General features: G+C 36.8%; 2 long non-coding RNA genes across 2 annotated transcripts; one reads left to right on the forward strand and one right to left on the reverse strand.

Annotated features, from left to right (window-relative positions):
- Positions 1-3814: 3814 nt before the first annotated feature.
- LOC112626732 lies at positions 3815-40486 on the forward strand. Its single transcript, XR_003119953.1, has 2 exons — positions 3815-4012; positions 40096-40486. It is a non-coding gene; the product is annotated as an uncharacterized LOC112626732 (long non-coding RNA).
- LOC112626733 lies at positions 29309-40829 on the reverse strand. The gene is made up of 2 exons (XR_003119954.1): positions 40758-40829; positions 29309-32296 (listed from the first exon to the last, which is right to left on the reverse strand). It is a non-coding gene; the product is annotated as an uncharacterized LOC112626733 (long non-coding RNA).
- Positions 40830-72089: the final 31260 nt, after the last annotated feature.

A 72089-nucleotide genomic window follows, 5' to 3' on the forward strand; every position in this document is an offset into this window, starting at 1 on the left:
ATGGTTTATCCTTCCATTGTTTTATTTTATCATAAGCAAACATGTTTATGCATATAGGTATCAACATATTATGCACATTTCTATTCACTTTGCTTCCTTCATTTATATGCATTCTGAAAATAATTTTGTAAGTCTACTTATATTTATTGATATGATCATTATTTGATCCTCACTTTTGTCATGTTGTTTGTTTGTTTGTTTGACACAGGGTCTTTCTCTGTCACTCAGGCTGGAGTGCAGTGGCATGAACACGGCTCATGGAAGCCTCAACTTCCTAGGCTCAAGAGATCCTCCTGCTTCAGCCTCCTGTGTTGTTGAAACCACAGGTATCTGCTACCACAACAGCTAATTTTTTTGTAGAGACAGGGGCTCTCTATGTTTCCCAGGCTTTGAACTCATGGATTCAAGCAGTTCTAGCACCTCAGCCTCCCAAACTGTTGGAATTACAGATGTGAGCCACCACGCCTGGCCTGTCATGTTGTTTTATACATATACGTGTTGATATGTATGTGCATTTGTCTTGTATATACATACTTTTTGCTCTGTGATATGTTTCATTCTAGCCTCTTTTTATTTCTCTCTTAGTGTAACTTTTAGTATTTAGGAAGTTTGTAATTTTGTTCTAAGAGTTTATCACTTTGGGATTATATTTTTAGAATCATAGTGAATTCACAGCTTAATTTGCAAATGACTGATTTATTTACAATACAGAGTCCTCCCATCTACAGTAATCACACATCTGTTTATTCGTGTCTTCTTTCAAGTCTTTCAGCAAAGTTTTATATTTTCTTTAAGCTCCTGATATGGACATTACTTAAAACAAGGCATTTGACAGTTAGCCAAGGACCTGCTAATGTCTGAAGTATGTAGACTCTATTATGAATCTACTTTTAAATTCTTAAATAAAATACAATGCATGATTCACATATTACCTGCTCACCAAAAGGTCATCGTGCTCAGGAATGATTGGAGAACTCTCTAATGGTTGTCAGATTCCTATTCATTCCAGTAGACAAATACCTTTTGCAACCATAAATGCTCAATAGGAAGCTAAAAATACTGCTTTCATATTCACTTGGTGGGCATGTTTCATATTCTGACGGCTGCCTTTCTTTCTCAAAAATGACATACTAACAACACATGCTAAATGTATTGAGATGTGAATGGAATATATAACATTTGTACTGAATTCATTATGTCTCCAGATGCTTTCATTTAGAAGGAAAAGTACAAGTGTATTGCTATTCATTTTAGACATGTATTGGTATATTTATATTAAAAAGAGAAATTAAGATAAATTAAGTAATCAAATCTAAAAGAGTGCCATTTGGTTGGAACCTCTGAAGAGCTTCCATTTTACCCATCATCCCCATTTTGCAGACATCAATTTCAGTATGACAACATAGTAACTAAACAAGAATGAATATTCTTTTTGTATTTTCCACTATAAGAAATTTCACAGGATAATCACTTTAGAAATAAATGAAGACAAAATCTTATTTCAATTATACTTACAATGTCCCGACATTTGTGTGTATTTAGACTTACTTTAATAAAGCACATAATAAGATTTTTTACAAGAATGTAACCAACTCTGCATGCTCCTGTATCCTTCTTGCATAGATTTTTAAAAATTAAATATAGAGAATCGGAACCTATATGTATCTAACAATTAATCTTATATATGTAATCATTTTTTTCATGGGCTCAGATTTTATCAACAAAATACAAATTACATGTTTGATCAATAGTATGTGCATATTCACAAATGCCTGGTCCTCAAGAGAGTGTAAGGATATAAGATGATAATATAAAGATGATTTGCCCATCCTACAAAGATAAAATACTTAAAATGCTTTCAAAATTATGAAAGTTTACTTTAATCTTCAGTCGTACTACATTTTCTATAATTTCTGGTTCATTGTTGTTTAATAGAAACACAATATGAGGCACAAAAGTAATTTTAATTTTTTAATATTCATTTTCAAAAGTTTAAAAGAAATATAAAAAATATTCCAATAACATACTTTTATTAATCCAATATATTAAAAATATTTTAACATTTAATAAATATTCAAAAATTATCACTGAGACTTTTTGTATCATATTTGTCATGCTTGCTCACTGAAATCTGGTGTGTATTTTACACATTCAACATATGTCAATTCAGACTAGCCCGTTTCTCTTACCAGTAGCCACATGTGGCTAGTGGGTACTATACTGGATAACTCTAGATGAGGCAGATCGTTATGCATTACACAGACTATGAATAAGTTCGGCAAATTATAAGATACAGAAGGTGCCAATATTTTCTCAAAAATAAACTGCACACAGTACGTCACCTTGTAGTAAGGTATACAGTTTTACTGAATATAAGTCAGCTTAGAAATCAGCAAAGTATATTCAAGCACAAACCACCAAAACAAAAATTGCCTGACATTTGGTGCCACCCTTAGAATCATACCTTCAGCCATAATTTAATTTGTCCACAAAGGCATAGAAGTTATGGAAAGAAAAGTTATATTTGAAAATAATTCAAATTGTTCAAATATTAAAAGTTGTTTTTTAAAAGCCTGTTTCAAAAGTAAGCAGGGTTTGGCAAATGTTTTTTTGGAAAGAGCCATATATTAAATATTTTAGGGTTTTTTTTGGCCATACAATCTCCATCACAACCACTCAACTCTGCAGTCGGAGTGGGAAATAAGCCATTGACAATATGTAAACAAATACATGTACCTGTGTTCATATGAAACTTTATCTACAAAAAATAGATAATGGGGCCATAGTTTATCACCTCTGGTTTAGACTACCTTCCTTGCAATTAAAAGAGCTCAAACTTGTTGCATATTTATTGGAATCAGCAGGAAAAAATAATCTTAGTCCAGATGTTCAGAAGATGTTATCAGGAACCTATTTTCTCTCTACTTCTTGGCCATTTGTCTCTCCAGGTTGAATGCTGTTATGACACATGATCTCAGAAGGTGAGAGAAAAACTCTCTGTCCTCTGGCAACTATATCAGTTCTTGAAAGGAAATTGAGGCCTTGCTTAAGCCATTTTCCTATCCTTGGATCAATCAACATTCCAGGCCACTCACTGCTCAGCCCGGCTCACAGGCCCACCTCTATAAAAGAAGGAGGGGCATTTGATTGCTGGACTAGCTAGATGAGAGAGAAGCAATGAACAAAAGGCAAAAAACATCCACATAATTTATGAGAAAAAAGGAAAGTATAGGGCGGGGATAAATTACAGTGTTCACTATGATGGTTTTGTGTATCTTCAACCTTAGATTGAAGGTAATTGCTAAAGACAATATTGCTCAAAAGCCTAATATTTTGCAATGAAAGTCTTTAATAAATATACATATTATATTAATGATATATTAATGACAGATTGGAAGCACTCACCAATATCATCGTATCTCAGGACATTCTCATTACTGACCCTTAACTCCAGTAGAAACAAAGGAATACTAAGAGGAACCAAGACTTTTTCATCTAAAAGCATCAGACACTCAAGTGAGATACAGGACAAACCCAGATTTTAGGTATAATAGCCTCCTGATAAGCAAAAGACTAATGCACAGAGTATAGCAACAGATACCCAGTGGTACATACTGGAGGAAAATCACCAGAGTGGAAATTTCTAACAGGTTGGTCAAGAAATAAGTCATATGATCTAGATCAAGGGAATGTATCCTGAATCGGGTCACTGGCAATTGCAAGAATGGAATTCTAGCCTTACAGCATTTGGGTTGCTATTGAGATTCTAAAACATGGTTTCAGATACCAGAGACAGAAAGAAGAATGAATATTGGGTTTCAGAATAAAAAGAACAATGGTGTCAAGTGCTGCTGAAGGTAATGCTAGCAAATAATACCTGGCTATCATTCTGGAGTTCCTTTTTTCTCTTCCATCCAAGGTCAAGATTTTCCTAAAGCATAAGACAAGGCTGTGCCTAAAATGAATGACTGATTCTTCAATGAGGGAAGAAAACACAGAAGCTAAAAACAAGGTAGAGTCTTAAGACTAGGGGATATTTTTAAAGATTGTAAGTAAAGTTTCTACTCTTGGAAATAGTTGCCTTTTAATTTTTAATGATAATTTAAGTTCTACAGGCAATAAATAGAAATTTGATAGTGTTTTGAAGCTTACCTGTAAAAGTAATATTTAATTGTTTTCCATGACATATTTCTAGGTTTTATCCTGATACATAATAGAAATGGAAATATTTTCTATGGTCCAAGGCTGAGAAAATAAAGCTTCAATATCATAGAAAATAGTTTCCGTTTCAACCATGTACTAACTAGGGCATCACCTGAATTGCTGTAATAAAGGGACCCCAAAATATAGTGGCTTAAATATGACAGGATGTGGTTTTTCTCTGAAGTAATCCAGAGTAGGGTGGTCTGGCCACCAAGTTTCTGCAAGTTTCCAGGCTGTCAGGAGAGCTCAGCCAACGTCAACATTCATTTACATCACTAAGTCCAAGGAAACTGTCAATTGTCACCTGTTTTCAGTCTGTGAGAAGCAGAAAAGATGAAAGAAATTAAGAACAAGCAGTTTCTCAATAAGGAAGTCGCAAGGAAGAAGCATCACACATCTTGTCCAGTTATATCTCATGATGAGAACTTTGTCATAGGACCTTCCCTAGCTGGGTAGCTACAGAGAGGTTGAAGTGGGTTGGGGTTCTATTAAATAAGAAGAAAGACTGGATGTTGGAGCTTGATTAGCAATATATGCTACCAATTATTCATGCCTTTAGCATGCATTTAATAAGTAGTTAATGGGGTCGATTACCACTCAAAACATTTAAAAATGATTTTAAAGAAATAGAATATAGCCCTTGCTCTTGAGAAACACGTGGTATAGTGAAGATGTCCATGGAAACAATTTTAGCAAAGTAACTGTATTTTTTTGGAGTATGTATATGAGGTTCTCTGAGAACGGAGGATAAAGCACTATTGTTCACATGGGAAACCCAAGAAAAGATTCCTTGTGGAAGTAGTGTAGTTGAACTGAATCTTTCAAAATGATTAAAAGTTTACTAGGTAAAGTAAGAAAGGGTGCTTTGCTCAGCAAAGGCTAAACAGAACACTGGCTTTGGGGAGCGGGATAGATCTATTTCAGTGTGTGTGTGCGTGTGTGTGTGTGTGTGCACGTGCGTGCGTGTGCACACTCATGTACATGTGTGTACATGGATATGTGTTTGTGTTAAAGCAGAGAAGTCAAGTGGGGGGAATGATAAATGAGAGAATATGAGTCAAAAGGTATTCAAGGACAAGATTATGAGTAGCCTTGTGAGGAATTTGGAGTGGATTATGAAGCCATTGCAGGATTTTTAAGCAACAGAGTGATGTAGTTCATTCACATTTCAGAAATTTCATTTTGGTTGAAGTTGTCTCTTACAATGGCTGCGAGGGAAGAAATATTCTTCATTTTGATGTAATTCAACAAATATTTATTGAACACTGTCTTTGTGCCAGCCCTATTTCCTCCTTGTTACCCTAGAAAAAGCCCATTTTCAGTGAAATCAAAAGACAGAGGAATTAAATTTGTTGTCTGAAGACATTTGTCTGAAGATAAATTCTCTCTTGGGACACCCTAGTCTTTAGAGGACAGAAAGGGTGGGAGAGAGTGGATCCTGAGTAAAATATAATCTTTCACTTATACTGGTCTCCAGTTTCAACCCCATTGAGTTATCATAGCAGACTCATCAGGTTCTCATGTAAACAAACAAATAAAAACAAAACAAAATCTTCCAGCAGGTATACCCCTCTAGGTTTCAGACATGACCTGAATTCCAAGGGTAAGCAAACTTGAGAGGGAATCAATAAAAGCATCATATCTTTTCAGGAAGTTGGTCTATCACCCACGAGAGTAGTTCCGAATTTCATGATGGATATCATTTTATTTATTGTGGCTACAGAAGAAATGATAGTATCAGATGCCAGGAAATTACTACTATCAGTTACTTAAGAAGAGAACCAGCTCCACGGTTTTGCATAATCTGTCACCACTCTTTATGGGTGAAAAGAACTTGAATTGGAAATTTTGTCACTGTATAATTAGATCTGGCTAGATATATTCCAAACTATTTATTTCCATCTTTTGTGTAAAATCTTTATTCTACTTTCTAATGACTTCAGTCAACTCATTAAAAACTATTACAGTATGGAAGATATTAACATACAAAAAAATGAAATAAACAAATTCTGGAAATATGCTTCAGAATATTTATTTTCACCACCAGATGGCATTATTTAGTTTTTTTAAGGTTAAAGAAAAACTAGCATAATACCGTCAGCAATAGTTTAATATGAATGAACTATCTTGTCTCAAACAAACGAACAAAAATCATCAAAGAAATGAATTAATGTGTGTCCTCTGTTCCAGCGCCATCCATCTGTACATAATGTTGCTTCCTTTGAAATCAGTTGAAGATTAAATATGTATAAGGTACACACTAGGTGGTACTGAGATAGGAAAATAGGGCCACATGTGCCCATGTTTGGAAACAGATGGTTTGAAAGTGAATAAAGGTAATTAATAACAATGATTTCTTGCCTGCATGAAGCAGCTGTCCTCCTCAGAACTCAAGAGCGTCTTTCATCACTCATTTATCCTCCCAACACCTAGTCATAACATCAAAAATGGAATGGACGCATCTATTTGTTTTGTTTGGTTTTTGGAGTTTTTTTTTTTTTTTTTTTTTTTAACCTCCATACAGTAATAACCCTTTCTTACACAACAGACCTACATTGTTAGATGGTTACAATCGCAACATATGTAAATACCTTGCAGGTTGTTCTAAATAATGGAACTAAAACTTTCATACCACAAATACATAAAATTGCTTGAGCTTGTGGGGAAGGAAGGTAGAATAACTCGGAAATATTGGTTATAGAAATTCAGACCCAAGAGTACTATTCTATGTGACAGATAGCTTTTTTAAATGTGGATTGAGATTGAGATGTGTTATTCATATAAGATTTGAACTAGAATACAAGATATCTGATTACTAAATTAGATAATATTTTTGTTTGATTTTTCCCCACTGAACTATACTACTTCCTTTCCAGAATCCCAAGTCTTGTGAATATTAAGGGACCTACAACCTTCTTTTCTAAGAAACATTAGAACTTGAAATCATAATTGCTTACACGTTAATCTAAGGAGAATTTTAATTTTTTAAACATCTATTTACTGATAAGTTGTTATCTGATAAGAGTATACCAGCTCGGGAAGCAATAATTTTTTTAAAGGTAAATTTAAATTGTCAGTACTTCAGAAGAAATTAACTTAAAACTTGTGTCCCATTATGTGCTAAAACAGTGTCTCAAAAAGTAGAAGCTACAAGTGTTAGGATCCTAACAGAAAAGAGTGGAGTAGGTCCCAAACTCCTTTTTAAAAAATGCTAGCTAGATCGTTTGATCTATAACCTTTTCTATTATCCAGTGGGCTGCTTCCAACTTTTCACTCCAGCCCCATTTTCTCCTTCTCCCAAACCTGCAAATGTCCCCAGCTGATGAGAACAGCCATCAATTACTGTGTGTTTTTTTCTCCTTTATTGAATAGAGATCATAGGATGCCTCAAAGGGAATAAAAACCTTCAGAATCAATGTCCAAGAGATACAGCCCTCTTCCCTTAGGCAAAGCCCTTGAAGTTATTACTAGTTCTGACAAACATTTAATCCATTATTTTGAAATGGTATTGTGATTTCTTTTTCTGATTCTGTAGATCCCTGCAAGAGAAGCAGTATTTTTCCATAAATCACAGTATCTATTACTTCCCTTTAACTCTCTTCCCTTTAATAGTTGCCAATTCTGAATACACCTCTACAGCTTGTATGACATTATTGGGATGTGAATGACCTGCATCAAAGAAACCTGAAGAGACATTGGGATTTCTGGGTCATGAAATCAGCTCCAGTTTAACAAGTAATGTCAAAGAAACCCAAATCATCTCAAGGTCTGCATGAGATTTGGGCTAGTTCTTTGGCTAATTGCTGGTCTAATGAATCTTTGGAATGACCCAGCAGTCCAGAACACTTTTGTAAGCTCTTACTAGTTCTGAGAGTGTCACGTTTGAATCCACAGTCATTATTTACTTTATATCTCTTGAATAGTTATAGGCCCTACTTCCCCCATACAATCCCAAATCTTTACCCCAGCCAACACATGAAATTATTCATCATTCAAAACCCTTTTACTAATGTTATACTACGTTGCAGACACTGTAGCCTATATATAAAACATAATAAAAAGAATAAAACAGATTCTCAAGCACTTAGATTCTAATGACTTTTGGGGAAATATCAGAGAGAATTGTCAGGCAAGAAAAATGTCAAGTAACCTGGATATGAGAACAAGAGTTCTATAGAGCTCCAATCTATTCCTTTTTGAAGCTGTTTAATTTTCTACTTCAAATTCAGAGCCAATAGATGCTAAAGGAAACAGTGTGTTGTCAGATGAGTTCAAATTCCATGATTTATACTTACTCTTGGGTGACTTGGGTAAGCTGCTTTAATTCTCTCAGCTTTCCTTTTCTCATCAAGTGCATGAAGACAAACGATGACTACCTCGCCAGATGGCTAGGAGGATTAAATGAGATGGTATCTGGAAAACACTTAACAGTATGCTTGGCCTTCTACCAAATGTCCACTAAGGACATTTTAGGGTTAGCATTTATTGATCAGCATTTTTTGAAACCAGGATCTTTGTCAGGTAACTGTTCATCTGCTAGCTCACTATTTCTACACATCAGCTTGGAGGTAAACCTTATTATTCTCATACCAAAAGGAGATTCAGAAAGGAGGCTTGCATAATGTTACACAGCTAGCAAGTTGTGGGGCTAGACTCAAAATCGTGCCTTTTCATTTCAAGCTCAGGGTTTTTCCTTTATACATTTTCAAGGAATACAACATTGTCTTAGAAAAGACATTCCCCAGAGGACTTTCACGGGTGCTCAGAGTTATTTAGTCCAGTTCTGCAACCCCACAGGTCAAGGCTGTGCTGCTGAAGCATGCCCTTGTCAGGTTTATGTAGGGAAGATAGAATAAAGCCTCTTCCCTCGAGGTGAAGCAGAGAGCATTTATGCTTTTCCCCACAGAGCATATGTTGCCAAAGTCTGCAGAATAAGAAAGAAAGAATTGAGTTGATTGTTCTTTGTGCAGTAATGAGATGGGTGGATTCCCAAAGTTATTAGTACCCCAAATGTGATGGAGTGATCGGCATAGCCAGATACATAGAAGTGTTTCTCTATGCCTGCTCTTTAGAACAAACCATCAAAGGAGACAAAAGCTTCAGCACGAAAGGCATGAGAGCAAGCAACAAATGCCAGAAGCCTATCAAAGGACTTGGAAACCTTGAAGATCAACTCTTAGCTCTGAACTAAGCTGTTCTCTGATCTAAAGCTGTTCTCTGAAATAAGGCCAGCATTCTACCTGAATTTGCCTTTAGAGATGAATCACATGATGAAAGGCAGATGTGTCCATGTATCATTAATGAACTCAGAATCTGGTACTTGTATTAGTAAATGTCTTGATTCAAAACAGTATTGGAAGCAGAATGTCTAATAGGTGAATTATCAGTTGGATTTATTTTAGCACTGTAAATTCACTATCCATCATTCATGTGCCAAGAGCTACCTGGTAACAGTTTTCATTCATCCACTTTAGTGGGTTGGAGAATACTAATTGCTCTATTTTGTTTTCACTTTTACTCAGCATCCTTTTTCCCAACTCTTATCTATCATTGATAAGATTTTTAATTTACTAGACAGAAAATTTGATTCTGAATTCAGTGTAATACTTTGCACATACATTAGCAATATATAATATTCTTTGGAACTCAACAAATATTTAAATTTTAAAAATATTTTTACATGCCTAGTTTAAAATCAATGTCCTTAAATATTAGCAATTAAATAGTGAGATATTGTGCTGCTCTTCCAAATTTTAACTTTACTTTCAATTTTTTAAATAGAATTTGCGGCATTGCTGATTGGTGTGTGTGTTTGCGTGTATATGTATATAGCAGAGTTCATAAAGCATTAGATCCCCCAACATTTCTCGAAAAGAAAATTACGTCTTGAGTATATATTTGTTTACTCCCAACTCATTGTTTCTACAATGGTGTTCTCAACTACTCTTGACCCAGATTTTTTACCTCAGTTGCCTCCCTTGAATACTCCCACATCACGCCTTACATATTTCACTTCAACCCTTTTTTAAACTCAAAACTTGAACTGTCACAATTTTCCATTCCCAGTGCCATTTGGGAGTCATGGAGGAACGCCTTCTCTTGGCTTCTCATTTCTAAAGGTTCCAATGCCTTCCAAAGGTGCCACTTTGGCATACCTCCGTCATAAACATCTGTCAATTACCTTCATAATGACAATGCTACCTTCATCTGTAACTTCCAGAAACTTCTCCCACCTTTCTAGATAACGTGGTACTGAACACACATTTTTCTTCCCAACCTCCTTCATTTGTCATCATTCTAAGTAACAAAAAATGTATTTATGAATTATGAGCCACCTCAATATCATGCTATTCATGCCCCTCCTTTCATCAATGACACGCATCTACCTCTATCTCTGGACATTTACATTGCAGAGGGATCACATTATCTAAAAGCACTACACTACAACCAAGATATCAAGTTCACTGCACTTTTTCTTGACCACAGCCTCTTTCTCCTCACAACTGATAGAACTCCTCCCTCTCATGCTTTGCAGTCACTCAAACCTCTACACTTTACTCCACTCTTGATGCCCTTTTGGCTTTACTTGGTCCTTTCGTCTACTGAATTTGTGGGTTAACTTTTGTAGAGATTCTCTCTCTCTTACTTAAACTATCCAACAATATGCTAAGATCCACAAAGAGCAGAAAAATGTGATATGTAATTCTTATTCATAAGCAGTTTACAGCTTAAGAGAGGAGTTAAGAAATTCATGTGTGGATGTTTCTACTTATTTGTTTTTCAAAGTAATGACAGTAACTTTTGCCTTAATTTCCCTCAGCGTTAACACAGTCTTCTTTCCAGTCATCTGGCTTCTTAACTATAAACTCCATCTTCACATTTGAAAATACTTATGCCTGAAGTATAGAGAACTAAAGAAAAATGACTTCAGTTTGCTCTCTTTTCTTATAGAGATTTTGTAAAATGTTCTTGCATCCATCTGGAAAGTACTTCTCCTTAATTATTTTGAATACTGTCTTTAAATTTTGTGGCAATTAAAATTAAGAACTGGTTAGCCACTTTTGATGGTTAATTTTATGTGCAAACTAGTTTAGGTAGTCGTGCCCAAATTTTTGGTCAAACACCAGTCTACACATGGACATGAAAATATATTTTAGATATGATTAACATTTAAATTGGTGGACTTGGAGTAAAGTCGATCACTCTCCATAATGTGGGTTGGTCTCATCTAATCAGTTAAAGGCCATAAGAGAAAACACTGAGGTCTATCAAGGAAGGAGGAATTCTACCAGCAGACTGCCTTCAGACTGGAGCCACAACATCAACTCTTCCCTGGATTTCCAGCCTGCCATCCCACCATGCAGATTTTAGAATTGCCAACCCCCATGATCATATGAGCCAGTTACTCAAAATAAAGCTCTTGAAATACTACGTGTGTGTATATAAATATATCAAGATTATATACACATATCAAGATAATATATAGATATATAAAGATAATATATAGAGATATATATCTCAAGATGTTATAAATATATAATATCAAGATAATATGTAGACACATATACCTTATTGGTTCTGGAGAAACTTAACTAATACACCATGTATTGTGTGAGCAGCTTATGATAAAATAATGTTCTTTGATACAGAAATCTTTCTTGTAATGAAATCATCAAGAAATTCTGCTGCTTGTTTCACAAACCAAACAGCATAATTCTCATTATTAAAATTCTGTTAAAAACAGAAAAATCTAATTGTGGCATTAATAATCAAATATTTGGCAAAATTCAATGTGTTGGTTTCATTTAAATAAACTGAATTAACTGTCAATTCTCCTTGGGTAATGGGATTATCAAGATAATTACAGAATTTCAAATATGGCAGAAAGTGACTTACAAATAGCACACAAAAATTCACATCAATCTCTCACATATACATTAATTCACCAGTGAATTATAAATATCTATTTTTTTCAACAAATATTGTAGTTTCTGTTTTGAGTTTATGAGGCAAAAAGCACCAGAGCACCATTAGCACATAAAGTAGAGAAGATATTTTTCACTGCTTACTTAGTGCCAGTCACCTTCAGAATAAGGAAGACAAGGATTTGCTAGACTAAGGGAAAACATGGCTCTAACCCAATATGATTCATTTCTCAGGGTTGGAAGGACAAAGAAGACGTTGTGTCTTGGATGTCTTTTTGTTGTTGTTATTGTTATAGCACAATAGAAAACTAATCACAGCTAATACTAAAAAAAATCATGTTAGTAAAATGAACTGTAATTGGAAACAGAACAGATCTCATAGAAGATAGAAGGGCAAGAAATCAAGCCAGAATAGGAGGAGACCTGGGAGGAACTTAATGAGTTCAGGTCTGTAGTGCCTGATTATTTTCATAATGAGGTGTTTATGAAATTAACAGAGACCTTTTGGGTCAACTAGCTGTTGTGTTTGAGAACATGAACAAGATTGGACAGGTTTAAGAAGATTCAAAAGAACCTTCAGCTTCTGCTTCAAAAAGGAAAATGCAGTAATAACCTAGAAAATTATAAAGTCAAAAACTTAGCTGGAAAGAAGAGGGAGAGGAAATCAAGGCAAAAATGATTGGCAAGACCCTTATAAAAATCAGGGCAATGGGTGATTATCTGCTTGTTTTCTTAAATAATAAACTTAAAATAATGATTTAATTAATGACAAGGTATTGGTCCTGGCATACTTGAGCAGAGTTACAGATTTTAGTCTCTTAAAAATTTACTTAAGATTCTGCATGATATTCTCCATCAATATTACAGGAAAATAAGTTTCTGCAGGACAGCTATAGTATCTGCTAATTTATCAAACATAATTGGAAAACGAGGTCTATTCTCCTTCTTTTCCTCAGTGAAATTTTTAGAGGAGTTAGGAAAAGAGGTATTGAAATGTCTATAGAGAGATATTATGACACAATTACGTGTGCAGAATTGCTATTCAAACACCTTAAGTTTAAATCCTCAATCTGTTTCTTACAAGGAATGCGATCATGGGCAATTTGCAAAATCTCCCCAAGATTCACCTTCCTTATCTGCAAAATGGGAATAATAATAGTATCAACTAATGAAAAATTAATGGGATTATACAAGTAGAAGATTTGACAGAGTGACTGCTCAATTAATGATAGCACTAGGTAATTTAATATTAATCCACCTATTTCCCACTAAACTGTGAGTCCCTCAAGAGCAAAGATTACACATTGCTCTTCCATATGCCCACTGCATATAATAAGATGTCTAACAAACTACCGGCCTGGTATAAATTCAAGATTTCATATATAGTGCTCACATTTCATACTTAATAACTTGTATGAGGCAGATACTCCAAGTTAATAATAACAGGACACAAGAACAGTGTGTACTGGACATGAGACAGTCTGGGAAGGCAGGAAGGGAAAGTATGTGCCACAGGAGGCAGGAAGGGAAGGGATATGCCTGACTGGAGGGAAGAGCCGATCAGTTCTTCATTGATCAAGACAAGTAAGCGTCATACATCAAGGCAGGTAGGTTAATAAAATGACAACAGAAACATGAATGCAGGCATGAGTTTCATTCTCGACCCAAGCACCTTCTACCCCAGCCCATTTTATAATTCCTATTGAAATCATAGATATTTTTAAGATGAAACTGCTACCTACTGATAGACCGAAACACTATGGTTGTATGTGGATTTTATGACTAAGAAAGATATATACTAGCTGGGGCCACATGTGTGATTTTATACTTAGAAGAACTGAAAGGAAAATCAGATAACCATCTAACAATTTCTTCAACAAATTCTGTGGAATGCTTATTATGTACTAGGTACTAAGGACACAAGTATACATGAAACTGCCTGCTTTCTATCTGTTTATTGGAAATATCTGCTAACAGGCAGATATGTAAACAAAAAAGTACAGCAATGTTAGAGAAGAGCCATTGAAACACATGCAAAACTCTGTCAGTGCCCTGGGAATGAAAGTCTTAAAATGAACTTCACAGAGGAAGTGCTGTCTGAGGGGGTCTGTGTCCAGGGCGTGTAGACTATTCATGACTAAAGGAACAGTATCAGCTACCGATCTGAGGCTACACAACACCAAGACTTAACACTGACTTGCGGCACCTCCATGCTGTGACCTGGCATTTACAATCATTACAGCTTTTATGATAGCTATCTTACTCATGTTCACAGTTTTTTCACTTTCAGGTTTCAACTGTTAGGTAGTCGAGGTGGCTAGGAGTCTTCCCTTATTGTGTTCTATGGGTTAATAAATGGTTGGAGTGTCTGAGGGAGCAGCTATCAGTTAAGTCATTAATGACTATATTAGTCCATTTTCACACTGCTGATAAAGACATACCCAAGATTGGGCAACTTACTAAAGAAAGAGGTTTCATTGGACTTATAGTTCCATGTGGCTGGGGAAGCCTCACAATCATGGCAGAAGGCAAGGAGGAGCAAGTCACATCTCATGTGGATGGCAGCAGGCAAAAAGAGGAGCTTGTGCATGGAAACTCTTGTGTTTTTGTTTGTTTGTTCACTTGTTTGTTTTGAGATGGTGTCTCACTCTGTTGCCCAGGCTAAAGTGCAGTTGTGCGATCTCAGCTCTCTGCAACCTCTGACACCCAGGTTCAAGCAATTCTCCTGCCTCGGCCTCCTGAGTAGCTGGGATTACAGGTGTCTGCCACCATGCCTAGCTAATTTTTGTACTTTTAGTAGAGACAGGGTTTCACCATTTTGGCCAGGCTGTTCTTGAACTCCTGACCTTGTGATCCACCCGCCTCAGCTGGAAACTCCTGTTTTTAAGCCCATCAGATCTCATGAGATGCATTCACTAACACAAGAACAGCACAGGAAAGACCTGCCCCCATAATTCAATCCCCTCTCACCGGGTTCCTCCCATGACACATGGGAATTGTGGGAATTACAATTCAAGATGAGATTTGGGTGGGGACACAGAGCCAAATTATATCATTCTGCCCCTGGCTCCACCAAATCTCATGTCCTCACATTTCAAAACCAATCATGCTTTCCCAACAGTCCCTCAAAGTCTTAACTCATTTAAGCATTAACCCAAAAGTGCACAGTCCAAAGTCTCATCTGAGACAAGGCAAGTTCCTTCCACCTATGAGTCTGTAAAATCAAAAGCAAGCTAGTTACTTCGTAGATATAATGAGGGTACAGGTATTCGGTAAATGCAGCCATTCCATATGGGAGAAATTGGCCAAAACAAAATGGTTACAGGGCCCATGCAAGTCCAAAATCCAGCGGGGCAGTCAAATTTTAAAGCTCCATAATTATTTCCTTTGACTTGAAGTCTCACATCCAAGTCACACTGATGCAAGAGGTGGGCTCCCATGGTCTTGGGCAGCTCTGCCCCTGTGGCTTTTCAGGGTACAATCTCCCTTTTGGCTGCTTTCATGGGATGGTGTTGAGTGTCTGTGGATTTCCCAGGTGAACAATGCAAGTTGTCAGTGGATCTACCATTCTGGGGTCTGGAGGACAGTGGCCCTCTTCTCACAGCTCCATTAGACAGTGCCCCAGTAGGGACTCTGTGTGGGTGCTCTGACCCCACATTTCCCTTCTGCACTGTCTGAGCAGAGGTTCTCCATGAAGGTCCAGCTCTTGCACCAAACTTCTCCCTGGGCATCGAGGCATTTCCATTCATTTTCTGAAATCTAAGCAGAGGTTCCCGAAACCCAATTATTGACTTCTATGCACTTGCTCAACACCATGTGGAAGCTGACAAGGCTTGGGGCTTGCACCCTCTGAAATCATGGCCTGAACTCTACATTGGCCCCTTTCAGCCACAGCTGGAGTGGCTAGGACACAGGGCACCAAGTCCCTAGGCTTCACACAGCACAGGGACCCTGGGCCCAGCCCATAAAACCATTTCCTCTTAGACCTCCAGGCCTGTGATGGGAGGGGATGCTGTGAAGACCTCTGACAGGCCCTGGAGACATTATCCCCATTGTGTTGGGGATTAACATTTGACTCCTCGTTACGTATGCGACTTTCTGCAGCAGGTTTGACTTTCTCCTCAGAAAATAGGTTTTTCTGTTTTACCACATTGTGAGGCTGCAAATTTTCTGAACTTTTATGCTCTGCTTTCCATATAAAACTGAATGCCTTTAACAGCACCCAAGTCACATCTTGAATGCTTTGCTGCTTAGAAATTTCTTCCACCAGATACCCTAAATCGAAACGTTCCACAAATCCTTAGTGCAGGAGCAAAATGCTGCAAACCTCTTTGCTAAAACATAACAAGAGTAACCTTTGCTCCAGTTCCCAACAAGTACCTCATCTTCATCTGAGACCACCTAAGCCTGGACCTTATTGTCCATATCACTATCAGGCTTTTGATAAAAGCCATTCAACAAGTTTCTAGGAGGTTCCAAACTTTCCCATATTTTCTTGTCTTATTCTGATCGCTCCAAACTGTTCCAACCTCTGCCTGTTACCCAGTTCCAAAGTTGCTTCCACATTTTCTGGTATCTAATCATAAACATCCCACTCCTTGTACCAATTTACTGTATTAGTCTATTTTCACACTGCTGTTAAAGACATACCCAAGACTGGGCAATTTACTAAAGAAAGAAGTTTAATTGGACTTAGAGTTCCATATGGCTGGGGAAGCCTCACAATCATGACAGATGGCAAGGAGGAGCAAGTCACATCTTACATGGATGGCAGTAGGCAAAGGGAGGAGCTTAAGCATGGAAACTCCTGTTTTAAAACGCATTAGATCTCATAAGCCTCATTCACTAACATGAGAACAGTGCAGGAAAAACCCGCCCCCATAATTCAATCACCTACCACTGAGTTACTCCCATGACAGGTGGGAATTGTGGGAGTTACATGTCATGATGAGATTTGAGTGGGGACATAGAACTATACCATATCAACAACCTTGGGAGAATATCCAGGAATAGTTCATTGTGACTGATACTATGGTAAAAAAATCCTTGCATTTTTCTTTGACTTGAATATTGGGAAGCAGTTATGCTTACAGAATCTATAGGTTAAAGAAAGCCCAGAGAACTGATTTACAATCATGATGAAATCAGACTACTGATTAGAATAAACTTGACTAGGTAAGTAAGGACAAATACTAGCAGACTTAGGCAGAAATTTCAAAATTAAGGAAAAGAATGTAGACTTAACTGTGTATTTAAAAATATGGTGGAAAATATATTAGAGCAATAGTATATAATAATTGTCCTATATGCTATGAATGGTTAAAAGATTTCTTGAACTTGGCCAAAAAACGATCATATTACTGAAAGAACTTGAACTAGAGAGTAATTAGTGGAATGCCATAAAAATGTGTCATAGCTCAATGCTCTTCAACTTCTCCTATCTTATTTCCCATAAACTAGTCACTTCAAATGTCCAAATCCAACCATATTGGAAATACTAAGCATACTCTTTTCAATTACTTTTATAAGTTTGTAGATATTCTGTTCTGTTAATGCCCCAGTAATTGTTAGGAAAACACAATGTCCCACTTAAACTAGTGTTTCTCCATCCATCTGTGGCAATGGCTCAATTTTTATTTCTAATCCAGCAAAGATCAGTGTATTTATAAAACATTATAGAAAAGAATTTCTAAGTAAATAAAATTACATAATTAGACATATAAAACCACAGGTCCGAATTGTTTATCGTTACATTCAACAGACATAAATTATTCTGTCAAATTGCGTGTAAGAGTTTCTAAATACTTTCAATGTCTTTACTTATCTCATCATTGATCAGTAACAGTCATGAGTCAACACAGATCCAAGAATTACACTTAGAGTAGCACTAACTTAGGTCCTGATGTATACATATCTCTACTGGGGAAAAAATGTCTGGGGGAAAAGGCAGAAAAATATAATGAAATGATGTTAAAAGCCCAGGACCAGAAGTGAGAAGCCTTGTGCTCCCTCCATACCAGCTCTTTCACTAACTAAAACTCCCTAGTCCTGTGTTTTTTTGCCTGGGAAATTATGGATTAGTCTAGAAGATTTTAGCAGTCCTGTCTGACTATTAAATGCCATGTTTCTATGAAATGAAATCTTCTGAAGAAAAAAAATCAGCTAGGTTTTTACCTTGGAGAAAAGAAAGTAGTAAGAATTGTTACTTATGTTGTTACTTTATTTGCATGAATGTAGTTCTTTCTCTTCTTCATGACCCACACAAAATCACATGTGGATATAGGCATAGTGATTTTGCCATCCGAACGACCACCTTTAACCACCTACAAATAATTGGAAAGACTGCAGTAAACTTTAGACACATCTAAATCTTCTATTGACATCTCCCTAATAATTATAATTTTGGTGCTGGTGCCAGTTGTCATGTAAATGAAGTTTTATTATACTGAGAACCAGGATCACAAGTCCCACATCCATTAAGCTTAGAACAAAAGGGCATAGACTTCAATTTTACTGTCAGTTATTTATATACATAATGTTATTTTCTGTTTAAAGCAAGTGTTGCTCAGCTCTGGAATACTTTACCCGCAAAGGTTATGTACTTTCCTTTTTTGAAGATCATTAAAAAGAAGGCACTTTTTCCTTCCTGAAATGGCTTGGTAATGACTAATGTAAAAGCAGAACAGTGAACAAAAGAGACTCTAGCACTGTGACTTGTTGTATTGTTATGTAAGCCTTAACTTAAGAAAATATTAGCTGACAATAAGATTTAGCTTAATTCGCCTGGAAATAAGGATATTTCTACTCTTCAGCTCCAGTGTCTTTATTTCAGACCCAGGTTAGCTTTTCAAGTTCTCTCTTTGTACCAGTAAGTGTGTCCTGGAAGTTTCTCTCTTGTGCTCCACTTCCATCCTGACTTTAAAGTACTTCTTCTTTAGGTACATTCTATCAGAAATTAGTTTTAAAAATATAGACAAAGGCATGAGAACAAGTAACTTTTTCTGGATCACTGAATATTCTGCCCAGTGGAGAAATTATTCCAGCCCGGCCTTTCTTAACAATGACACATCATGCCCATCAGGGTTCAGACGTTAAAAACTGTCTACATATGCTAACTCCAAAACCTTCTGAAAAGATGAACTCTTATTCCTCAGCTACAAATAGAAAACTGGAAAATTTTTGCCCAAATAGTCCATCTTAACTAAATGGTCCATACTACCTAAAATATTCATCCTACCAAGTTCTAAACAGTAGAAGTAAAAAATTTGCCTTTACTTGCACCAAATGAAAATGTTGTATGGGAAAATTTCTATATAAGGATTGAAGACATTCACTGAGCCCAACAAGCCAGTTAATTTCATTTCAACACTCTATAGCCACTTGGAATTAGAGTTTCCAATTACTGACTCTGTACTTGAACACGTGGTGTATTGAGTTACTGCTATCTGACTTAGATGAAATGGTGTTCCAAAAGTTCATTCAATTCAATTCAACACTATGTGTCCTAGCACCTATTAAGAGCAATCCACTTGTGTGGAGTAGTGTGAGTCACTACACCCCAGAAATTCCAATCTAGATGAGGAGGAAGGCACACATACATAGATTACTCTAACAAAGGTCAAACTTTGATAACTGCCATGAAAGAGGCTCGAGACGTCTAAAGAGTCAAGGGAGAAATTGATTCAGTATGCAGGTTTCTTAGATGCTAGGGCCTCAAGAATGAGTAAAAATATTTTAAAAAATATAGTTTCTACTATAAAAGTAATACAACTTCACAGTGAAAAATAAAATAAAAAATAAAAGTCATATACAATCCCACCAGCTGAAAATAATTACTTTTAACACTCATGCTGACATTTTTATCTGTACATATATCAACACAAATATTCTTTAAAGAAAATTTAATAGTCATCCGTGTTCAGAGGTGTACTTTCTGGTAATCTGCCTTTTCCCCTTAACAATACCTAATGAACATTTTTCTATGTCATTAGCTATTCTTATGCAATAGGTATGGCTCATAAGTTTCGTGTTTTCTTTTATTTCTTTTATTGATTATGGCTGCTTAGAATTTGACATTAAGAGGGTCCTGAGACCATGTTTTAGTTAAGTGAGAAGAAATCTATTTACCATGTTTCCACAGGTTCAGGTTAACGATGCCATGCTACAAATACCAACTATTGACTGACTCGCTTCTATATCTCTATTAATACCAGATATTATTCTATCAAATAATTGCAAATAAATTTTAACCAATTCTATGTTTTGGAGCATTTAGGTTGTTTTCTATCCCTGCTACACATAACTCTATGATGAATCTCCTTATGTATATATACTTCCTCATTTGTATAATTACATTGTAATTAGATTAGATTTATACCCTAGTTGGTTATCAAATTCTAGATTGAAGATCTATGTATCTCTATGTACATTGAAAATATTCCATTGCATTCTGTAATCTATTAGTTTAAATTTTATTTCTCATTTTATTGTGGGGTAAAAAAAAAATCTTTCTAGGATTGCTATGCTGAATTGGAATATATGCAAAATTCTAAACATTTGTTTAAAGTGTTGCCAAATTATGGTGCCAAAAAAATTATGCCCATTTAAAAACCTTGCAATTGTACATGAATGCACTAATTTCCTTGTTTCTTTTCCTATATGAACACTATGTTTTCTTTTTAAGTATCTGCTCACCAATTTGACCTGGAACATGATCAGTTTTATCAGTATTTTAAGCAGTTCACAAGTGTAAGCAAGTGCAGGAAGTAAAGAAGTGCTCCAGGTGTCCCAGGTCCAGTGAGAAATCACAACAGTGAAAAGGACACTCTCTTAGGGCTCCTGGAAGACATGGGGCACAAAAAAAGTTCTGCTATATACTATTATTAACGTTTCATCTATTACATCAGAAGTTACAAACTTCTCATAGAATATCTTTAAATCTCTCACTCTAGTTGTGGGCCTGTCCACTTGTCTTTCTAATTCTGTCAATTTGGGCTTTATATGAGGTATACTGTGAACAAAAAACAGTTATGATTATTATATCTTCGTGATGGACTGTCCATTGTATTATTTTGTAGTATCACTGTCTCTATTCATACCTTTTGCTTTAAATTATACTTTCTATAAATTGCTATACAACTTATTTATAAGTACTATAAAGCAGGAATTTAAAAAATTTAATCTAACCATCGTTCTTTAACAGGTGAATTTAATCAATTTATGCTATTACAATTTCAGATGTATGTGGACTTATTTCTAACATCTTTATTTTGTGTTTTCTGTTAACTACCTCTACTTGTTTCTTTTCTTTTTAATCTCTTGCCTTTGGTTGATTTGCTAAAGTATTCTATATTTTCTACTTAAATCTGTGCTAGTTTTAAAATCTTAGATCTTCATCTTAACATGTATAATTAGCCATATATTATTCTAACAAAGATATTATTCCACATTCTGATCATCCTGCCAACACAGCAGTCTTTAACATCACCAAACCCTATCATATTATTTTGTTTAAAATATTAGTATATAGAATTTTTTAACAGCAGGTTTTTTTAACTGTTACATAACTAAATTTACCAATACATTATCAGTTTCTATGTTTGCTGTTGTTTCTTGCATCCTTTGCCTTCATTCATGTTTCATCTTGCAAAGTTAACTGGAATCTATAGATCATAAACTCTTTATGACTTACAATGTCTAAAAATGTCTTACCTTCGCTGACATCATAAATTTATAGCTTAGTTGGCTATCAAATTTTAGACTGAAGATCTATGTATCTCTATGTACACTGAAAATATTCCATTGTATTCTGCAATCTATTAGTTTAAATTTTATTTCTCATTTTATTATGAAGTAAATATCCAGTAGCTTTAAACAGTATTTTTTAAATTTTTGACACTTTGCAGTTTGACTATGGCTTTCTAGGCATGGATGTATCATTATTTATTTTGTTACTCAGAGTTACTTTGATGTTAGGGCTCATTATTTTCTTCAGTTTGGGAAAATGTTTAGCAACAATCTCACTAAATATTGCTTCTTTGTTATTCTCTCAACTACTCTTTCTATCAATCCCCTCTCAGCTGCCCATTCATTTTATTTATTTATTTATTTATTTATTTATTTATGCTGTTTTCTGGGTCATTCCTTCCAATTTTTTATTTTTCTTATAGAGTTTATTCAGTCTATTGCAGCAGACGACTGTGTTTCCAAAGATAAACACAGCACTGTCTCCCATCCCACGTGCTTTTTGCAATGAAACTTTACCAATCCCACCAGGGAGAGATTGAGTCTGTGTTCCTTCGCCATGAACCTAGGTCAGTCCTATATGCAGCTGACCAATAGACTGTGGCAGAGTGACACGGTGCCCATGCCGGTTCTTCAAGAGGCCTTGCATTTTTTGCTTTCATATTCTCCTCAGTAAACCAGCTACCGTGTTTTAACGAAGCATAAGCTAGATTACTGAATGATGAAACACAAGATAGAGAGAAAAAAGCAACGTGGTGAAAGCCTGAGACTTGTGAATGAAGGATTTCTGGGACCTTCTAGCACAGTCCAGGCACCGTCTGACCGTAGCTAAATAAGGCACCCCAGCCAATGTTCCTAATTGAGCACTCCCCCAAGGTCCCAAACTAGAATCATGAGAAGACTTGCTCTAAGCCACTAAATTTTGGGGTAGTCTCTTAAACTGTAATGAATAACTGAAGTGATTACATTGTTATTTCAATGACTATATTTTTTTTATTTCTAAGAAGTATGATCAATTATATTTAATATCTACCAGTTTCATTTTTGTCTGTGTTAATAAATAATTTGGTGTCTTTTAAAAGTGGAAACCATGCCTCACTCATCTGTTTGAACACCCAAAGCATACTTATTTCAAATCTTTTTCATCTGGATTAATTTCTTGCTTTGATTCCTGATTTTGTTTGTGTCTCTTCTGACATTAGATTTCTTTATGACTTGGGCAGGAGCAGGGATTGAAATACATTGTGAGTAATAAGCTTTTTCTTTTCCTTTTTAAACCTCCTCTTCTATATCTCTCCCAGTCTACTGATTTTGCAGTTACCTCATGAGGAGGTATAATTTATATTAGAGGAAAAATTAACCTATATACTACTCTATTCCATTTTAAGAGACTGATAAGACTGACACTGAGAAGTGAGCCAAAGGGATGGAAATCTACACGACTTAGAATAAGAGGATAATTAACATATGAGAATGGTCTTTCAGGCAAAAGAACCCTCAGGTAAATGGGAGGAAGTTAGAGTCCACAGAGAAATTTTCCAGGCTTATTTGCCTGAATGCAAAACCTTTAGATTGACCCAAATCTTCAGAAAAGTCTACCACCATGAAAATGTCTTCCCTGTGTGGTTCAGGGAAAGGGGGCCAAGGTCTACATCTTGATTTGTGTAGAGCAGAAGTAAGAGGACCATTTGGTTAAGGAGGTGAGATGCAAATGAAATGAACTATTGAGAAAGTTAAAAACTTGTAACCAGAAAGGACCACAAGAATGTCAATCCCCAGGATTAAAAGTTATTTTAAAAGGACCTGGGGCTTCCCATGGAACAGGAGCTCGAACCAATTTTGTTGGAGCCTCAAAGAAAAAATAATAGCCTTCCCTGAAATTTGAGTCACAGTTTAAGACTGTTTTCTCTCCTGGCAGAATAACAGAATCATCTGGGGGCCTGTTAATAAAAACTCCAAATACTCAGGCTGTACTTCAGAATAATTAATTCAGAACCTTTCGGGATAGTACCCAGGCATCATTAGTATTTCAACATTTCCCAGGTGATTCTAACGTACAACCAAAGCTGAGAACCACTGGTTTAAGTCACGGAAGTGTCTTTAAGGAAGTCTTCTAACTTTTGAACAAAGGGCACTGGAAGAGAAGCGAGTAAATCAGATGGAAGAAAAAAAACACTGAATCAAAGATACGGAGAAGATGTTTCAACTTTGCAATAAAATTGAGTGTATGGAACATAGAGGAGCCCTTCAAATTTGACTAACATGAAGGCATCATTTTGCTGTGTAAAGTGATTTGAGAAAACAGTGGGGACAAAATTTGGACTACAAAGTTTTGAAATAGAAAAGAGGAAACAGAAGTAAATGTTGACTACTTTTTCAAGATATTCAAAAGGATGATGAGACCATGACATTGAAAAAGCACTGAAATAACTAGGAAGCACAGATGCCAAAAGGAGGCTTTTATAAATCAAAACCAAATTTGAATAGTGGGAACATTCTGACTATTCCTGACAGCACACTTTTTTTATAGTCGTAAGTGAGAGTTGGGCATCATGTTTATATAAGAATTAAAAACACCCCTTTGCTTTTCCCCACAGGAGGAAGAATAGAGAACACATATTAATTACAGCACAAAATAGATGTAGCTGTAATTTAATCAACTCAATTATTATTTATAGGTGTCAGTGGTTTACTCTTCTGTTTAATCTACCACCCATTTGTATAGGTTTCATAATGTAGAATTCCAGAGAGTAATAACTTATTGAATTCAAGTAAGCAATTTATACCGATGTATGAATGACGTGAGTTTCTAGACCCCTTAGAGAGATTTGCCTTCTGAAATGTAGAAAGCATATTAATATAAATGAAGGTGTATTCGGCTATCTGAAAAAGAAATTTACAGCTGAAGACTTGCAGCAGAAGGCCTGCAGCCAAATCTGTGCTCCAGCTGGAAATGAGTTTTTCTTTGAAGTCAGCTTCTGAAAACTGGCCCTAGTTATTTGCTGCCTCCACTTCTGAACCCCAGGTTACTTAAGAATGCCACTTCCCCCTTTATTGAGTCTCAGAATGATTCTGTTCCCAAAAGAGATGATGAGAGGAAAGCAGGAATGATAGTAGCTATTCTCATGTGTGAATCAGTGGAACATACAACTAGATTCAGAATATCAATCAAGAAATTGTTCCAGGTGCTTTGCAAGAAAAATAAATTAAATATTATTTTTTAACTTTTATTTGAGGTTCAGGAGTACAAGTGCAGGTTTGTTGCACAGGTAAGCTCGTGACATGGGAATTTGTTATACAGATCCAAGTTCTAAGCCCAGTACCCAATAGTTACTTTTTCTGCTCCTCTTCCTTCTCCCAGCCTCCACCCTCAAGCAGGCTCCAGTGTTTGTTGTTCCCCTGTTTGTGTCCACAAGTTCTCATCATTTAGCTCCCACTTATAAGTTAGATTATGCAGTATTTGGTTTTCTGTTCCTGCATTAGTTTGCTAAGGATAATGGCCTCCGGTTCCATCCATGTTCCCACAAATGACATGATCTTGTTTTTTTATGGCTGCATAGTATTCCATGGTGTATATGTACCACATTTTCTTTATTCAATCTGTCATTGATGAGCATTTAGGTTGATTCTATGTCTTTAATATTGTGAATAGTGCTGCAATGAACATTCATGTGCACATGTCTTTATGGTAGAATGATGGATATTCTTCTAGGTATATACCCAGTAATGGGATTGCTGGATCAAATAGCAGTTCTGTTCTTAGCTCTTTGAGGAATCGCCACAGTTTTCCATAATGGATCACTATTTTACACTCTCACCAACAGTGTGTAAGTGTCCCCTTTTCTCCACAACCTTGTCAGCATCTGTTATTTTTCGACTTTTTAGTAATAGCCATTTTGATTGCTGTGAGATGGTATCTCGTTCTGGTTTTGATTTGCATTTCTCTAACGATCAATTATATTGAGGTTTTTTTCATATGTTTGTTAGCTGAATGAGTGTCTTCTTTTAAAAAGTGTCTGCTCATATCCTTTGCCCACTTTTTAATGGGGTTGTGGGTTTTTTCTTGTAAATTTGTTTAAGTTCCTTATAAATACCGGGTATTAGACTTTTGTCAGCTGTGTAGTTTGCAAAAATTTTCTCCCATTCTGTAGGTCGTGTGTTTACTCTGTTGATGGTCTCTTTTGCTATGCAGAAGTTATTACATTTATTTATATCTCATTTGCCAATTTTTGCTTTTGTTCCAATTGCTTTTGGTGTCTTCATCATGAAATCTTTGTTCATTCTTATATCCACAATTATGGTATTGCCTAGGTTACCTTCCAGGGTTTTTATAGTTTTGGGTTTTACATTTAAGTCTTTAACCCACCTTGAGTTGATTTTTTTTATATAATGTAAGGAAGGAGTCCAATTTCAATCTTCTGCATATGGCTAGCCAGTTATCCCAGAACTATTTATTGAATAGGGATTCTTTTCCCTGTTGCTTATTTTTGTCAGCTCTGTCGAAGATCGGTTGGCTGTAGATGTGCAGCCTTATTTCTAGCCTCTCTATTCTGTTCCATTTTTCTATGTCTGTTTTTGTACCAGTATCATTCTGTTTTAGTTACTGTAACCCTGTAGCATAATTTACAGTCAGATAATATGATGTCTCCAGTTTTGTTCATTTTGCTTAGGATTGCCGTGGTGATTCAGGCTCCTTTTTAGTTTCATATGAATTTTTAAATAGTTTTTTCTAGTTCTGTGAAGAATGTCATTGGTAGTTTGATAAGAATAACATTGAATCTGTAAATTGCTTTGGGCAGTATGGCCATTTTAATGATATTGATTCTTCCTATCCATGAGTATGGAATGTTTTTCTGCTTTTTTGTGTCACCTCTAATTCTTTCAGCACTGTTTCACAACTCTCATTGTAGAGATCTTTCACCTCCCTGATTAGCTGTATTCCTAGGTATTTTATTCTTTTTTGTAGCAATTGTGAATGAAATTGCATTCCTGATTTGGCCCTCAGCTTGGCTGTTGTTGATGTACGGAAATACTAGTGATTTTCATACATTGGTTTTATATCCTGAAACTTGCTGAAGTTGTATATCAGCTGAAGGAGCTTTTGGGCCACAACTATGGGGTTTTCTAGATATAGAATCATGTTGTCTGCAAACAGGGATAATTGGACTTCCTCTCTTCCTATTTGGATGCTCTTTATTTCTTTCTCTTGTTTGATTGTCCCAGCAAGAACTTCCAATACTATGTTGAATAGGAGTGGTAAGGGAGGGCATCCTTGTCTTGTGTCAGTTTTCAAAGGGAATCCTTTCAGCTTTTTTCCACAAAACAGTATTCTTACAAATCATGTGACATGCTTGTATATTATTATTTTCTTATCTCCAAACCGCCCTTCAGAACAATCTCTGCCATCCAGACCACCTGGATCCTGCCTACGCAGAGACTTTTCTGCTTTCCTCTTGAATGCACACATCCTTCTGGATAAAAGGAAAAAAGGTATCATTGGATTTTCAGTTTCTCACTGTTCCCTCTAGAGTTTTATGGAGAAAAATAAAAAGAGCCTTTGGAGAGAACAACTATTTCCACATATCCTGGAGAAAGGACACTCAGGATTTTCCAGAGGAAGTACTGAGATGTGCTCAGTGAATAGCTGCAGCAAGCCTTTGTCTAGGGGTTATGAGATTTCCTGGTCTACGAAGTCACATGTGAACTGTGAACAATCTCTCAGGATAGAAGTGTGGCAGAGACCTTTCAGTTACATAATTAATTAAGGGATCTTACTTGAAGATCAATTATCAAAAGTAAAGTAATTTGAGATTTGATGGGGCCACTCTTGAATAAAATTTAAATAGAATTTCAGAATAGAACTAATTCCACAATACCAGAGATCATGTTTTCATGATGCCAATGTGTCTCTAGACTCTAGAATGGCCTCTGTTTCTGATATTTACACTACTTTGCTCTCTTTGTTTTGTTATAATTCATCACGTATTGAATAATTTTCACTTATACATAACTTGTCTTATTTAATCTCCACACATAACATCATAAGTGAATATTTATGTCCCTGTCTACAGATGAGTAAATAGAAGAAGCTCATATGTATTGAGTGGTTTAGTAAAGGTCACAAAGCAAACTAGTAACAAAGCTAAAATTTTGATATCAGATTTATTTGGCTCTAATATTCACCTTTCATTATATACATTATATTAATTCTGTATATGTTTAAAGGAGTTTCATAACTACATAAGATGGGACATTATAAATCCTCTGTTCCAGTAGAATTTCAATTCAGTGCTACACAAAACAGCAAGCTTACTGGATAGGTTAAAGGAAAGCTGAAGTAAGTTACTGGTAAAATAGAGTTACATAGAGAATAAGCAACATTGTTTCTTAGCCATAAAGGTGTCCTTCTGGAGAGATAGAGCATGCCATTATTCTGGCTTGAGATTAACAGGTCAGCCCAGGTGCAGTGACTCACTCCTATAATCCCAGCACTTTGAGAGGCTGAGGCAGGTAGATTATCTGAGTTCAGGAGTTCGAGACCAGCCTTGCCAACACAGAGAAACCCCATCTCTACAAAAAAATACAAAATTAGCCAGGTATGGTGGCACATGCCTGTAATACCAGCTACTCGGGAGGCTGAGGCAAGAATAATGCTTGAATCTGTGAGGTGGAGGTTGCGGTGAGCCAAGATCTCACCATTGCACTTCAGTCTGGGCAACAAGAGCAAAACTCCATCTCTAAATAAATAAATATACAAAAAATTAGCCTGGTGTGGTGGGAGGCGCCTGTAATCCCAGCTATTCAGGAGGCCGAGACAGGAGAATCGCTTGAACCCAGGAAGTGGAGGTTGCAGGGAGCCAAGATCCTGCCCTGGATTCCAGCCTGGGCAACAAGAGCGAAATTCCATCTCAAAAATACAAAGCAAACCAAAACAAAACACAGAGTAACAAGTCATACATAACACCCTAGCTTTGATTTAAGGAATAATTTTAGGAATGTTAGGCTGAATTTATGTGGTTGACAGGGAGGCTCAACATAATAAGATTGATTTTACTGGCTGACATCAGAAATGGGGAAAAAAATTCTGTTATTTTCATCTTGCTATCCTTGGGAGAAAGTGGTAGCAGTTTAAGATTTTGAAATGGTTGTAAGATGAGGAAAATAATAAATTGGAAAACTTAGTAGGGTAAGTGGATTGTGACCAAAAAAATTCCTCATTTTGCACAAATTACTAATGAATTCTATTTGTGTGGTTAGCACTGCCAGGTGCTGTGTTAAGTGGACAAGCACAATACTTCCTTTCCAAGAGCTTATAATATGATTAGGAAGCAAGGCATAAATACAACAAGATATAGTTTAGTGTCAAAGTAAAAGGTACTGATAATAAATCTATAAAATTCAGAGAAGAAATAAAGAAATGAGGACTAGAGTGCTCATTCAGTCAACTAATGTGTTTATTAAATACCTCCTATGAGCCAAGCAATATAAGATAATCAACTCTAGGGCTAACCAGTAGAGGCCTTTTACACGTGAGAGGTTTGAGATAAACTTGAAAAGACTAAATATTTAGTTAGGCCAGTAAAAAAATTAAAAAAAAAAGTGTTGTGGGGAGCGGGCACGGTGGCTCACACCTGTAATCCCAGCACTTTGGGAGGCCGAGACGGGTGAATCACGAGGTCAGGAAATCGAGACCATCCTGGTTAACATGGTGAAACCCCATCTCTACTAAAAATACAAAAAATTAGCCGGGTGTGGTGGCTGGTGCCTGTAGTCCCAGCTACTCCGGAGGCTGAGGCAGGAGAATGGCGTGAATCTGGGAGGAGGAGCTTGCAGTGAGCTGAGATCGCGCCATTGCACTCTAGCAACACAGCGAGACTCCATCTCAAAAAAAAAAAAAAAAAAAAGGTTTAGGGGGGAAAGTGACTTTCTAAATGAGTGAAGATTTTAAAAGCAGCAAACTTATTACAGCTTTATGCACTTTACATATATGAACTCATTTAATCATCGGAAGAATTCAATGACATAGGTACAATTAGCGTTCCCATTTTACAGATGAGGACCCTAGGCTCAAAAAGGTTAAGCAATTTACTTCCTAAGACACGTAAGTAGAAAGTGCTATAGCCAGCATTCAAATGCATAGAATAAAAGCTTTCATTGCTTTTATTTACAGCCTCTTAGATTCCGTGTTAGGAAGGACCTGGCTGTACAAAGAACACAATGTTAGCATGCCTTAGTAGGTTTATCACCAGAAGTCTGGATAGCATTGAGCATTAGAGCTTTGTAGTTCTGATTAATTTTTAAGGTAGTGGTCCTCAAACTTCATGGTACAGCAGATCACCTGGAGGACTTCTTAAAACACTGGTAGTTGAACTCCATCGCAGACTTTTCAATTAATTAGGTGTGGCCTGGGTCCCAAAATTTGCATTTCCACAAAGTCCGCAGTGGTGCTGATGTTCCTGGCCTGAAGATCACACTTTGAGAACCACTAATTAAGAAAACAAGTTCCCAACCTTCCTCACAAATCTTATTCCTGGGGGCCTTTTGTCACTGAGCATAGAGGATCTGTATCAGACCTCTCTATTTCCACATCCCAGAAATGTCAAACAATAAACCTAGAATTGAAATCACTGTCTTCTCACTGAAAATATGCTCTTGTGTTTTTGCCCTCTTAAGCAATGGCACAAGTTAACTTCATACTTTTGAAGTATCCTTGACCTTCCTATCTACCAACATCATCAGGCTGATTTTCCTCTTAAATATTTCTTTCAACAAATATTTATTAAGCACTGCCATGAGTTTCATAAATATTTCAGGATGGATTTAGACCGAAAGATGTTGAATACTTCCAAATATCATGACCAGATAGCCTCCCTCACTGTAGTAAGAGAGAACACCCCCTTGACAGTCTTAGCAATGTTGTACAAAACAAGGTATTTAGGGATTTGGAGGTCTAACTCAGGTAGCGTAAAAGGGCCCTTCAAAGTAGAAAATGGATTAAGATGCAGCAGGGGTCAGGACATAATAGCTTCATATTGGTCATCGGAGTAAGATGAGGGTTTTAATGAATAAATTGCTTTTGATAAGTGAGCTATTTGCCTAGTCAAGCAGAGTGTTATCTCAGATAAATTGATTTGCAGGAATCACCTGAGGCAAAAAGTGCAAACTATTTATTGTTTACCGTCTTATCTTTCTTGGACAAATGTTTCATGGAAAAAAATACTAACTCACGTTGACACAAGTGGTCTCTGTTCTTAGTCCTGATAGCTATGTCATGCTGATGTAGGTGACCGCAGTTCTCAAAGACTCTGTGCCCTAGATTTAAGGAACTTACATTCCTGTGAGCAGGCCAACAGGGTTCCAAAAAAACTCTTCCTTGAGTTAAAATTAACGTATTTGTAAGGTAGAAAGTGTCCACAAAAGAAGAAATATCTGAATCTTCTCATGGAAGTCTTCACAGTGGAGGTAGCACAGACTTTGAATAAATCGGGAATGAGGGCATTACAGTATGCAGAGGAAGAGGAATACAGAAAAGCCCCAGAGACGTGGGATATCATGGCATCATCTCTTCTTTACCCACACTCATAAGCTTTGGGTCAGGCCCTCCTTTTTTTCCTAATTATTTTTAAAGTCTTTGAACTGATTCTGCTGTCCCTAGTCTTGTACATGGACATCCCAATTGACCCTGTGCTCTACAGCCTGCGATACATCTATCTGTAACCCCGGCACCTTCTCTTAAGCCCATGGAGGGAACGATATGTCGTGTTCCTCTAGGGAGGGGACAAGATAGGGAAGCAAACATTCTGCCTCCTTCTCTGGCTGGGTGAGGTCCACAAGGGGCCTCCTTTGCTGCCCAATCTCTCATTATAAAAGTGTACATGACTGCTATTCCAGGATGGGATGGTGGTATTTTCCCTTTTTCTGACTAATGAACTCAAATGTACGGGATTCCAAAGAAGACCCAAACAGGTCTTTACTTAACGTTTCAGATGATAAAACACAGATTGTATAGAGTGGTGGAGTGAGGTTAGAACAGACTACAAGTGGCTTTGCATCCCTTATTTTACCTAACCCTCATTCTTGTAAATGATCACTAAGGCTTCACTTCCTAGACGCCCAGCGTTTCCACACGGATTTCCCTCCAGTGGCAGGGTCACCCCATAGACTCTTTCTTCATTCTCCCCGGTGCTATTCTCTTCTTGCATCCCCAGGGCTTGGAGATTTTAATCCTTTTCCTCTTCTCTTCTTGGATAGTAGATCTTCTCCCAGCAATTATCAGACCCTTGGCCTCTTTTGGAGTCTTGAAAAACTTTATGGTCTCCCACTTGTATGCTGAGGCTTGCTGGGTTAAGGTGTGAGTCAGTCACAGCTATTCTCCTCCCATCTGCTTCCAGTGCTGATTAAGGGGAGACAGGGAATTTCCAGTTCTGAGAAGAGGAGAGAAAGAATATTGGGTCTGATTGTCTACTTTGTACTGCAGCTTAATTTTATTTTTTCTGTTTTTCTTTAGTGATATATTTTTTAAAAATTCAGGTATCTTCTCCCGCAAGAGTTAATTTCCAACCAATAATAGTTACCATTATCTATATATGAAATTCCCATCTCCTCTTCTAGAGGAATGTTTAACTTTGCCTTTAAAAAAAAAAAAAAGTATCTTTCTCTAACCAACATGAATCACATTATGTACCCTTCTTCCATTAACTTAGCTTTGGGTGGTGTCATATCCAATTACCCCTTCTCAACTCCTGGCCTCCTCCTCCTCAACTATAGTGAAAAAACACAAGGAGAGTCCTATGACATAGCTCACCACATAACCAGTCTACTTAAAACCCTCCAAGTTTTCTCACTGCCCATGAAGAGAGCACATGCTCCTGTGAAGAGGCAGACACTACTTATCTCCAATCAATAGCTGCCATGAGAAAATGCAGATTAATTGGGGCAAATTTTTAAGAGAAGCCAAAAATCACGGAGTTTAAAGGTAACATCCCATTTTTAAACCTTGGATAAAATAAATGAAAATAAAGCAAAGCTGAAACAAAACAACTCATCACAAAAAAAAAAAGTATATATTCACTCTCTGTCCTAAAAGATCAAGTTCAAACCTCTTGTCAGGGCAAAGGCTCCTAATAAACTGGCCCCTGCCTCTTCTCCAGCCTCATGTCTCATTACTTTTCAGTAACTAATGAATGCAACAGCAATATTAAACTGTTACCAGGTTTTAGAGCTCCTGCCTCCTCTGCCTTTGAAAATGTCTTCTTTGCCTGAAGTCTTTTTATAAATATTAACTACCTAGCAAATTTCTATTCCTGTGTCAATACCCTTTGGACACATAATCTCCTCTTACAAGTCTTCCTGGATCAAATTCCCAAAATCATTCTCGATGGCATATTACTTCTGTACCCAATACATATTTTTATTATTGTTGTTAGCTTCTATGTATTGAATGCCTATTTTGTGCCAAAAATGATAAAACAAAGGTAGGGAAGAATGAAGTAGCTTATGTAAAAACACAGAGTTAGAGCACGAGCAAGAGCTCAGAGCTCTATTAATTAAGTAATTAAGTTCTGTCTGTCTCCAAAGTCTACTATGCATCATCCACTACCACATTCTAGTGCCTATTTTTTTACATGTATTATTGTTTAGATCAATTCTCTCATCACTTCACTGAGATTGACAAGAATAATGTTTTATTCATCATTTTATCATTAGTACCTAGGATATAAAATGCATTCAATAAATGTTTGTTGAACTGAGCAGAACTGTTTTAAATACAGATCATATCAGTTTTTAGTATTACTCTAACTTTTTTATTGATTAATCCTTGATATTTATCTAAATTTAACTTCTTCATTTTGAATCATTAAAAAGAGGCTCAATGTGATGTTTTGAAAAGTTATTACCAGCCGGGCGCGGTGGCTCAAGCCTGTAATCCCAGCACTTTGGGAGGCCGAGACGGGCGGATCACGAGGTCAGGAGATCGAGACCATCCTGGCTAACACAGTGAAACCCCGTCTCTACTAAAAAATACAAAAAACTAGCTGGGCGAGGTGGCGGGCGCCTGTAGTCCCAGCTACTTGGGAGGCTGAGGCAGGAGAATGGCGTGAACCCAGGAGGCGGAGCTTGCAGTGAGCTGAGATCCGGCCACTGCACTCCAGCCTGGGCAAGAGAGCCAGACTCTGCCTCAAAAAAAAAAAAAAAAAAAAAAAGAAAAAAGAAAAGTTATTACCTTACAAAAGGTAGAATTTTAATTATTTTAATAATAATACACTTAATTCAAGTAACCATTTTCTGGGCATTGTTTAAGCAGAATATTAGCTTGTCAGTACCCAAATTTCAAATATTGAGTTAGCATAAAAAGGTCAATTTGGAGAATGAATTTTAATTATTGATTTCAGGCAAACATACTTAACCTCTAGTTGACGTGTCCTCTCTGTATCCTGAAGAATTTTTACAGAATGGATCAAACTGTAATTGTGTCTTCCTGGATAAGGTGTTGATGACTCATGTGTGTCTTATGTATGGCAAGATGATCTGGCTTACCCACAGTTGATAAGGCATATAGACATCTTTTCAGCAAGGAGGAGCCATTCATGCTCAACCTTTTAACTGTCTCCCCAAGTTGCTCACAAGAGCAAAATACATGGGCTAAGGAAAAGAGAGAAACTGACTTGACAAAAACCTTCAGCAAATGGGATCTATGAACATGATCTTACTTCATCAGGCTCAAATTCAGTATTTAATTACCTTTTCCCTTCCCCAGCATCCACAAGGAATCTAACATATTCTCATCTGTAAGGCTAGAACTCTCAGTGTGGGAGGAAAGAGGAATTGGGGAAAAGGGAGAATCTCACCCAACAGGTCATTCAGAATATCAGGAGGATATATGGAGTTTCTCATCATGTGATTCTGATCAAGCAACCTCGTGATGGGCTGACTCCCAGCTTCCTTTTTGGACTGTTCCTGTCACAGGCAGAGGATTTATTCTAGCAGAGGATTTGGGTACAGAGTACTCATTGAGACATTCATTCTGAGATTGAATTGATATGGATGTGGATAGATTACTTCTAGGAGATTTAGTTTGATATATGATGAGAGTAACTGTCCTGAGATGCTAAAAATACTTCAGCCTTAACACTTTGTAAAAAGAGGTAAAGGTAATTATTCCAATTCAAAAATAATGCCCTTTATTTCTTTCTCTTGCCTGATTGCCCTGGCCAGAACTTCCAATGCTATGATGAACAGGAGTGGTGAGAGAGGGCATCCTTGTCTTCTGCTGGTTTCCCAGGGGAATGCTTCCAGCTTTTGCCCATTCACTATGACGTTGGCTGTGGGTTTATTACATGTGGTTCTAATTATTTTGAGGTATGTTCCTCCAATACCTAGTTTATTGAGAGTTTTTAACATGAAGCAATACTGAATTTTATGAAAAGCCATTTCTGCATCTATTGAAATAACCATGTGGTTTTTGTCTTTAGTTCTGTTTATGTGATGAATCATATTTGTTGATTTGCATATGTTGAACCAATCTTGCATCCCAGGGATGAAGCCTACTTGATTGTGATGGATAAGATTTTTGACATGCTGCTGGATTTAGTTTGCCAGTATATAGTTAAGGATTTTTGCATCAATGTTCATCAAGGGTATTGGCTTGAAGTTTTCTTTTTTTGTTGTATCTCTGCCAGGTTTTAATATCAGGATGATACTGGCCTCATAGAAGGAGTTGGAGAGGAGTCCCTCCTCCTCAATTTTTTGGAATAGTGTCTGTAGGAATGGTACCAGCTTTTTTTTGTACATCTGCTCAAATTCAGCTGTGAATCTGTCTGATCCTGGGCTTTTTTTGGTTGGTAGGCTATTTATTACTGCCTCAATTTCGGCACTTGTTATTGGTCTGTTCATGGATTCAATTTCTTTTTTTTTCTTTTTTTATTATACTTTACATTCTGGGGCACATGTGCAGAACATACAGATTATGTAGGTATACACGTGCCATGGTGGTTTGCTGCAGGGATTCAATTTCTTCCTGGTTTAGTCTTGAAAGGGTGTATGTGTCAGGAATCTACCCATTTCTAGTAGATTTTCTCGTTTATGTACATAGAGGTGTTTGTAATATTCTCTGTTATTTGTATTTCTGTGGGGTCAGTGGTGATATCTTCCTTGTTATTTCTGATTGTGTTTATTTGAATCTTCTCTCTTTTCTTCTTTATTAATCTATCTAGCAACCTATTTTATTAATTTTTTCAAATAACCAGCTCCTGGATTCATTGATCTTCTGAATGATTTTTTTTGTGACTCAGTCTCCCTCAGTTCAACTCTGATTTGGGGTATTTCTTGTCTTCTGCTACCTTTGGACTTCGTTTGTTCTTGATTCTCCAGTTCTTTTAATTGTGACATTAGGTTGCTAACTTGAGATCTTTCTAACTTTTGATGCGGGTCTTTAGTGCTATAAATTTCCCTCTTAACACCGCCTTAGCTATGTTCCAGAGATTCTGGTATGTTGTATCTTTGCTCTCAATAGTTTCAAAGAACTTCTTGATTTCTACCTTAATTTTCTTATTTATCCAAAAGTCATTCAGGAGCAGGTTATTCAATTTCCATGTAATTGTATGGTGTTGAGTGAATGTCTTAGTCTTGAGTTCTAATTTGATTACACTTACACTGTGGTCTGAGAGACTGTTTATTATTATTTCAGTTATTTTGCATTTGCTGAGGAGTCTTTTACTTCTCATTATGTGATCAATTTTAGAATAAGAGCCTGCAGCAATGAGCTACTGATATGTTTTGGCTGTGTCCCCACGCAAATCTCATCTTGAATTGTAGTTGCGATAATCCCCATGTGTCATGGGAGGGACCTCGTGAGAGGTAATTGAATCATGGGGGTGGTTATCCTCATGCTGTTCTCATGACTGTGACTGAGTTCTGACAACATCGGATGGTTTTACAAGGAGTTTCCCTACTTCACTCACTCTTGTTCCTGCTGACATGTGAAGAAGGATGTGTTTGCTTCCCCTTCTGCCATGATTGTAAGTTTTCTGAGGCCCCCCCAAGCCCTATAGGCTTGTGAGTAAATTAAACCTCTTTCCTTTGTAAATTACTGAGTCTCAGGAAGTTCTTTATATCAGCATGAGAATGGACTAATACAGAAGTACTTTCTGTTGTTTTCGGGTGGAGAGTTTTGTGCATGTCTATCAGGTCCATTTGATCTAGAGCTGAATTCAGGTCCTGAGTATCTTTGTTAAATTTCTGTCTTCACGATCTGTCAGTGGGATGTTAAAGTCTCCCACTATTATTGTGTAGGAGTCTAAGTCTCTTTGAAAGTCTCTAAGAACTTGCTTTTTGAATCTAGGTATTCCTGTGTTGGGTGTATATATATTTCGGATAGGTTAGGTCTTCTTATTGAATTGAACGCTTTACCATTGTGTAACGCCCTTCTTTGTTTTTTTGATCTTTGTTGGTTTAAAGTCTGTTTTGTCAGAAACTAGGATTGCAACCCCTGCTTTTTTCCATTTTCCATTTGCTTGGTAAATCTTCCTCCATCTCCTTATTTTGAGTCTATATGTGTCTTTGCATGTGAGATGGGTCTCTTGAAGACAGTGTAGCAATGGGTCTTGGTTCTTTATCCAGCTTGCCATTCTGTGTCTTTTAATTGAGGCATTTAGCCTATTTACATTTAAGGTTAATATTGATATTTGTAGATTATGATCTTACCAACACGATGTTAGTTGGTTATTTTGCAGACTTGCTTATGTGGTTGCTTTATAGTGTCACTGGTTTGTGTACTTAAGTGTGTTTTTGTAGTGGCTGGTCATGGTCTTTTCTTTCCATATTTAGTGCGTCCTTCAGGAGCTCTTATAAGGCTCATCTGGTGGTCATGAATTCCCTCAGCATTTGCTTGTCTGAAAAGGATCCAGAAAAATGGGATACAGAAAATGGGATCCAGAAAAATTGGAGGTGTTTTAAGTATAACTATTCTCTTAAAACATTACAGCCAAATGACTTCCTTCCTTTCCTTTATTTATATGGTCCACGTAAGGTAAGAGTTTGTCCCCCAACTCAGCCATTTAATCATCCATATTGGTGAGAAGAACATACCACTCAGCCTTTTGTCTTCTTATGCCTTTTTGGGAGTTCATGAAATTTGCTAAGTGTGAGAAACTACTTTAAAGGCATTTCTCCTCACTATTACTTATTCCTGTAGCTATCTTTTTAGCACAGGAGCAGAGGGGCTAGAGATCCTGATAATACAATTATTTCACATCCCCTTATTCTCCTTCCCAATGATACAAGTGCTGCTAAGGTCCTTGATGTAACAGGTCAAACACTACCAGGGTTTGCTGCTGAGTCTAGCCTACCCTGACAGATCATTTCTTTGAACAAAGGAATATTTCTCCCAAGAGCACAATAGCATCCCTAAAGATTATATGACAGCTAAGAAGGCTTTGCCCGTTCAGAGCACAAAGAAAAACAAAACAAAAATTATCTCTGGGATAGGAGCTAAGGAAATGGGTTTTGTCAAATCACACACAAATAATATTGATGAGTCTCAACACTGACACAACCAGAATGCCAAGTTAAAGGATACAATAAATATTTAGAAAGGAAATACCATATGTGAATATGCTAGGTTTTGTTTGACTTTGAAAACTGTATTGCATTTCATTTGCTGGGATGAAAAATTTTTTACAGAAAGAGAAAATATGAAAATAATAAGATGCCAAGAAAGAACTCACCATGTTTCTAAATTTTTCTTTCCGTAAAGGCACAAAGTGGAAGCAATGTATTCAAAATAACACAGGAGGCCCGCAACCTCAGGAATGTTGACTATTGATATCAAAGATTTGGAGGGCTTCTTTGAGAGTAGGCATCAGATAATCATGGGAAAGACGAAGCAAGAAAACAATCCACTCTGAGTGAAGGGAAGACCATACAAAGATTGAAATTGGGTCACCATGGAGAATTTCAGTTCTTACATGCAATTTAATGACAAAGTTATTGCTAGTCATATTCTAAAAGTTAATCTCCATTACAATAACCTTGTAATCAGCTTCATAGATGCTAACAGACACATCCTATTATTTTGCCTCTATCAAGTTTCTAGAAGAATGTGGAGGGAATCCACCAAATCAAACAATATTTGGCACAACCAGTCACCTGGAGAATATGTAAATTTCAGTATTGGCTTAAAAGTTAAAACAGCAAGGATATAAGCTTTAACTATGTGTTCCTCCAGCAGAGTTCTGGGTACACATTTGGGGCATAATAAGTAACAAAAAGGTAAATTAATATTATTCAATGTTTATTGAAATATTGATATGTATATATATATATATAAATTTAAGTCTTTTAGAGGTAGAAGTTTTCCAAATCTGCCCCACTTGGTCTTTCATCAAATCTCTTTTCTTGAGTGTTTGCTCCATTCTTTTCTACATTGCATAATGCTTCTCTAAAATCTTTCAGTGTTTATTTCCTTTTCCATGAAAAAAACATTTTGTTACATTAAATCGATTGAGAAAAGCAATGAGATTTCTTATAGCACATGAAGGTAGAGTCTATGGCCTAAGCATATGCAGTCTGTTTTTATTAGCACAATAATTTGATTATTTGGGATATAGGAATGACTAAAATTTGCATAATTCATACAAATAAGGCAAAGATAGTCAATCAGGATACATAAATTATTTTCCTAGAGTTCAATGTTTTAAAAAAAACAACCACAACAGCTAAATCAACAGCTAATGATCAGACGACAGGATGACAAACCATAAATATATCCATAAATATATGCTGGATATCACTACAGCCTTCAAGACATGTGGTCTTCCTCTTTTTATTTTTTTTCTATCTTTTTGATGACATGTGAAGGTAGACCTACACAAACTTTCCTTCTAAAATATACATCACTTCCAGTATTTCAGTGTCCCCTGAATCTCAGACTCATTTTACAGGAGTAGCAATTTCATATGCTGTAGAAAATAAAGAATAGGAAAGGGGAACACAGGAAAAATGTATAAGTCATAGAAATGTCTTATGATGTGTCAATAAATTAGTATGGAAACCCACTTGTTAATCCTATTCATCCCCCCAAAAATATTGCATAGGACCTATAATTAGGACCTATTATTATACACTGGTTTAATATTTATTGGGCTCCTACTTACCAGAGATGGTGGGACATTTATTATAAAATGTCAAAGTTCAGAATTCTTCAGAAAGTACTTTCTACTTAAAGATGCATTTGTCATTGAAGAAAAACATCTTACAAAGGAAGTTTAAAAGAGAACCCAGATGAATATTTTTTCAGATGGACCACAAATTAGTTCTGATTTCAACATGTTCTACAACTCCCCAGAGCTGAGAAGCTAAAGACAGTTCTACAATATCATATTCCAAAGGCATCACAGGGCTTTGCTACTAATGCAATAAAGTGGTTTTTGTCTTGGAAACAAGCAACATCATGAATAACATTGTCATCAAGAAACAATGAGCCAATAAGCACCATTTTGTGTTGTAATGAAGCAGGCTTGCTTGATTGTGAATGCAGATTTGCCTACTTCACTTAAGTTGACATTTTGTACAGACTAGAAGAAATGTGTGGTATGAGATCAATAAAGAAGTAACTAGAAGTAAAAGGCTCTTAATGATTGTAAATGAAGCTGAGAACAAAAACTTAGATCTCAATAACCTAGAGTTATGACTCTAGGGCTATGGTCTGTTAACATCTGCTTCTTGGGTAGGAATGTTTTTCTTTCAAAATAACACTGCTACATGAATCAACAGCTTCCAAAGGAACTATTTCATGCCATCCAACCTTAGGTCTCAGACCTGAAAAAGCTCATTGATCTTTGGTAAAGTCTCAGTTACATAAGTAGGAAGTTATTTTTAAAGCCATACCAGATGCTACAGTTCCTTCTCATTGCTCCCACATGGATGTGCACTGTTTACTCAGAATTGAGCCAAAAGCCCTGAAATAAGAAAGTTAAGTATGATTCCCTGACAAACCAAGAGAACAGAGTTGCACACAATGGATCTGTAAATATTTCTTTTAGTTTTATTATTTGGCTGATGGCTTTTGAGCTGGCCACACTTGCATACACACACACACACACACACACACACACACTCTCAGAGATTTTCCTTAGGAGGCTCATGGTTTTCCTTCTGCAACTGACAGGAGAATTTCTTCCTAATTTAAATCATTTTTATAGCCTCCTAAGTGAGAACTAAAACATTTACAGATAAACTACAACCCTACCTCATCATTTTGCCAGGAGAAATGTAGACCAGTCCATGTTCTTCTGTCAGAAATAATCTTGGTAATATAAAAATGGTAATTAATTTAGTCAAATTGGAACTTATGTTAAAAGGAATTGTTATTATCATGCCTTATCCATGATTTGAAGAGTTTTTTATTATGTATTTTTTTTTCTGTAACTTGGGATTCAAATTTGATCTCTAGTAAAAGAAGCTAAAGAAATGTTCAATTACCAGATCTCACTGAGAAGGTAAGACTCTGACTGTATTTGGAGTTGTCAAAGATAAAATGTCAAAACTACATAGCTTTGTCTTACATTTCTCCAGAGAATGTATTTATTTGCTATTGTATCCTTAGTATCAAGAACAGTAGCTAGACAGTATTCAATAAATGAGTGAATAAAGGATTCCTCCTCAGATGTCAAAACAATCCCAATTTTTAAAGCCATAATTATTTATTTTTTATTTCCTAATAAGTCAGGTGGTGAGTATTGTTGCTTGTGTAAATCGTCGGTATTATCTCCCACTATACAGTTTTATGTTATCTCACCTCTTATTGCCTGACATACACTTTATTATTAATAAACACTATCTAGTACTATTATTTACCATTTCCATGTAGAACTACCAATATTATCATTTAGCATATTTTCATGTAGAATTACCACTGTATTTATAAATAAGGTTGAAGCACTCCTTTGCTTAAAATTTCCTGGAAATACCTGTACAATGCTTAGAACAAACATCAACCTCTTTGCCAAGGCTTAAGAAGCCATACACGATTAAGCTTTTTTGTTTGTTTGTTTTTGTATTTTGAACCTTATCACCTACCATTCTTGGTCTACATACTGAAGCACATTTTCACTTTAGGAATTCTGGCTTTCAATAAAGGCAAAGTAGCTTATATCAGACTAACCCTCCTGCTGATAACAATTAGAAAGTTGAGTGGAAAAAAAAACTACTATTCGAAGCCACTAAACAGTGACAAAATTGTCATAAACTAAAGGGGAATCAGTCTTTGGTAGAAGGAAACTCCACTGATGGAGATAAACACTTATATGCCTTTCTCTTGATACATACAGCTCAGGATAGCTAGAACTCAAACAATACATTATTACTGGAAAAATCAGATGAGAGATCTGGGGGCTGCCCGAGTGGCTGGATATTGAGAGGCAGAAATTCTGGAAAGGAGGGTGTTACAGAAAGGAAAACCCCAAAATCTATGTATAACCCCCATTCAAACTAAACTGCCGACATTAAGGGTGAGACTCCAAGGAGCTTGCAGGAAGGCAGCAGTAAACATTGACTTTAGTGGATGCACACTATAGGAGACTCAAGATTTGGGAATTAGAGTTATATCAAGTTTGACTGGCTTATGAAGTACATCAGGATTTATATTAAAATCCCAGAAGAGGCTGGGTGTGGTGGCTCACGCCTGTAGTCCCAGCACTTTGGGAGGCCGAGGCAGGCAGATCACAAGGTTAGGAGATCGAGACCATCCGGGCTAACACACAGTGAAACCCGTCTCTACTAAAATTACAAAAAATTAGCCAGGCGTGGTGGCACGCGGCTGTAGTCCCAGCTACTGGGGAGGTTTAGGCACAAAAATCGCCTGAACTCGGGAGGTAGAGGTTGCAGTGAGCCAAGATCATGCCACTGCTCTCCAGCCTGGGTGACAGGGTGAGACTCCATCTCAAAAAGAAAAAAGAAAAAAAATCCCAGAAGAACCACACTTTAGGATTAAAGACTACAACCCGAGACCAAGTGATTGAACAACTTAACTGCCTGACAGAAAAAAACAATTGAATCCAGAGTCTCTATTGTATCAATACAATATCCAGTATGTAATCAAAAATGACTAGACATATGAACAATTAGAGAAATATATGACCCGCAGTCAAGAGAGAAAGAATAGTTAATATACTAAAACAAACCAGATCTTAGTATTAATAGACAACTTTAAGGTAACCCTAACAAAAAAGCAAGAGAATCTGAAGGAAAAGTTGAATATAATGAGATTAGGAAATTTCAGGACATATGTGAAAACTGTTAAAAAATGAACAAATAAGAAGTTTAAAACCGAAAAAATATATATCCAAAGTAAAAAATATATACATTGAATAAGATTCATACTGGATTGGATACAAGAAAACATTAGTAAACTTGAAGATATTCAAAATAAATTATGCATACTGAAGCACAAAGGGAGGCATGACTGAAAAACAGTAATGAGCAGAGCCTCTCATGAACTTGGGAGAGCAGTATGCCAAGATGTATGCTGAGAGCAGTTGGTTAACCTCATGGCAGAAGGAAAGGACCAGGGTACTCAGATTTTTAGGATGACAGCCCTTGTCTTCCTGAAAGCAGCTAACTCTTCTGGCACTCACAACTAAAGCTTCTGTGTACTGGAACTCAAGTCTGTTATGGGCAGAACAGAGGCTGGCTAGACTTCATCTCAATTCCCACTCCTACTGACCCTTCTTTCAGTCCATAGTTCCATTGGTTTGACATCTGCTTCTGCTGCTATGACAGATATCTGGCTCAACTTGTTTTCATGCTACACTGAAATCCTAAACTTCACAGCCTCCTTCCTGAGCACTGAGCAGTCTCATTGGCATGGCCTGGCCTAGAAAATGATACAGTTGCAACCAGAGGGGTGACCACTTTTCAGAATCACAAATGGGGAATAAGACAATACCTTCTCTTTGCCCGCCATCCCTTCCTACTGCTTTCACTCTTAATACCACAGGTACTCTATAACTAGTATGGAGAAAGGAAATCTGTCTTGTTTTCTCTGTGATCTCTAACAAAATTACCAGGCCAAGAAATAATATGTTTATATCCTGTATCTCTTCTCCTCTCCTTTCTGTCGTTAAGATTTATTCTGTGGCTTCATTGTCAAAGGCAGAAGGGGAAACTCCTCTATTCTACAAAAGAATGTTGCAAGTTTAACACCTGAGCTACTAAAAGCAAAAGGAGGATAGAGGACATTGGGAAATCCTATCTTAAGACAGTTGACTGGCTATTGTGTTACTTTATAATCTTATTTAGCAAGGAAGAATCTGACTGTATTGGTTCATTCTCAAGCTACTATTAATAGTAAAGACATACCCAAGTCTGGGTAATTTATAAAGGAAAGAGGTTTAATTGACCTGCACTTCTGCATGGTTGAGGAGGCCTCAGGAAACTTACAATCATGGTGGAAGAAGATGCAAACATGTCCTTCTTCACACCGCAGCAGGAAGCAGAAGTGCAGAGGGAAGCAGGGAAATCCCCTGATAAAACCATCAGCTCTCATGAGAACTCACTCACTGTCATGAGAACAGCATGGTGGGGCTGCCTCCATGATCTAATCACCTCCCATGAGGTCCCTCCCCCAACACATGGGAATTACAACTCAGATTACAATTCAAGATGAGATTTGGGTGGGGACATAGAGCCAGACCATATCACTATTATCTGCCTTTGTACTCCTTTTTTCAGCAAATTCTGCTGTCTCTCTAGACAGAGGGACTGTCAAAGATTACTAGCACAAAGGTGCAGGGGGGTGGGAAGAATGAGGGGAAGTAAAATAATTCTTTTCTTTTTTTTTTTTTTTGAGGCGGAGTCTCGCTCTGTCGCCGAGGCTGGAGTGCAGTGGCCGGATCTCAGCTCACTGCAAGCTCCGCCTCCCGGGTTCCCGCCATTCTCCTGCCTCAGCCTCCTGAGTAGCTGGGACTACAGGCGCCGCCACCTCGCCCGGCTAGTTTTTTGTATTTTTAGTAGAGACGGGGTTTCACCATGTTAGCCAGGATGGTCTCGATCTCCTGACCTCGTGATCCGCCCGCCTCAATATTTTGTTTTATTTATGACTATGCAATATGAACAGAGCTGTATTTTTTTTTGTTTTATTATATTACTATTATTATTATTATTATTATTAAGATGGAGTTTGACTCTGTCACCCAGGCTGGAGTGCAGTGGCACCATCTCGACTCATTGCAAGCTCCGCTTCCCAGGTTCACGCCATTCTTCTGCCTCAGTCTCCCTAGTAGCTGAGACCACAGGCGTGTGCCACCATGCCTGGCTAATTTTTTTGTATTTTTAGTGGAGACGGGGTTTCACCATGTTGGCCAGGATGGTCTCGATCTCCTGACCTCGTGATTCACCCACCTTGGCCAGAATTGTAATTTATAAATCCATTTCAGGATAACTTTAATGGTCATATGAGTCTTGAAGTCCCTTGCATTTACAAAGCTCATTATCACAGGATGCTGTTACTGGGGAAGGGGACAGCTATGGTCATGAACCTTATGATATTGCTTTATAAAAGTGACTCCTCTTTTTCCCCAACTCTGAATCTCTGTCACCATATCAAATGTAAGTTTCTCAGGATGAAATTGAGAGTAATTTTCAGCCCTGAAATTTCCTAGTAGATTCTTTTCTCCAACTTTAATTGTCACCTCCTGTGGACCATTATAAACTGTATCAGATTTCATTCATATCAAGCATTGAATTATGGATCAAATGATCACACTAAATTATGATTATTTTTAATTCCCAGGCATGTGTTTATTATTGAAGGAATTCTCACTCTTCTTTTCAAAACACATTCTCAAGTCAATCTAGTGATAAATTTACAAATTTATTTATGGTAATCAGAAAAGAAGATTTAGCATAATGATTGATGGCATACTCATTTAGAGACAGATGTTCAGGGGATTTAATTCAAACAAAGAAAGTTTTTAAACTTCTCCATTTTGACACACTCTCTCTCTCTGTCTACATATATATGTGAGTATGGGTGATATATATATCGCAGAACCATTCCCTCAGGAGCAATGAATTTCAGATGTATTGTCTCTGCTGTTTTATTAATGACACTATCTGGTGGGCATCAATGAGTCACACAAGGGCTGCAACAGACTTCTGTCTTTTCTTAAATGTCTTGTTCTGGTTTCTATCAATATAGCAAGATAAAAAACAACTCATGCGCATAAACCTTAGGCTGATGTAGCAGCTGAGTTTTATGTGTGTAACTAGAATTCTAAATATTTAATGTATAGGGTTCTTTCTAATTTCAGAAGAAATATGAAGGCAGTGCTCCTGAAATCCTACATGCTAGTCTATCATTTAAATCCAAAAGTGAAGGATTATGGTTCAAATGACTTCAAGTTGGCATTTGATGGTTTAGAGGAAATGGAGCCATTTCAGAGAAAACCGCACATTTTCTAAAAAGAGAAGAAATTTTTAGCTGTGTATTTTATTTTCTGAATAGTAGCCATGATATTTCCCGTGATCAGAAAAGCGTAACATAAAGCTGAACAGCACTGTGAAAAACAAAGTTATTCCTCAGAAACAAGGTATAATATCTATAATTGGAAAAAATAGAACTACAAAAAATATGGAAAATATTTTCTATAATAAAAATATTAATTTCATAATATTGTGAAAGCATCACTACTCTCTTCCTTAAGCTTCGTCTATGACAATGTGTAGTCTATATATTTGCCTTAATGGTAACAGAGTGTGAAAAATAAAATATTCACTGATCAAATACAGTAGGAATAGCTGTAAAAATTGTCTAGGTCAAAAAAGAAAAGCAGGATGAGTTTGAACCTCACCGAAATAACTGTCTCTAGATCTCTGTCTCTCTCTTTCTCCTTGGTTTTTTCACTGTTTCTACCCGGAAAACCAAAAGCCCCAGAGGTTACATGAAAAAATATTTTAAACCTCATTCAAATTATTTAATAAGAAAATCCATACCTCCTCAAGGTAACAGGGATGGGTGTATCAGGCATAAAAAGTGCTAGAAGATAACCAGCTTCCTCCTCCTAGAGAGATGATCACAGTACCGGGCCTGAGGGATCTTTGATTAATACATACAAAATGAAGATTTATTTAGGTAGCATCAAGACTATATATTCAGATAATACCAGGGTATTTGGGCAGGACAAGCAGTAACATTCCTGTGTTTTTAAAAAGGAAATACCTTTTACATCATTAGAAGCGTACATCTCACAAGCAGTTCAGGAACCAGTTTTTCCACATTTATCTTAAATCACATTTGAGGTACTGAATCCTACAAATAAGCATAATTAACATAAAAGGAACACATTTAATGACATTTTAAATAAAAAACAGCATTGAAATCTGAGGCTTAGCCAGTTACCTACTTAAAATTGACTAAACTGTTTCAAACGCTGTGTCTTTAAATTAATTTATGTTGAACACAGTGGGTACCAGAGTCAGTTCTTGTTACTATGACAACAGACACTGAAATTTTAAAGATCCAGCACCAGGCTCAATTCCCTGCAAAGAGGGTTATTTTACATTAAAATTACATACCACTGCAACAGTTTCAATGAAACATGTTAAACAGATATACATGCAAGTCATCTTTTAAAAAGACAATTTAATTAGTGTATATGAGACACAATGCTTATCATTTTAACTTAAATTTCCTCCTAGCTAGATTTAAAGAGTGAATTAGAATCTAAATTTCAGACAGCAAGCAACTAATTATCAAAATGCTACACTAGGGAAGAAGAAAAGATATCTAAACTAATCATGTAATAAATACACCATAGACTATCAGTCTACACTCTTTGTTTTGCAAATCTATCCTTGGCTAGCGGGCCAGTTTCATAAGATGGAAACTTAACAGAACAACAACAACAATAGAAGAGGGAACATGCATTCATATGAACACATTGAATTTTTTAGATTAATAAAATGCATAATGATTTCTCTAAAGAGTTTTTTAGTAGGCTGTAAAATTACTGGATTTGAAAATGATTGTGTTTTGTATTATTCCAATACAGTTTTTATGGGTCAAGGCTCATCAACTCTACCAAATAAATATACTGACTCATGTAACCCAAGAAACAGTCACCCTGTGTATGCAAACCGAGTGAAGGGAAACAAGATGTGAGGGACTGTCAATCAGTGCATGCCAAAGAGGAGAGAAAGATAGAGGCCTCCTGAAGTGGCCCTCCTCCCTGTCTCTCCTTCCATTCAAGCACGAAAGGCAAGGGAAATGCCTGCTTGGTTCTGACTGAATGCACATCATGATAGCCCAGTTTCCCAATCAGTCTTTAAAAACTCTCACGTGCGCACGCTTTTCAGAACAGGCCATTTTCCTGTTGTTTAGTCTGCTAAAGTGTGACATCAGTCTTGATCTGGTTCATCTTGAGATATTGATTAAAATCGGTGCCCTCTATTATGTCTCTGATATATGTCTCTGAATAAGGTTAACTTCATTCAAAATAGAGATATTTCCTTTTTGTATTCATCTCATAATTCTCAAATTAGATTCTTGAACCAAATTTCATTTTTACAAACCCTTGTTTGAAAGCAAAATGAGAGGTAGGGAAGACTAGAAAGGAAAGAACTATTTTCCTCTCCATAAGTAGGTCCCCAATACTAAAGATTTTCCTAACACACAAGAATTGAGTCTAAGAAAGATCTCAAGCATCTAAGGGATTTTATTCAGTTCGTTGACTACTTTCAACGTTTACAAGGATGCTTAAATATTCCACTTTCTTATCTCAATTTTGCTACTCCATAAAGACAAGAATTAAAAAGAAAGAAAACACTATTGGTCTCCAAAATATACAGTGTTCTTGGAATATAGACTGAGGACAAAAATCAATGCGAATGTCCACATTTCAAATACATTTCAGAGATGGAAAATCAAACTATTTTAATATGTGAAATTCAATATTGCTTCTCCACTCTGAAATTATAGGACATCAATTATGTTGAAAACATGTTCATCATCAGAATAAATTACTCATGATGTTTCAGAAGAAGAAAAATTTTCTATAGAAAAAAAAATGGCTCAAAAATCTTCATTCATGTTATGTAAGCTTTCATTTGTTTCTTTTCAAGTGGTTTGAAAACATAAAGAAGCTGCTAAAATCCAGTGGGTAGAGAACTATAAACAAGATACTAATTTTGTATTTTTAAAACTGTGTGTTCATGTAATCTAAATGGAACAGTTTGTTCTATTAAAACCATCCTTCAGTTTGCAAGAGTCCTCTTTAGGTATTTATAGGCCTTGAGATAGGCTCCAACTGTTATAGTTTACAATGGCTTTTCACACATTCCTGTTTAACTTATCAGCAACAACATTTATGGATGTGTTACATGGCATAAGAAATTATTTTTATTTAATTTGTATCTCTTAAAAATAATTCAGTGACCATATAGAGTAAATAATACACATCTGTTTAACATTATTAATTAAGCATTACAGTCTAATGTATATATAGCCTCCCTTTACCCAGTCAAATTTTTAAAAATAAATTCAATAACCATCATGAGCAAGGCACTGTAAAAAAAATATATATATAGTCTCATAGAACAGATAAGACTCTCCCGATAAGGACCATGAAAATGATGCTGAGAGGAGGTAGTAAAAATGCTCTTTACCTGAATGGGTCAGGAAAAACTTTTTGGAAGAGGTAGGTTTGTTCTAAAGCTTGAATTTGCAGAGTTTAGGAGCCTATACAGATGGGAAAGGAAGGACTTTTCAAGAAGTAGGGCCAATACAAACAAAGACACAAAGGGAGGATGTGTATGCTCTTCCAAAGATCCTAAAAAGACCCGTTGGTGGATTAAAGCTCTATCCAAGAAAATTTCAAATTCCAGTCTAAAGAATGTGGAATTTGTTATTTAGGCAAGAAGATTTTGGAGCAATGAAATGGCAAGGGGTGAGGTGTTCAGTAAAATCCACGTGGCAGAAAAAAAAATGTAGATGGACTGGAGTGGCAAGCCATGAACTGAAGACACAGTGTAAAAGATTTAGTCCAAGTGAGGCTGAAAGGTCTGGACTAGGGCAATAGCAGGATAACTATGACAAAGAGAGTTTAGAAATATTGCAGAGGGCTGGGCACAGTGGCTCATGACTATAATCCCAGGACTTTGGGAGGCTGAGGTGGGAGGATCACTTGAGCCCAAGTGGTTGAGACTGTGGTGAGCTATGATTGCATGCCACATTATTGCCCTCCAGCCTGGGGAAGAGAGAGATACCCGGTTGAAAGGAAGGAAGGAAAAGAAATACTGCAGAGGTAGAATGAAGAGAATCTGGTAAAAGCCAGATTGAGGTCCCCATATTTAACCGTTAAGAGACTTGATGTGCTGAAGAATATGGCTATATCAGAGTAGATACTATTAAATCACACTGCATTTTGGAATTGCAGAGCAAATAGTAATGTCTTCATTTTGTGCTAACTACCGTGATCTTCCTTTTGATTCTTCATACCCACTCCTCTGCTAACTAAGTGGGTAAAAAAATGAACTAAGTAGCCAATTGTTTAAAGCTTAATAAAATGCAATGAGTAAAATAATCCGTTTAGGTGGTGCTTAGTCTCTATGAGATAAAAATGTTCTTTTTCTTAGATAATCTCACCTTCCCTCTTCTTTGCTCTGCAAGTGGTGAATGGGTATATGAGTGAAGAGATATGGGGAACTTCTTATTTGACCTCGTGGTGCTGAGGAACTATAAGGTCCTTATGCTATCTTTCATCCTCTGACCCTTGGGTGATGCCCTTGGCTATCTCATTCCTTGGGGCCCTGTGGACCTCCAGGACAGAAGCACAGGAACTTTGAAGTTTTTTTTTGCTTTTTGTTTTTTGTTTTTTTAACGTTTTGATATTCTTGGCTCAAGTGATGCTCCTAGTATGGCTCCTGGCTATCCTGAGTGCACCTAAGCTTCTCCCACGGGCCTATAGGAGGTCTGCCTTAAACACCACTGAGCCCCAGCTCAGGCTGTCCATTCAGCAGCCCTTGCTGAGAAGCCACCTTTCCCCACTGCACAAAACCCCTCTGGAAAGCTTTCATATTAGACTCTTTTCTACACCACAAGGAAAGCAAGAACAGGCTGGGAAAACTAACCACCAGGATCTGAGTGATGAATCATGCTGGAGACCATCAAATTTATTTGACTGTAAATGCAATCTAGATCAGTACAGGGCAGTCTGTTAGATAATGTGGGAAGCAGGTGTCCTCTGCTATCCCTATAGTATCCTCACTAATATACATGTCCCTCTCCAGACCAATTCCAAATAAGTGAAAATCTGAGCAGACATCTACATGTCTCTGCTCCCGGACCTTTTCTCTTACTCATCTCATAGCATTTAAAGGTGAGGAAGAGGCAGCTTTTCATCTATATCTTTTTTATCATAGTCTCCTTCCAGGTTCCATCTGAGCCCCATGAGAGGCAAAGGCTGAGACCTCCAGCTTGACTGTTAATATAGCTTATTGATGACATGGTGCAAGAAATTCTGTTGTTAATATGGCAACTGAGGGAACCAAAAAAAATTAGAAAATCCTTCCTCAAGACAATAGTCTGGCTTGTAAGAATATTAACTTGCTGTACAATCCTATGTTGCATACCAAAAGCTTAATATTACCTAAATATCTTAATTTCCCAGAGGCAGGGATGCCTCAGGTAAACTAGTTGAAAGACCCCTTATGAGGAAAAATACTGAAAAAGCATATTAATATGTTTCAAAATATTATCCATTTTACAAATGGATCTACACAATTAGCATTACATAATTTTTCCAAAATGAATAATTATGGGGACTTCAAAAATGTTCACAATTAATATAATATATGCTACTGAAAAGTGGATGATCTTTTAAGACTAAACAACATTTATGTCTATTTAATACAAAAATTGAATAAGCACAATGATGCTGTATCTAACACTAGGTGTGAGAGCAAGAATCGAGGGCTTGGTATTTCAGTCAACAGGTTAAATAATTTAGTAAATTTCAATAGTCAATGAATTGATTGACTCTCTGATACACAAACTGAAGTTACTAAAGCACAAGAAAAAGGTTAGAAATAGAAACATTTAACTTATGTTGATAACACTTGCCTCTGCACCAGTTACTGGTCTTAGATGTAGCCATCAACCAATGACAAATGAGAAACTTGTGGACAACACACCTCAACTTCACTAGCTCTCAGGTGCACCATCTACATGGCAGCTCAGTTTTCTAGTGAAAATGACTGCCAGTTTAGCCACAGTAGTGACTTGCTTGATCACAAACTCTTTTCCAACTTCCTTTTCTTTGCTGTCTAACTCGCCCACTCCCTTGCTGCTGTTTCTTGGGATGACCTGGAATAAACCACTTACTCTTGCATCTGTGTCTCACAAAATGCTTCACAGGGAAACAAAATAAAGGCCAGAGCTCTTGACCATGGCTTGCCTTCTTTGTCTGCCTGAGAGGAATCTCTGAAGCCTGGGAGCCTAAATCATACAGTAATTCATGTCTGAAGTATTCTCATGTCTCCTTTTTTAATCCTTCAATTAAAACCAGAATGACAAATTTCCCGTTAATAGGACAGAGTGGGTGTTTTTTCCCCTGATGATCCCCTCTTCCAGTAGTGCAGCTGACACAGAGATGTCTCAAGCCTCTTTGAGAAGGTTAGTGAGCTCTGACTCAGCCCTGTCCTCCCAGATTTATACTTGGAGCTAGCAGGTTCTTCAGCCCAAACCCGTTTTTACATAGAATAAAAAAGTCAGCTAAGTAACTAAAAATCTTCACTGTCTAAGAGTCAAAGGATTTTAAAAGTACCAAGTTCCCAGGAGTCATTTTTCCAAACTTCATGTTGTCTTCATATTTCTACAAAAAGAGTATCACCAAGTCTCTTTTTAATCAATAAAACACAAACACTCACTCAAAGTGTTTGTTTGAGTGTTCATTTAAACTGGAAGTCACACGTCAAACTATGGATTTCAAATCCCAGCTACAATTTTTGCTGGCAATGACACCAAGCATAATACTTAACCCCCTAGGCCTTCATTTCTTCTTCCTCAAGTTAGAAATGATAAAATACTTAAATTTTACAGTGGCCTTTAAGAACAAATGAAATAATTTTTAAAGTCTAACACATAGTAAACGTTTATGTTAATTTCCTTTTAAAACATCTGGTAATACTTCCTTCATTCAATGAACATTTATTAAGTATCTGTTTGTTGCTAGACCCTGTGATGAATAAAACACAATCTTTCTCCTACCCTCCAAGAGCTTATGATCTATTGGGGAGAAAAATATGTGTTTTAAATTTAATAATTAAAATGTATATAATATATTATATTATGCTCAATATATTATTGCACACATATGTATTAAAGTGAATAATTATAATAAAAAATTAATACAACAGTAAAAGTGCTATCTAAAATTTCTAGGCCACAGTAGTGTTCAGATACTTGTGTCTACTTATCCTATATATAGCAGATTACATTTTATAACTTTGTAAATCTTAAGAACCATTCTCTTGTCATTACCAGAGTGTTAATGTTTGGATGGTTGATACTGAAGAAAATGAGAATGAAAGTGCTGTTCAAGCCCTGGGTCATGGTAAATGTGAGGAGAAAATTATGTCCATGTAAGGCTTTGTAGTAGTCTAAGAGATATGAATTGCTGTTCACCTTATCATGTCACTTCACTAAAATTACCATCAGTGTCATAAACTGATATCAATTAGCTAAGTGCTTAGGGGTCTGGGAAGTTTAAGATTCTCCTGACAAAAATACCTAATAACATGTTTTGTTGATCACTGCAGCAAAAAGCTCACCCTGCTTCCTGTCCTACACATTTCTAACACGTTTTGTTCTTGTCTAAGAGAGCATTTTGTGTATGTCTGTCATGTCCTTGACCCAGCTTACTCCAAACCTGTTAATTTCCGTAGCTGAACTTCACATACCATTCCTTACATGGGGAGTACACAGCACACACACACACCCTCCCAGACACCCTCAGGGATGAAGAGGGTGCCATTGGCCTGGATCATTCACAAGAGGATGAGCCTGTTGATAAAGTGACTCAAGCTCTACCCGCAGATTTGGTGAGGTGTCTAATTAAGGCAAGCAGAGACATAGCTGACACTCACAACTCAACCATAAAACATTTATCACCTTAATACCTAGGTCTCAGACCTGATTTTTAAACTGTTCCTAATACCCTATGAGATCATCACCAATATTCTTACAGGAATGATAAAAAGATGTCTCTCCACATGTGGAAGGCCAATCAAGGTTTCATCCTAACCTGGTCCTCTCATCCATGTAAAAGCAAGTGCTTAATTTTATAAGAACAATTTGTTTACAAGACATGAACTTCTCAAAATTATTCTTACTTCTGGAACATTTTCAACCTCCTTAATCTTAATTCTTCAGATATCAGATATATCTTTTGTAAGGTCAAACATAACTTTATTTATGCTATTGAAAAAGCATTATATTTTCCGTTATGAAAAAATATCAATTCTGCAATTAAACATCAAGCTGACCACTTTTATTTTTTAATTCTAGAAAAAGCTTTTTGTTTTCCCATAGGTTATTGAGGTACAGGTGGTATTTGGTTACATGAGTAAGTTCTTTAGTGGTGATTTGTGAGATTTTGGTGCATCCATCACTAGAGCAGTATACACTGCACCCAATTTTATCCCTTGTTTCGCTTCCACCCTTCCCGTAAGTCCTCAAAGTCCATTGTATCTTTCGTATGCCTTTGCGTCCTCATAACTTAGCTCCCACATATCAGTGAGAACATACGATGTTTGGTTTTCCATTCCTGAGTTACTTCATTTAGAATAATACTTGGCAGTCTTATCCAGGTCACTGTAAATGCCACTAATTCATTCCTTTTTATGACTGAGTAGTATTCCATCATACCTATCTACCTACCTATGTATATCTCTGTTTATCTATAGATAGATAGATAGATAGATAGATAGATAGATAGATAGATATCACAGTTTCTTTATCCACTCATTGATTGATGGGCATTTGGGTTGGTTCCACAATTTTTCCATTGCAAATTGTGCTGCTATAAATATGCATGTGTAAGTATCTTTTATGTATAATGACTTCTTTTCCTCTGGGTAGATACCCAGTAGTGGGATTGCTGGATCAAATGGTAGATCTACTTTTAGTTCTTTAAGGAATCTCCACACTGCTTTCCATAGTGGTTGTGCTAGTTTACATTCCCACCAGCAGTGTAGAAGTGTTCCCTGCTCACTACATCCATGCCAACATCTACTGTTTTTTGCTTTTTTGATTGTGGTCATTCTTTCAGGAGTAAGGTGGTATTGCATTGCAGTTTTGCTTTGCATTTCCCTGATCATTAGAGATATTGTGCATTTTTCATATGTTTATTGGCCTATTGGCCATTTGTATATCTTTTTTGAGAAATGTCTATTCATGTCCTTAGCCCACTTTTTGATAGGATTGTTTGGTTTTTTCTTGCTCATTAAATTACCTGCTCCTGAATGATCACTGGGTCAAAAATGAAATCAAGACGGAAATTAAAAAATTCTTTGAACTGAATGACAATAGTGACACAATCTATCAAAACCTCTGGGATATAGCAAAAGGTAGTGCTAAGAGGAAAGTTCATAGCCCTAAATGCCTACATCAAAAAGACTGAAAGGGAACAAACTGACAATCTAAGGTCACACCTCAAGGAACTAGAGAAACAAAAACAAATCAAACTCAAACCCTGCAGAAGAAAGGAAACAACCAAGATCAGGGCAGAACTAAATGCAATCGAAACAAAAAAATACAAAAGATAAATGAAACAAAAAGCGGGTTCTTTCAAAAGATAATAAAATTGATAGTCCATTAGCAAGATTAACCCAGAAAAGGAGAGAGAAAATGCAAATAAGAAATGAATCGAGACATATTACAACTGACACCACAGAAATACAAAAGATCATTCAAGGCTAGTATGAACATCTTATGTGCATAAACTAGAAAACCTCGAAGAGATGGATAAATTCCTGGAAAGATACAATTCTTCTAGCTTAAATCAGGAAAAATTAGGTATCCTCAACAGACCAATAACAAGCAGCGAGATTAGGCCGGGCGCGGTGGCTCAAGCCTGTAATCCCAGCACTTCGGGAGGCCGAGACGGGTGGATCACGAGGTCAGGAGATCGAGACCATCCTGGCTAGCACGGTGAAACCCCGTCTCTACTAAAAAATACAAAAAACTAGCCGGGCGAGGTGGCGGGCGCCTGTAGTCCCAGCTACTCGGGAGGCCGAGGCAGGAGAATGGCGTAAACCTGGGAGGCCGAGCTTGCAGTGAGCTGAGATCCGGCCACTGCACTCCAGCCTGGGTGACAGAGCGAGACTCCGTCTCAAAAAAAAAAAAAAAAAAAAAAAAAAACAAGCAGCGAGATTGAAATGATAATTAAAAAATTACCAGCAAAAAAATGTACAGGACCAGATGGATTCACAGCAGAATTCTACCAGACATTCAAAGAATAATTGTTATCAATCCTATTGACATTATTCCACAAAAATAGAGAAAGTGGGAACCCTCCCTAATTTATTCTACGAAACCAGCATCATCCTAATACCAAAACCGGGGAAGGACATATCCAAAAAAGAAAACTACAGACCGATATCCCTGATATCCTGTTGTTAAGGATGCTAAAATCCTTAACAAAATACTAGCTAACTGAATCCAATAACATATCAAAAGGATAATTGACCATGATCAAGTGGGTTTCATACCAAGGATATAGGGCTGGTTTAATGTATGCAAGTCAATAAATGTGGTATACCACATAAACAGAATTAAAAATAAAAATCACATGATCATATCAATACATGCAGAGAAAGCATTTGACAAAATCCAGCATCCTTTATGATTAAAACTCTGCAAAATCGGCATAAAAGGGACATATTGCAATGTAATAAAAGTCATCTATGGCAAACCCGCAACAAACATAATACTGAACAGGGAAGAGTTGAAAGCATTTCCTCTGAAAACTGGAACAAGACAAAGATGCCCACTCCTTTGTCCATGACATGATCATTTTCCTCACAAACCCTAAAGACTCCTCCAGAAAGCTCCTAGAACTGATGAAAGAATTCAGCAATTTCTGCATATGAAATTAATGTACACAAATCACTAGCTCTTCTATACACCAACAGTGACCAAGAGGAGAATCAAATCAAGTACTCAACCCCTTTTACATCTGCAATAAATAAATAAATAAATAAATAAATAAATAAATAAATGACATACTTAGGAATATACCTAACCAAGGAGGTGAAAGACCTCTACAAGAAAAACTACAAAATGCTGCTGAAAGAAATAATAGATGACACAAATGGAAATACATCCCATTCTCATGAATGGGTAGAATCAATATTGTGAAAATGACCATACTGCCAAAAGCAATCTACAAAGTCAATGCAATTCCCATCAAAGTACCACCATCATTCTTCACAAAGTTAGAAAAAACAATTCTAAAATTCATATGGAACCAAAAAAGAGCCTGCATAGGCCAAGCAAGACTAAGCAAAAATAACAAATCTGGAGGCATCACATTACCTGATTTCAAGCTATACTATAAGGCCATAGTCACCAAAACAGCACGATATTGTTATAAAAATAGGCATGTAGACCAAAGGAACAGAATAGAGAACCCAGAAATAAACCCAAATACTTACAGCCAACTGATCTTTGACAAAGCAAACAAAAACATAAAGTGGAAGGCTGGGTGAGGTGTCTCACGCCTGTAATCCCAGCACTCTGGGAGGCCAGGGCAGGCAGATCACTTGAAGTCAGAAGTTCAAAACCAGCCTGGGCAGCAGGGTGAAGGTCCGTCTCCACCAAAAAAAAAATACAAAAATTAGCTGAGGGTGGTGGCATGTGCCTTTAGTCCCAGCTACTCGGGAGGTTGAGGCAAGAGAATTGATTGAACCCGGAAGGCAGAGGTTGCAGTGAGCTGAGATCACCCCATTGCAATTCAGCCTGGGTGACAGAGGGAGACTCCGTCTCAAAAATAAAACAAAACAACAACAAAAATAACCCCACAACAACAACAACATAAAGTGGGGAAAGAACACCCTTTTCAACAAATGGTTCTGGGATTATTGGCTAGCCACATGTAAGAGAATGAAACTAGATCCTCATCTCTCACCTTATACAACTCAAAATGGATTAATGACTTAAATCTAAGACCGGAAACTATAAAAATTCTAGAAGACGACATTGGAAAAACCCTTCTAGGCATTGGCTTAAGCAAGGATTTCCATGACCAAGAACCCCAAAGCAAATGCAATAAAATAAAGATAAATAGCTGGGACTTAATTAAACTAAAGAGCTTTTGCACAGCAAAAGGAACAGTCAGCAGAGTAAACAGACAACCCACAGAGTGGGAGAAAAATCTTCATAATCTATACATTTGATAAAGGACTAATATCCAGAATCTACAACAAACTCAAACAAATCAGGTAGAAAAAGCTTCTCTTTAATTATTTTGGGAGAAATTCTTTATGCTTATAAAAAGAAAAAACCTTAGGAATTACCTTTTCCAGTATAACTGACTCTTTTCTATCGTAAATTCAACCGGTCATTTATTGGCATGAAGAAATGTCAAAAGATCAGAAAGAGGTGGTAAGAGCCCAGGAACCAACACCACTGTTTTGAGTTGTATGTTGTTTTCGTTGTTGTTGTCATTTGGTGTAATTCACAAGGGAGTTAAGAAAACAAGCAGAGTCCTGAGCAAATAAGAGCCAGGAACTTACCATTTGGAGAACTTCCGGGATGTTCTCCATGGAATCATCTGTGATGCTTCTTCTCACATGTAATTTTCACAGGGTAGTGAAGGAGGGTGAGATACACAATGGATTATCCTAGTTCACTGGTATGGAGACAATGTGGAATACACCTGGAAAGCTGAGTCACATACACAGAGGAAACATGATTAACTGAATAATTGAAAGTTATTACTAGCAACTCAATTGTAGATGGATAACCTGTGAGAGGCAGCACTGGAAAAAGAAGGCAGGTCATAGAGATTGAGGAAGAGGCTTTTTACTGGTTTTTTTGAAAAGTATATCCCCCTATCTACTATGACCCAATAGTGGTACCTGCATCGCTTAAACTTGAGAGCTACCTATGCAGTACCAGACCTTCATTTTACAAATTAGAAAATGGAGGCTCAAAGATCTTTCCTAAGATCAACCCACTGTTTAGTGACAGACCTTGATTCAAATGTAAATTTTCTGCCTCTTGTCTCGGTTCTCTTTTTACTCTGCCTTGGTTAAAATATATCCAGAATCTTAATAGTTTTATCATAATCAAGAATAATTACCCTTTCTTATTTAAGTACATTATGTTTCAGGCACTATAAAAGGAGCTTTATCTAGAATATCCCATTTAATTTTGCAATGGTTTAAATGAGATAGATACTGTTCTATCTAAATTGCATGAATAAAACAAAGCTTGATGATATTGAATTATGAGCAGCATAAAATCATATGACTAGTAAATGGTAAAACCACCATTTGGATCTATGTCTGTCTAAATTCCACTAGAAGTAAGGGGCAAGTTGTGAAGATTAACTGTGACTCAAAGATCGACACCTTTACTCTCTCTTCATCTCCATTACTGTGGCCTTAGTTGAGGGTTTTATCCCTGCTTAGACTATTGCAATAGTTTTCTAACCAATCTATTTTCATTTCTTCCTTGCCAGTCCATCTTCCACACCTAAAACAGAATTATATTTTTAAAATCCATAATTCATTATCAAATTATCCTGTTATTTCTTAGTTCATATAGTTAAGAAACATCAGAGTAAGAACCAGAGACCCTGGACTTTCTTTTAGTTTACTTAGATCTAGGGTTCTTTTCCCTAATCCTCATTAATTAATAAAAATATAATAATTATTAACAACATAATCATGAAATATAATCACCCTTTATAACACATTAACCCTAAAGATAGTTCCTGAAATGTTATATAGTTATTAGAAGACGAAGTTATAAGTTTTTTTTGTTTTTTTTGTAGAGACGGAGTCTTGCTCTGTCGCCCAGGCTGGAGTGCAGTGATGCGATCTCCGCCCACTGCAAGCTCCACCTCCCAGGTTCATGCTATTCTCCCACCTCAGCCTCCTGAGCAGCTGGGACTACAGGTGCCCGCCACCACGCCTGGCTAATTTTTTGTATTTTTAGTAGAGACAGGGTTTGACCGTGTTAGCCAGGATGGTCTCAATATCCTGACCTCTTGATCCACCTGCCTGGGGCTCCCAAAGTGCTGGGATTACTGGCCTAAGTCACCGCGCCTGGCCGAAGTTATAAGTTTAATCTTATTACATGTGACATTAATCCACTGCAAATGCCTGGAGAAAAATCAGTGATTAATAGAAAATCCAAATAAGAACAGTACAATCGACAAAAGTTATGGGATAATCTCATTTATAAAAATGGACATATAAATATTAGCAACTTGGAATAAAAAAATACTTGTGACTAAACTAGGCTTATTCTACAAACGCAAGGATGGTTTAAATTAGAACACCTAGTATTGTAATTGAGCACATTAACATATTAAAGAAGCAAAACCCTCTGGTTATCTGAATATAGATGAAGAAAAAAAAGTTTTATTAAATTCAACACTTAAGATAAAAATTTTGAGCAAACTTGGACTGGAATAGGGTTAATGTCTTGGGGTTCAATCCTAGAAACCAGACTAAATAAATTAATAGTGGCTAAAACACTAGGTAGTGGTCTGGAGGAAGTTACACAGTGAGCATTTTGTTCATGCTCTAAGTAGCCTGTAAAAGGCACTCTAACCTGGTAACAAAAGATTAAGAAGGAGGTGAACTTTTTTGGTATTTTCAAATCACCCACTACATTAAACAAATTAATAAATATTATTGTGTATCCCAGCCCAAGTTTTGTCACCCTGTGAATCTATACCTTTTTTAAAAAGTTCTACTGCCCTTTATAAGGCAGTTTTAAACCTCCAATGCTTCAGTTTCGTATGAATAGACCTGGGGCCACAAAAAAAAGAGGAGGAAAAGAAATGAGGAAAGCCAATTTATACACACACACACGCATGAGATCATACCAAATACTCTTAATGGGGCAGAGTTACACAAACTACTTTTTGTCACTGCTTACTCATTATTTCAACAGCAACAACAACCCAAATCATATAGTTTAATCTTTACTTTTGCCTTCTAACTAATAAATTCCAACATAAAGACCACATCAAAAACCTCAGAAATGTAGTTCCCTTTAGGGAGAAAGAAGAAAACACCCCACCTGTTTATAGTTACAGAATTATAAACCTAATTGCTAAAAATACTTAGGAAATTATGTAGGGAACCATGACAAGATTGATTTAATCTGGGAGATGAAGCACTCATAGTAATTTCTTCATTTTGTTTATGACCAAATTGTTTACAGAGTCTTTGCCATGTTATATGATTATGGTGACAAGTAGTGGCAACGTCCTGGGTCTTTAAGAATTACACATTAACAGTGTTTGCCTTTAAGGGACAAGTGATTTGAGACTATAATTGGAATGAATCATTAAAATGTTCTCTTTTCCCTTCAAGGAACAGTGAAATACAAATAGAATCAGCCCTGAATAATCCAAAACAAATGAAAGAAGTCATGACACAAATAGTCCAAAGGCAGGAGGAAAGAAAATAACTGGTACTTAGCTTTGGAATGTACTATATATATGGTTCCCAGTGTGGACAACCGATTTTTGTGGCAGCCCTATTTATAGAGCACCTGTGGCCAGGCCCTTGGACAAGGAAGTATCTAAGTCAAAATGCAGAGACAAATCTCTAAATTTAAAACATTTTATTTGGGAGGCAAGAATTCCATTGTCGGACATGCACACAAACCAGGTAGTCTTCAGTATGTCTAAAGAAAAAAGAGGTTTGAGAGTTTTATTAGAAGAAGAAATGTTACATACTGTTTTGAAGGAAAGCTCATTGGCACTCAAGAAGCTTTGGGAACTGGCAAGCTCTGGTTGGTGAGTGACTGTAATAAATAAAACCAGCCTTAGAGTCACAGCAGGTCATTTCAGCAGCTACTAGGTAAGACTCGTCTTAGGGTTATGGAAGGCCGTTTCAGCAGCTAGATTTGGAGAAAATTTAATTCTTAGAGCAGGTGCTATGTGCCCTGAGTGCTTTTATTCCTTCTGGACCCTCAACTCTGATTTAGTTGGCTATGGTAAGAATGACCCGATTTGTGTAATTAACTTTCACCGAGATAATACTGATGCCAGTTCAGGCAGAATTGTCTTAAGTAGAAAGGTATCCAACGTGCCATTTAAATTGTTTGGTATATTTGAAAAAGAACAACTAGATTATAGTTTTAAAGAACAATTAGATCATAGGCAGGGCAGAGGCAATAATTTATAGATGTATTAATTGAGCTTACTTAAGCACACCAATAAAATATATCTGGCACCACTTTTAACGTTCCACCAAAAGTACTCAAAAAAAGTTGGGGGAGAATAAACTAAGCAAAGTAATCTCTCACATTAAGGAGCATTTCTCATATGAAAGGCACTGTGCTAAGCAACAACACTCTTATATGTAGACCCACCAATTACAGAGAGTCGGGAACTTTTGTAAGAAATTTATATGTATCCCTTCATTTAATCCTTGTGTAAATCATATGAAACAGCTACTATTATCATGCCCTTTTGGCAGGTGAGGAAACAGGGGCATAAAGGGATAAGTTTTTTTATTATTATTATTATTATACTTTAAGTTCTGGGGTACATATGCACAACCTGCAGGTTTGTTACATATGTACACATGTGCCATGTTGGTGGCTGCACCCATTAACTCGTCATTTACATTAGGTATATGTCCTATTGCTATCCCTCCTCCCTCCCCCAACCCCACGACAGGCCCCGGTGTGTGATGTTCCCCGTCCTGTGTCCAAGTGTTCTCATTGTTCAATTCCCACCTATGAGTGAGAACATGCAGTATTTGGTTTTCTGTCCTTATGATAGTTTGCTGAGAATGATGGTTTCTAGTTTCATCCATGTCCCTACAAAGGACATGAACTCATCCTTTTTTATGGCTGCATAGTATTCCATAGTATATATTGCCACATTTTCTTAATCCAGCCTATCATTGATGGATATTTGGGTTGGTTCCAAGTCTTTGCTATTGTGAATAGTGCCGCAATAAACATACGTGTGCATGTGTCTTTATAGTAGCACGATTTATAATCCTTTGGGTATATACCCAGTAATGGGATCACTGGGTCAAATTATATTTCTATTTCTAGATCCTTGAGGAATCGCCACACTGTCTTCCATAACGGTTGAACTAGTTTAGAGTCCCACCAACAGTGTAAAAGCACTCCTATTTCTCCAAATCCTCTCCAGCACCTGTTGTTTCCTGACTTTTTAATGATCGCCATTCTAACTGGTGTGAAATGGTATCTCATTGTGGTTTTGATTTGCATTTCTCTGATGGCCAGTGATGATGAGCATTTTTTCATGTGTCTGTTGGCTGCATAAATGTCTTCTTTTGAGAAGTGTCTGTTCATATCCTTTGCCCACTTTTGATGAGGTTGTTTGATATTTTTTTTTGTAAATTTGTTTAAGTTCTTTGTAAATTCCTGATATTAGCCCTTTGTCAGATGAGTAGATTGTAAAAATTTTCTCCTATTCTGTAGGTTAACCACGTAGTTGGAAGTGAAGCACTCCTCAGCAAACGTAAAAGAACAGAAATTATAACAAAGGGATAAGTTTACCTAAACACTCAGAGCTGGGGAGTGACAGAGTAAAACCCTAGGCATTTCCCCATCTAGTGGGTTTTTTTAACCACTACCACTGTAATGACTCCTGATGTGAACAAGAGGCAAAGTGCCTGCATTTTATGTTCATTAGATGGTAGTTTGTTAGAAATAGTAATTTTGGGGAATAAGGGTCAACCTAACACTTTCTGACCACAGAGTAGATGCGCTTCTGGTTCCTTGAGCAAACATTGGCCGACACATCTCTGATACGTATTTTCACATATCTCTAGGAATATTTTGTTTCTTATGTGTGTCCCTTAGAAAGCAGGATGTTCAAAAAGAGAATTGTCATCACTCCCTAACAGGCTTCTGACCTGGAACAATACATTTTATTTAATGTATTTCTTAGGCCTACAAGAGGAAGTGGGTGGAGGGGGTGGAGAAACATAGAGCATAGAAGCCTACAATGTTTGTCCCCCTAGCAGGAACACCAAATTTTAACACCTATCTACATATAGAAAAGCGCCATCACAAAAATCATAAATCAGGTGAGCTATCATAGTACCTGGTTTTAACTTCATATTGCTGAAGCAGGCATTGAAGAGGGTAGTAGAGACAGTCTTGAATTGCCAACACCACCCCTTCCCCATCCCCCAGAAGCAGACATGCAGCATGGAGACGGGGTTGTGTTCTTGTGAGAGAGAACGTGCATGAGTGCATGACTGGGGGACTTTACATTGAATACAGTGCTACCCTGTCATAGCAGAGAACAAAGCCAGCCTGGGCCCAACTAGCACCTGCCCATAGAGGGAACATTTGGACTAGATGAAGCCAGAGGGGAACTGTCCATCCCACCCATCTGAACTTGAGTTTCTTGGCAAGCCTTGCCACCACAAGTCAAAGTGCTCTGGAGTCCTGGGTAAACTTGAACGGTAGTCTAGGGCACAAGGTCTGCAATTCCTAGGCAACTTCTAGTGCACAGGTGGGCTTAAAGCCAGTGGACCAGGATGGCACATGACTTAGAGAGGTACCAGCAGAGGGATTAAGGGGGTGCTTGAGGCCTCCTTTCCAGGCCTAGCTCATGGATGACATGTGTAGATATATCCTGGGCCAAAAGAGAAGCCATTGCCTTGAAGGGGAGGATCCAGTCCTGGCAGGATTCATCACTTGCTGACTAAAGACCCTTGGACCCTGAATAACCAGCAGCAATACCTAGATGGTACACTATGGGTCTTGGGCTTGGAGATGTGTTGGCTTCAGATATGACCCAGCACATTATCAGCTATAGTGGCTATGGTGAAAACCTTTTTCTGTTTGAGAAAAACAGAGGAAAAAGTAAAGAAAACTTTGTCTTGTAGCTTAAGTACCAGCTCATCCATAGTGTGGTAGAGCAACAAGCAGTCTTTTGGAGTCCCTGAGTCTAGGCCTAGGCTCTTGGACAGCATTTCTGGACCTGCCCTGAGCCAGAGGAGAGTCCATTGCCCTGAAAGATGAGTTCAAGGCCTGGTTGCATTTGCCACAACCTGACTGAAGAGGTCTTTGGCTTTAAATGAACATCAGCAATAGTCTCGCAGAAACCCCTACAGGCCATTGGTGGTGGTGGCCACAGGGAGAGGCTCCACTGGCTATGGAAAGGGGAGGGAAGAGCAGGAAGGACTTTATATTGTGGTATGAGTGCAAGCTTACCTACAGTAGAATAAAACATCAGGTAAAATTCTAAGGGTTTTGACTCCGATCCCTGGCTCTCAGACAGCATCTCTGTGCCCACCAGGGGCCTAAGGAAATTCACCATCCTAAAGAGATAGACACAAATCTGGCTGGTTTTGCCACTTGCTGACCACAGAACCCTAGCGACGTGAGTGAGTATAGGTTGTAGCCAGGTTGTGGTGGTTACAACAGGCCTTGGGTGAGACCCCATTTTGTGCTGGTGCTTGCATCACCACACCTCTAGTTCCAGAATGCTCAGCACAGACAGAGAGACTCCATTCATTTGGGAGAAAGTAAGGGGAAAGAAAAAAAAAGAATCTCTGCCTGGTAATCCAGAAAATTCTTCCAGATCTCCTCCAAGACTGCCAAGGCAGTCCTTTATGACTCTGCAAAAATCACAGTGTTATTGGGCTTGGGACCCAAGTCCCTTTGAATACATGGGAAGCCTCCCCAAGAAGGACAAGGACAAACACCCAACTGTGAAGACTACAATAAGTATGTAATTCTTCAAAACTCAGATGCCGATGAATATCTACAAGCATCAGGACCATTCAGGAAAATAGGAGCTTACCAAACACACTAAATTAGTCACCAGGGACCAATCAGGAAGACACAGAGGCATGTGATCTTTCAGACATAACTCAAACTAGCTGCTTTGAAGAAATTCAATCTAACACAGATAAGAAATTCAAAATGCCACCATTTAAATTTAACAATAAGATTGAAATAAATAATTAAAAAGAATCAAGCAGATATTCTAGAGCTGAAAAATGCAATTGACATACTGAAGAATTCAGTAGAGTCTCTTAATAGCAGAATAGATCCAGCAGAAGAAAGAATTAGTTAGCTTAAAGATAGGCTATTTGCCTAAAAGAAAAAAAGAATGAAGAAGAATGATGCACCCCCACAAGATCTAGAAAATAAACTAAAAAGGGCAAACGTAAGAGTTATTGACCTTAAAAAGAAGGTAGAGAAAGAAAAAGGGGTAGAAAGTTTGTTCACAGTGATAACACAAATCTCCAAAGCTAGAAAAAGATATCATTTCCAAGTACAAGAAGATTATAGAACACCAAGCAGATTTAACCAGAAGTAGATTGTCTCAAGGCATTTAGTAATCAAACTCCCAAAGATCAAGGATTAAGAAAGAATCCTAAAAGCAGCAGAAGAAAAGAAACGAATAACAGATAATGGATCTCCAATACATCTGGCAGCAGACTTTTCAGTGGAAACCTCACAGCAGAGGAGAGAATGACATGATATATTTAAAGTGCTGAAGGAAAAAATCTTTTACCCTATAGTAGTATATTCAGTGAAAATATCAAGCATGAAGGAAAAATAAATAATTTCCCAGACCAAAGCTAAGGGTCATCAACACCAGAACTCTCCTACTAGAATGCTCCTCCTATCTTTAGCATTTCTAGTGGAGTTTTATTAGTTTTCTTTTTGTTTGTTTACACAAGCAGCGTTAAGTTGTTATCAGGTTAAAATAATGGGTTATCAAATAGTATTTGCAAGATGCATGGTAATCTCAAATAAAAAAAAAAACATACAATGGATACACAAAAAATAAAAATCAATAAATTAAATCATACCACCAGAGACAATCACGTTCACTAAAAAGAAGACAGAAAGGAAAGAAAAAAGAAAGAAAAATCACAAAACAAACAAAAAGCAAATAACAAAATGGCAGGTGTAAACCCGTACTGATCAATAATAACATTGAATGGAAACACTACAATGAAACAACAGAGTAGTTGGATAGATTTAAAAAAAAAAATCAAAACCAATGATCTGTTGCCTACAAGAAACACACTTCACTTATAAAGATACATATAGACAGTAAATAAAACGATGAACAACGATATCTTTCCCTTTATTTACTGTGTATATGTATCTTTATAAGTGAAGCATAATGTGATGTAATAAAAACCAAAAAAAAAAAAAGTCACTCTTTTTATTCCATTACATAATTCAACATAACAAAAATCAAAAAAGAGCAGGAGTATATAAGTATATACATATATACATATATAAAAAGTATGTAAGTATATACATATATACATATATAAAGAGTATATAAGTATATACATGTATATACTTATGTATGTATTTACTTATATCAGACAAAATAGATTTCAAGATAAAAGCTGTAAGAAGTGACAAAGAAGGTCACTATATAATTATAAAGAGGCCAATTCAGCAAGAGGATATGATGATTTTAAATATATATGCATCCAACACTGGAGCACCCAGATTTATAAAGCAAATGTTTTAGAGGGTAAGAGAGAAATAGAACTCAATAAAATAATTGCTGGTGGCTTCAACATCCCACTTTCAGCATGGGAAAAATCTCTCAGAGAGAAAATCAACAAAGAAACATCAAATTTAATTTGCACTGCAGAACAAATAGATCTAATAGAAATTCACAGAACCTTTCATCCGATAGCTGCAGAATACACATTCATTTTCTCAACACATGGATCATTCCCAAGGCTAGACTAAATGTTAGGTCACAAAACAAGTCTTAAAACATTTTTTTAAAAAAAATTTAAAGCATATCAAGAATCTTCTCTGACCACAATGGAATAAAAGTAGATATCAATAACAAGAGAAATTTTGGAAACTACACAAACACATGGAAATTAAACAATGTGCTCCTAAATGACCTGTGGGTCAATGAAGAAATTAAAAAAGGAATTGAAAAATTCTTGAAACAAATGATAATGGAAACAACATACCAAAATTTATGGGATACAGCAATAGCAGTACTTAGAGAGAAATCTATAGCTACAAGTGCCTACATCAGAAAAGAAGAAAACCTTTGAATAAATAACCTAACCATGAATCTTAAAGAACTAGAAAAGCAAGAGCAAATCAAACTCAAATTAGTGAAAGAAAAGAAATAATTAAAAAGCATAGCAGAAATTAATGAATTTGAAATGTAAAAAAAATACAAAAGATCAATGAAGCAAAAAGATGGGTTTTTTGAAAAGATAAACAAAATTGACAAACCTTTTGCCAGACTGATAAAAAAGGAGAAGATCCCAATAAATGAAATCAGAATGACTCCTATGAGCAAATAAATGTCAATAAATTGGAAAATTTAGAGGAAATGGATAAATACCTGAAAATATAAAATCTACCACGGTTGACTCAAAGAAATCCACCACATAACCAGACCAATAGCAAGTGATGAGATTGAAGCTGTAATAAAAAGTCTCACAGTAAAGAAAAGCTTGGGATCCTATGGCTTTGCTGCTGAATTCTACCAAAAACTTAAAGAAGAACTAATACTAATCTTACTCAAACTACTCTGAAAAATAGAGGAGGAGAGAATACTTACAAACTCATTTTATGAGACCAGTATTACCCTGATACCAAAACCAGACAAAGAAACATGAAAAAAGAAAACTACATGCCAGTATCTCTTATGAACATTGATGCAAAACAAAAATCCTCAACAAAATACTAGCAAGCAGAATTCAACAACAAATTTAAAAGATCCTTCATTATGACCAAGTGGGAGTTATCCCAGGGATGCAAGGATGGTTCAATATATGTAAATCAATGAATGTGATATATCAACAGAATGATAAAAATCTATATGATCACTTTAATTGATGTGAAAAAGCATTTGACAAAATGTGGCATCCCTTCATGATAAAAACCCTTAAAAATTGGTATAGAAAGACCATACCTTAACATAATAAAAAAAAACATATATGACAGGCCCACAGCTAGTATCAAACCAAATGGGGAAAAACTGAAAGCGTTTCCTCTAAAACCTAGAACATGACAACGATGCCCATTTTCACCACTGTTATTCAATGTAGTATTAGAAGTCCTAGCTACAGCAATCAGACAAGAGGAAGATATAAAGGGAATCCAAACTAGAAAAAAAGTAGTCAAATTATCCCTGTTTGCAGAGGATATGATCTTAGTTGGACAAACCTAAAGACACCACAAGAAAACTATTAGAACTGATCAATGAATTCAGTAATGTTGCAGATTACAAAATCAACATACAAGAATCAGTAGTATTTCTATATGCCAACAATGAACAAACTGAAAAAGTAATCAAAAAAGTAGTTTCATTTATAGTAGTGACAAATAAAATAAATATCTAGGAATTAACTTAATCAAAGAAGTGGAAATTTTCTACAATAACAACTATAAGACAGTGATGAAAGAAATTGAAGAGGACACCAAGAAATAGAAAGAAATTCCATGTTCATGATTGGAAGATTCAATATTGTTAAAATGTCCATACTACCCAAAGCAATCTAAAGATTCAATGTGATCCCTATAAAAATATCAATGACAGTCTTCAGATAATATGGAACCATAAAATACCCAGAATAGCCAAAGCCATCCTAAGAAAAAAGAACAAAATTGGGAGAATCATATTACTTGACATCAAATTATACTACAGAGCTATAGTAATCAGAACAGCATGGTACTGGGATAAAAACAGACACATAGACCAATAGAACAGAATAGAGAATCCAAAAACAAATCCACTCATTTACAGTGAACTCATTTTCAACAAAGATGCCAAGAACATACACTGGGGAAACAACAGTCTCTTCAATAAATGGTGCTGGGAAAATTGGATATTCATATGCAGAAGAATGAAATGAGGCCCCTATCTCTCACCATATACAAAAATCAAATCAAAATGGATTGAAGACTTAAATCTAAAATCTCAAACTGTGAAACTTCTACAAGAAAATATTGGGAAAACTCTCCAGGACATTGGTATGGGCAAAGATTTCTTGAGTAATACCCTCTTAAGCACAGACGACCAAATCAAGAATGGACAAATAGGACCACATCAAGTTATAAAGCTTCTGCACAGCAAAGAAAACAATCAACAAAGTGAAGAGACAATCCACAGAATGGAAGAAAATATTTTCAAACTACCTATCTAACAAAAGATTAACAATCAGAATATGTAAGGAGCTCAAACAACTCTATAGGAAAAAAATGTAATAATCCAATTAAAAATGGGCAAAAGGGCTGGGTACGGTGGCTCATGCCTCTAATACCAGCACATTGGGAGGCCAAGACAGGTGGATCTCTTGAGGTCAGGAGTTTGAGAGCAGCCTGGCCAACATGGTGAAACCCTGTCTCTACTAAAAATACAAAATAGCAGTGTGTGGTGGTACGCACCTGTAATCCCAGCTACTCGGGAGGCTGAGGCAGGAGAATCACTTAAACCTGGGAGGTGGAGGTTGCAGTGAGCTGAGATCGAGCCACTACACTCCAACCTGGGCGACAGAGTAAGACAAGGAAAGAAAAACATGGGCAAAAGATTTGAATACACATTTTTCAAAAGAAGACACACAAATGGCAAACAGGCATATGAAAAGGTGCTCAGCATCACTCATCATCAGAGAAATGCAAATCAAAACTACAATGAGATATCATCTCACCCTTGTTATTAAAATGGCTTATATCCAAAAGACAAGCAGTAACAAATGCTGGCAAACATGTGGAGAAAAGGAAACCCTTAGACACTGTTGGTGGAAATGCAAATTAGTACAACCACTACGGAGAACAGTTTAGAGGTTCCTCAAAAAACTAAAAATAGAGGTACCATATGATCCAGCAATCTCACTGCTGGATCCCACCAAAGAGAAAAAAAGAGACATCCGTAGTATGTTTATTGCAGCTCTGTTCACAATAGCTAAGATTGGCAAGCAGCCTAAGTGTCCATCAATAGGTGAATGGATAAAGAGAATGTGGTACTTATACACCATGGAATACTATTCATCTATAAAAAAGAACAAGATTCAGTCACTTGCCACAACATAAATGGAAGTGGAGTTCATTATGTGAAGAGAAATAAGCCAGTCACAGAAAGACAAACATCATATATTCTCACTTATTTATGTCATCTAAAAATCAAAACAATTGAACTCATGGACACAGAGAGTGGAAGGACAGTTATCAGAGACTGGGAAGGGTAGTGGGAGGGTGAAGGGGAGGTGGAGATGGCTGATGGGCAGGATAGTATTTGATAACACCACAGGATGATTACAGTCAATAACAATTTAATTGTACATTTCAAAATAATTAAAAGCGTATAATTGGATTATTTGTAACACAAAGGATAAATGCTTGAGGGGATGGATACCTTGTTTTCCATGATGTGATTATTATGCATTGCATAACTGTATCAAAATATCTCATGTACCCCATAAATATATATACCTACTATGTACCCACAAAACATAAAAATACAAAATTTTTTTAAAAAGATAGATGAATGTGATTTCAATCCCTAAAGATATTGACGTCGGGATTCTATCCACAAGTTTTGTCCAGGCAAATAATGGAAGGTGCTTTAACATCTGTCAGTTATGAACACTTTCATCTACCAGTAACAGAAATTGCAACTGACAGAAATATAAACTAATTGGGGTTATTTTTCCACCACTAAGACATTCAGAGTTTGTATGGTCTGGAACTGTTAGTGCTGCTTGGGGATGCTCTTAGGGATCCAGGCTTCTCCTTTCTTTGGGCCCTCCATCTCAAGGGTGTTGGTGTCTAGCAACCTTGTGACCTCATGATCTCAACATGGCCACCAGTGTTTCATACCATGCTGTGTACCAGATAGAAAGAAGAAGGAAAGCAGTTTGTGCAAACTGCATCTAGCCCTTTTATCAGCAGACTTTAAATTCATCTTTTTAGCCACCTCTAGCCAAAAGGAGTATTTGAGTTTCCAGCCTCTGAGAGGT

The sequence above is a fragment of the Theropithecus gelada genome, chromosome 6 (assembly GCF_003255815.1).
Source record: "Theropithecus gelada isolate Dixy chromosome 6, Tgel_1.0, whole genome shotgun sequence".
Taxonomy (NCBI): Eukaryota; Metazoa; Chordata; class Mammalia; order Primates; family Cercopithecidae; genus Theropithecus; species Theropithecus gelada.